Source organism: Corapipo altera, unplaced genomic scaffold, assembly GCF_003945725.1.
Source record: "Corapipo altera isolate COAL_440 unplaced genomic scaffold, ASM394572v1 23, whole genome shotgun sequence".
Lineage (NCBI taxonomy): Eukaryota > Metazoa > Chordata > Aves > Passeriformes > Pipridae > Corapipo > Corapipo altera.
Window position 1 is genome coordinate 9,442,467 of NW_020884878.1, and position 72,089 is coordinate 9,514,555.

Below are 72,089 nucleotides of genomic sequence, written 5' to 3' on the forward strand. Positions count from 1 at the left end.
TACTTTCCTCAGAACAGTCACAGGCCAAACTCAACAAATGAGGGGAGCAATTATACCAATTCCATTGGAGAAAATCCTCTTACTTGATAGCTGAATTCTGTTCACACCAGCCAAAAGTATTGTCCCAGGGCATGGCTTTCTCTTTTTGCTACTGTTCTTTCCTAAGTGCTGTAAACTATTGACAGGAGGCCCCTTTTTCCTTTTCCCGACCAAAAGTGATGCACCTCCAGGTAAATTTGTTAATACAATGGAGTTTGACAATTCATTCAAAAAGAAAAATTACCTCCAAGTTTGAGAAGATCTGTTGTCATGGAGTTGTAAACTGGGCTCTGTCTCTTCACAATATCCCACAGGCTTTGCAGAAATGACAGGAGGTAATTACATAGGAGTGTGTCCTACTACATTAGCCAGTGATGCCACTACATCGTTGCCCTAAGCCTCTCGTATTATTTAATGCAAAAATCCACACTGACGTTAAGAGAGAAGGTTTTCAAATGCAATTTTCGTCATAACCATCTTTCCTTGTTGTCCTCAACCTGAATTTTTACTGATGCTGCTTCCTATTAAGCATGAAGCCCCAACAGTAGTTTAAGAGAAAAGTCCAGGAAGGTTGATGAATAAAGTTGAGCAGTATTGTTATTTCTGCCACCCCTGAGATTTGCTGTTAAGTGCTCTTGGGTCTGAATTATTTGATCAATACTGCTACCCCAGGGGCAATCAATTGAACTTGCCATCCAAACAGAGTAACACTGAAGACTTGAAAAATGTTTGAGATTTGTTGTTTTTTTCTTCCTCATTACACATTTTAGGGATAGCTATACAAACAGGTTCTTTGTGTTGCTGATTAATAGCTCTTAACAGTTGTTGCTTTTGCAAAACTCGTGTCTGCAGCAAAGTTAATGTAGAAAAAGGACAATGAAGTGCGTTCACCTGCCTGAACAGAGCCTGCAGAGCTGAGGAGGAAGCTCTGGGTGTAAGCATTCAGCCGTCCCGATGAAGGATGGAGATGTTTGTTTCCAAAGCACACTCAGTGTCTTTCTCTGTTGGTAGGAAAACAGCCTTTCTGAGCGTCCCTTGTGTTTTGGGGAACCAGCCCTGAGCACTTTCTGCAGTGGGTCCTGGGGCAGGACCATCAGATGCAGGGACTAACAGGCACACAGCTTCCTCCCTTCCTTTCTATAACATACTGCTAACACTCCTTTCCCTTTCTGAGGAGATACTATTTCAGCCAATTTGTGATGTGAGTCAGGGAAGCTCTGAACTGTCACAGAAAGCAAAGCAAAACAGCTTCTCAATACACATTGTTTTTACTGCAAAATTCAAATAATTTTTGTCTAATTCTTGTTTAAATAAATATATAAATCTGTTCCCATCCTGCACTGCACAAGAAAATAAACATGGTGATGCTGAAAAATCCTCTAGAAGCCTATAGTAAAACTGAAAAACTGTGTCCCTGCCTATTTATAGCAAGGCTAAAGTGAGAACTTGAGGAGAACTGAAAGAGAAGACTCCTTCAAATTCTTTACTCTTTGAAAATTGAAGGACCTGCTTAGAGTAAGGCAAAGAACTGGGAGCTTTTTGACAGAGTTTGGTTAGTCTCCAGGGGAACTTCCACATGACTGAGTCTGCTTTGCTGAAAGCTTTTCTTCACATCGCTTTTCTGTTTAAGATCAAATCCACTGTGTTAGGTTCCAAGCAGCAAGAATTTACATTCCTAAAACATTTCAAAATCCTGAATTTGTCTACAAAGTGTTTCCAGAAATATCAGCTGTCACTATAGTGCAAAAAAAGATGTTTGAAATGTATTTTCAGAGTAGCTCTTGTTTACATAAAAAACTGACAACTAATATTGTCCTTCATAAATCAAACTCCATCCCATGCATCTACTGTGAGACAGAAACTACTTGTGTAGAGGACAGCACATGAGCTCTAGTCACTCAGGACACAAAGTGCTGAATAATTACCATTGAGATCTATGGTTGATGCTAAGGTCAATTTTGGATGTATCATGTGTACTTCTAACTGGGTAAATTTACATCCTTATATGGATTAGAACTGTGACTAGACAGTAATATTCCAGGAAGTCAAGATATATGTGAAAGAGCAATAGACAGTCCATTTTATGCAATGATAAGGGAAATGTTTTATAAAGCTATCAATAATTTCCCCAAATTTTGTCATTTTCAAGGGGGAAGTTTCTAGTTGTTCATAATAAAATGCTGGGTTTGTGACTTCAGAGAAGACAATCATACTGGCAGAAAATACTAATAAGGAAGTGGCTGCTACAGGAGAAAAATTAAGTGTTTTAGTGTTAGCCTCAGTCATTCACAAAGACCAGGGAAAGTCACAGGAAACTAAGTAGTGCTGTTTTCCAAACCATCCACAACTGAAGTGATCTATCTTAATATAACCAAGGCTGCATTATTACCGATAACACATTAGCTCCTCTTTAAACAGAGAAAATTATTAGAGACTTATTTATAAAATACATATATATCTACATTGCCTCTGAAAGAATAGTGATAATTGCTTTGTATTGCAGTGTTAAAAACAGTTATATGCATTGCTGAGAATGAAGAGACTCTGAAAACTGATTAAGAATATATGAAAACTGAAAACTTTTATTGCATTCAATTAACTTGAATCATGATGGTGCAGAGCCATGTTAACTTTGGGAGACATTATTCTGTCCAATAATGGAACATGATGATGCATTTTAGTGGCCTGAATCCCATTCATACAGTGTGATGCTGCTAAAAAGCTTGTATGACATTTGGACAGTTAAGGACATGATTTCCCTCAGTAAATTAATTTTCCATCAGAGCACACTCAGTCAGGGAGGGAAGATGGTGAAAACAGGATGAGGAAATATTTCTCCTGTTCACCAGATTTTGGCCTAGCCAAAGAACCACCTTGTTGTGTGGCCTTGCTGTCAGAGTTGAGTCCCACACTGAAGTTCCTACCCTAGAAAGATAACATTACAAGTTTGTGCTTTCTTTGGATGTTTTTCAGTTCTTAATTTGAAAAAATGTTGTAGTTTACTTTTACCCAGCAATTTAGCAAATAACAGGTTGTTGTACAAGTATGATGTTTCTGCTGGGATTCTGTTCTACTAGAATCAAATGTTGTTGTCCATGTCTATAACTGGCAAAAACCTGTTAATAATCTTAATGATGTATTAAAATACTTTGAATTGATGATATAATGGTTATTTCCAGAAAAAATATCATCTCTAAGAAACAACCAGGAGTCTGGATAAAGAACAAATTATATCTGTATAATTCCTATAAAATTGTACCATCTTTCTTTTGTATGCATTACATTTTGGTCACAGAGTGTCTTAAGCTGTCCTTAAACCCTCTTTCCAGTGGCTACTCCATCCATGTCCTACTCTGCCTCCTAAGCTGTGCCAGGATATCTGGTTTTGTGCATATGTAGTGAATTAGAACAGGAAGGGAATAATTAATGGTTTACTGGGGTTTAATCTGGATCGCTTTCCTGATTTAGTTCATCACATATCTGCAGATCCAGTTGTCCTGACTCAGCCAAAGGAAAAAGAACAAATGAGTGGAGAAAAAGTCCATCTGGGCAGGACAAAGAGTCCTTAAAAGAAGTTTATGGGAAAATTTGGCCTCAGCAAAGATCGGCTATCTTTGCCTCTTCATTTGCTCCTTGGAGGAAATTAAAGAGAATTCACCAACCTGTAAGCAGACCGCCTATGAATGCTTGGAACTGTTGTTATGTGTCATAGTAGGCTATGACTTATTACTGCTTTTGGAAATATAGTCTGACATTTGCTTATCAAACTCACAAACACACAAATGTGTATTCTCTGCTAACCAAAGCACAAGTAAGAAGTCTTGTAGCTTTTCCTCCTTTTCTTCTTCTCTTTTTATGTAATGTAAGAGTTATCGTTATATTGCTGGTCTCTAATTGTGAGGTTTATAAATCAATACTGTTAGGCATAACGTGTTTATCATGTGTTAAAATATGTGAATTGACCTTGACAAAAATATTGCAAGGTATGATCTCTTTTCTTTATATTTCTTTGGCTACATTATTTTATTAGAAAAAAGCTTTGATATTCAGCATCTCGCAACAGTGCTTTCTATTCTGCCTGCATCTCATTTTGTGCTAGGGTAAATAATAATGTACTGTCTTGATGACATGAAACCAATAAAGTTTTTATGCCAATTGTGATAATAGTTTAATTGGTCTAAATGTCAGATTCTGCTAGTAGCTCAGAGGATACTGTGGGGTCTGGTAAAGACTCAATACCCTTAAAATACGTGGCTTGCTTTACCTACACCACACGTAACTTAGACAGTGCATTCTATATGCTGTTATTATTTCTACATGGTTAAACCCCCAAATTTTTAAGTGTCCGCAAAGTTTGACTGTGGGTAATCTTGCATGATGTTTAGATTCAGCAGGACAATTAAATAGAAGTCAATAGAGGTTTAACAATACACATGCTTAAGTGGTTTTTGTAATAAGGCACAATGTCCCTAAGTGTTTGCTAGAAAGGGGATTTCAATTTCTTTACAAATAGCTGAAATTCACAGCAGTGTGTGGAATGTGATACATTGAAGGTCATGAACTGTTTAAAGCAATGGATGATTCATCTTCTCAGATACCTGATATTATTAAGAGGCACTTTTGGATCTTGACCAGAATTCAATTTAACAGATGATTTGATAGAGTGTGTTTTTAAATCCCTTCAGATTTTCACTGACAGCATGGTAAAGTGATAGAGAACAGCTTAGTTGCAGTGACTGTAGCTGGAATTAAACACTTTGAATTCTAATTCTCCTGGAAAAGCAGTAATTCATTTCTACCAGGAGAGGCTGCTCAGAAACTGTTCCTTGGTCATACAGCCACACCGAGAGTAAATGCCTGTGTATGTCACATATGCCTCCCAAATTTCAGACAGTTTGTTGGAAAGGTTCGTTTCCTTTGTGTGTGTGTGTGCACCCTCATCAGTGATAGGGTAGAGTCTTTCACTCAATAACAGCAATGAGCCTGAGGACCTTAAAGGATTTGGGTCTTCATGTCTCTGTGCATCAGCTTTCATTAAGCTAAATAATTTACACAGTCCTACCTAAGTACCAGAGCTTGCCTTGCTCTTGAAACGCTGAAGGCAAAGCTGCCTTGAACAACCATAGCAGTGGTCTTTGAAACGTTGTCAGACTTCTTGGCTTTCTTAGATGTGTTCACAGACTCTGGTCTGACAATTTTGGTTGAGCTCCAAAGCAACCTGAGCTTCACGATATGCCAGCCTGGACCACACCAACCAAGCTCACTGAACGGGCACTCATCCTTCAAAGCTGTTGACCATGACTGCCGCCAGCTCCTGGCAAGGCAGGCACATTTCCTCAGCACCCAGAAGCAGATGTCCTCACACATGGGTAGAGTTAAACTTCATCTCTGTCCGGGAACTTCTTTGGCAAAGGACTTCTAGCTGTGCTCTTCAAGGCAGAATAAATTTGTTATTCTTGCACAAATATCTTGGATGGTGTGTTCTAGATACTCTTTGGTGTGTGGTCCCAGGCAACCAGCCATGGCTCCCTGAGATGTGTCTGGTCAGTAGGGGTAAGACACAGGAACTTCTGAGGGACTAATGGAGACTGGGAAAGCTGTCCCTAAGCAGGCCATGGGTATCTGGTCTCTAATCAAGGACTGGGTAAATGTAAGAGAGAGATGGTGAGCTTTCGTGGGAGAGCTTTTGTAGGAGAGTTAGGGAAGAGAATATGTGTGTTAGTAGCGATTTTTGGCACTTGCTGAACAAAGTTTGTGTCACTTGGTCACCTGTGTTTTCCCTTGTGGCACAGAGGGAGGACCGCAGCTCTCTCCAGTTTGTCCTGCCCTGCTGCAGCTGTACCCAGCACAAATCATTCCTCAGCCACACTTACCTCTGCTATGTCCTTGGAGGACTTTTAGGTCTGTGGATCTTTGCTGGAGCTGTAGATTCACACTGAGGGAGTCCCTTCATCAGGTGTCAGTGACAGGAGCCCACAAGGACTGTCTGTGCCCAGGCTCTGGAGCTCAGGAGAGGAGATGTCCTGCTGTGAGCAGGCTGGTCTGAAGGGAATGATGACAGATGTTTTTGAGGGTTACTGACTTGACTGAGGATTACTTGACAAGTCTGTGGACAAGATTTGTGACTGAGCAGGGAATTGGATCCTGCTTGACAGAGGCAGAGGTGCTAAACCATTAGAAAAAGGTAGTTGTAATACCAAGAAGCTCTGAACACGCAACAGGAAGGAATTTTACTGGCCAAGGTATTAAACTTATGAATACACTCTTGGAAGGCGATGATTTTGATTTACACTGTCAAAGTGTATAAGGTAGAAGAGTCCTGGGTGTCCACATGCCATGAGTTATACATGAGACAGTTCTGTTCATTCATTGTCTTTAATGACTGCAAACTAAAAGAACGCACTAGTGAAAAAAATGCTATTTGTACCACCAGGGATCTGGACCTGGCTGGCTTAAAATCTCCTGAGCAAAAAATGTTCATCACACTCTGACCAAATAGAAAAATGATGTAGCTTACTTTCTTTCATGTTCCCTTTCTTTAGCTACAGCTGCAGTTGTGTTTGGTTTTTGTTGTTTTGGGGTTTTTCACCTTATGGACCTTTTCAGACAAAATTGCTCTTTGTCTGTAAGACTTCTGTTTATTGCCCTCCCTGATCTCTCCCTCTTGAGTCAAGACTAAGCACAAGATACAGAAGTCTAACTTTCAGATTTTTACTCTCCAACGTTTCTCACAGAAAATCAATGCTTTGTATTTGAGCTCAAACACTGTGCATTAAAGATGAGCACCTTCATCAGCACAAGACGTCTCTTATTTCCCTTCAGCTGCAGAGGTGAGGCGAAGACCATTTTTACACAACAGCTTTCTTCTCTAAGTCCAAATGGTGCCTTGATCTCTAAGCCACCTGTAAAAGCTTCCAGCTTTCTTTAAATGCAAGTTTAGTGCTCAACTTCCATCCAACCAAGAGGCTGGGTCAGTGTTCAGGGAATCCATACAATGTTGTGCAGATGTACAAATTAGCCTGGATGGTGGTCTAGAAACATGTCCTGAGCACACTTGATTCACACGAAAATCAGTCAAATAGCTACCACCATCCTCCATCTCACTGACAGAGTAAAAGTGCCTGTTGATAGTAGTTTCACACCAAGTAAATTCACATTTCATGTCTGTCTTGTAGCTCTGGGTTTTGCACACCTTATTGTTTTAGAATAATTTGCATGTATTTGCATATCCATTTATGTTTGGGGGACTTGTTAGCATCAGTGGAAATAGAAGGGAAAGTATGTCATTAGTGTTATGCTGTTACTGTTTCATAATGTTTAATTCCAGACCTCCTACTTCATGGTTTATGTGTCTATTCATGTAGACGCTGGCAATTTTGAATGTATATTTGTACTTTCTTCATCAGACATGCTTTGGAATGATTCTGGGGCAGTTCTAGGCAGGACAGAGTAATCTGTGCCAGAAGACTGTTATTCTTGTATAGGAGATAAAGCAACTAAGGGCATGGGGAACGACAAGGGTCAGTGAGTAGTGTTAGAAACAGCCAGCATCCAGCTCTGTGTTGCCAAGCAATGCTTCATTAAATGCTTCTTTTTGAGTAGAGACTACATGGCAAAGCAATAAATGTATTTTTTAAAATTGCATTGGAAGGTTTGAGGGTAACCTAGCAACAAAAGTTATATGTATTAAAAATGTAGTACACAAAAGAACAAGGCAGCAAGAATTCTTCCACTAATATCCATGATACATGATTTATTCTCTGCACCCTCACAGATGTGTAAATTCAGATGGACCTTGTTTCAGACAAAGGATCCATGGTGTTGGAGACTCCCTCTGTAGCCTTCAAGTCTTTCATGCTCACACATTTCTAACCTGTAATTAGAAATGAGCCTGTAAGAGATCATCCTTTGTTAATGGACAGTTAATTGATGCCTTAAGATCCTTTTAGTTTTTTGATTTTTCTAATTTTTATAAGTTTTATAAGTAGTTATATAGCAGAAGTAGATTTAGAAGCAGCAGCATTTCATTCCTTTACCTTTAACACAGAAGCTACATAGATTACCAACCCTCTAACCCCATTCTGTGTTCCCCATATCAATTCTACCCCTGGATTCCATCAGAACATATTTAGTCTCGCTTTAAGGTAGGCCTGTTCTGTTTGGAGAATGTTTGTATCTTGGCCTAAACTGCAGAGTACAGTCAAACTCTAGGTAACTATGTGCCCCTGTACCCTGAAGAAGATGAAGATTGATGAAGAGAGGGTCACGAAAAGACCCTCAATTCCCCAGGGGCGGGCCGGGAGTGGATCAGGGCAAAAGTCACAGGGTGGGAAAGCCTTGGATTGGGTAGGCAGTATTATAAATTGTAACATCTGAGACACGGGGAGGCGCGCGCGTCTTGTTACCAAATTAAAATCCTTTTCTTATCTCATCCCCAATTAAATTGCTTTGGAGTTTTTGTTCCTCAGCTCCTTTAGGCATCATAATAGACAACAGTGCATTGGAAGAAATGTTCTTGTGATACTTCACTGCTGTCTGGGGAACCTGTGCTTCTGCCAAGAGAACTTCAAAATTGGCATAACATTCTGTCCCTGGGTCTTCCAGAACTGCACAAAATCTCCTGCACGGGTGCAAACCACATCCCACTTCAGTGACTTAAGCAAGCTGTTTGCCATCACCTTAGCTCTGTTCCAGTTTTCTTAAATGGGCTATGCATTATTTACAGGTGAGGAAAAAAAGGTAAACAAGCTTAAAGCAACTGTATTGGCTAGAGAACAGACTATCAACAGGGATAATTTAGCATTTAGGTTCAAGAACATCAGTGTATATTCACCACTGTCACTGATAATGCTTTGCTACTTAATCATACAGGTCCTTAAATTTCTGTTGATAAAAATCTCATAGGCATCTGTGGCTCTTGTCAGTGGACTGCTAGAATCACACAGCTCTTGGCAGGCCCAAACTTTTGGGTGGATATCTTGATCCTAAATTCTGCTGGGACCCTCAGGCCAGGAGTTTCCCACCTGTGTGGGAGGTCAGAAGACTGCCCAGTGTGGTATATGTTCAGTTCACATAGATCTCACAGGAAAGATCCAGAAAAAGCAGAGTAGAAAAGCCCAAGAAAAGGGCTCTTCTGCCTGCTAGCTCTTGGGTTAGATGTGGTACATGTTCACGTCTTCTCCATCACCTGAGACAGACTGAAAACCTAGACACAGTTCTCCAGGTTCCAGGAGAGAGTCCTAACAAAAAATTGAACTGTAATTCAGCAGTGTGCCCTTCTCAACCTGGAAATTGTTGCTTCTTGTATGATAACTCAAACCTCTAAGCATTATTGTGACCCAGTGCATGTATAACAAATGTTTAGGTTCGTAGTTTGGGGGAAGTGGTCCTTCCTTTTTTCTCAGTACTGGCAAGGCAACATCTGGAGTGTACTGCCAGTCTGGACTCCCTAGTGGAAGAAACTATGGACTTACTGGAGCCAGCTGAGTGCAGGTTGGCTAAGATGAACAAAGGACTGAAGCATCTCTCATATGAAGAAGGACTGAGAGAGCTAGGACTGTGCAGCCTGGAGAAGAGCAGGCTCAAGGAGGATCTTATCAGCATGTATGAACATCTAATAGGAGGTAGTGAGGAAGAGAGCACCAGACTTCTCAGTGGTGCCCAGTGACACAACAAGAGGCAATGAACACAAATTAAAACATGTGAAATTCCATCTGAATGTAAGAAAACATTTTTTTTTTTTTACTCTGAGCGGTCAAGCACTGGCACAGGTTGCCCAGAGATGTTTTAGAGGCTGTTTCTGGACATATCAAAAACCTGATAATGTGGTCCTGGGCAAGTTGCTGTAACTGCCTCTACTTGAGCTGGGGGTTGCACTAGGTGATCTCAGGAGGTCCTTTCCAACACAAATGATTCTGTGATTCCATGATGTGAACTCTAGCTCTAGGTGCACACTGCTTGGAAGCAATCTGCCTATGGTTACAGAATATTTATAAAGCAGGATGTTGAAATCTCAGAAGATTACTAACATTGCATTTGGCAGCATACTTTCTTCATCTTTTATCTGTGAACAGGGAGAAAATACTTTGAAATATTTAAACTAAACAATTTTAAGTATTTGCTTCATACAAAATACGCACTTAGCAAAAGTAATGCAAAACAGTTTTGGTTACCACAAAACTCTGCATGTCCTTAGAAGCTTCTTTATCTGTTCAGAGACCTTCCTACTTCTCTCTCTTGGCAACAGCATTTCTGACTTTCTTTCCTGTTTTGCAGGAAGGAGATTATTTTTTTCCTATTATCATGTGAGCTAAGAATATATTCTTAGAAGTTCTTAATCCCCAGCTCCTGTCTCATGTGTACTCATTCACGCAGTCTTTCTCCTTCCCTCTGTGCCATCTCTTGAGGCCCCAGATGCTCATCTCCTCTAAAAAACAGGGTTTCCACTGTGTTTCATTTGTACACTGGTGTTGTCCCGAAGCAGCTCAGGTGTTCCTGACAAATGACATGTATTCCTCCTTTCTGAGGAGTTGACAACATTGTCACTTCACCCCTGGGAAGGCAATAATATCCTCAGTTACTTGGAGTCCATTCAAGTCATCTTGCACCAGTTGTTTGAATTTCAGCACCACGTGGCACAAGACCTTACTGGCAGAGAGCAGTATCACATTGTGCATTGGTGGAAGGAAATACGCATATTGAAGGTCTCCTGATATCCACGAGTCTTAGGAGGCTTTTTACTAAACAGTATGTGATAGGTAGTGTGGTAGTTTAGTCTAGGCCTTCCTTGGTGATCAGTTTGTAGCGAAGGAAGTGCCCAGATTTACCCAGTATTCCCTACGATTTTTACGTAAACCAGACTATAAGAAGAAAAGAGGAAAGGCCTTTGCTCTCTTTCCTTCCGGTGGCTTGGAGGTGCAGGTTCCCTGCTGTTGAGTCTGTCGTGTTGGGGAGTGAGGCCTGGTAAGGCCTTGTCGACCTTGGGAGGCGGAGGTTGCCGACAATTGTTCCAGAGCGACTCTCAGTGACTCTCAGTTGTCCCAAGAGTCTTTGCTAACTCTTTTAGTAGATAGATATTGGGCTACTAACTGGGATATATATATATATTTTATTTTGGTTTTGTTCCCTTTCCTTTCCCCTTCCCTTTCCCTTGTGAAATTGTATATATTTTAATTGTATATAATTGTAATATAAGTGTAAATATATTTATATATATCACTTTAGCTGTCTCTCTCTTGTTTCAAGTTTTCTTAGTTGTTTTTCTCCCTCTTCTCCCTGGGGTTTGGGGGGGGGGGGGGGGTACTTCTTGTAGTAAGGTTTGGAGACTTGGCAGGGAGCCAGCTTCAAACCATATCAGTAGGTAGCTATCATGCCTTTGAGAGGGCAAGGGTTGGTCAGTGAGTACCTGCAAAATAGCACACCTTGCTTTGAATCACAAGCTTTTGCTTTAAATTTTAATTTTTGTGTAACCAGACTGTAGCCAGAAAGGGATTGCAATGGTCAAGAAGATGAGGAGTAGGTGTTTTCATTTAATTTTAAAGAAATATGTGAATGTTGTACTTCGCCTATATGCTTATACCTGTTCCCAAAAACTGCCTCTGTACTTGAACTCACCTTGCAGGAAAGCTTCTTTGTCTTGTTTTTCAATGCTCCTGCAATCCAAATGAGAGGTGGATGAGCAAGCACACCAGATGATCTTTAAGACAAGGACCATCTAACAAAGCAGATGATGTTGGGAGCTGTCTGCTGCTCCAGTGTTTTCCCCATAATACAGGTTATCAAGGTGAGTAAAGCATTTTAATGGTTGGAACGGGTCAGGGAGTTTCAGTTTCATCTGACCATTCCTGAATCACATTTCTGGTCCCTCCATTTTGCTGCTTAAGTGCCATTTCCCTTCATTTTTCTTTCAGGTGCATTAACTCTAATGGTGTGTTCCCTATATAACCTATTGGTGGCTTCACTGCTGAGATAGGCAGTTTTGGTCATGGTTTCATCAGTACATATGTATCTGGGGACCTGGCTTGCCCTGTGGCATAATCATGTGTCATGCTGTTAGCATCTAATCTAAGCTGGCAGAGTTACTGCAGTGACAGCCTGTGTGTATTGTGATTTATGTGAAGGTGGGCAAAAGAATTAGGATCGGACAAGAAGGCTGTGTCAGCACTGCTGCACCCTTTAATTCCATGAACACAGGCTACATGGGGCAGTGCTGAGGTTTAGCAGGAGTGAGAGGTATGATAGAGCTCACATGGACTTCCCAGTAAGAGCATGCACACGGTGGCAGTGCACACAGTAGGCTCCAAGCTTGTCAGTTCACATAGGTAAAAAATTTATATGGATCAATGCTCCTTGCACAGAGTTCTGCAGCAATGGTCTAGGCTGGCAACACAAGAGACCTGCTGTGATATCTTTCGAAATTCTGTTATGTGTGTTAAAAATTGCAATTGTAAATTTGTAATTATATAAGTTACAACTGCAATTTCAAAACGTTTAGAGAAATTAGGCATTCACGAAGCTCTATATTGCTTTACCAACCATATTCACTAGTAAATATTTCTTTTTTTGCTCAGAGGAGGCCATCTCATGGGGTGGTCTGAATATGAGATGAGATTAGCATGAAAATATTGTGTTTAAATGTGTATGAAGCACTGTAAACACCATTAGTCTTTCTGAGACACACTTGGCAGGCAGCACTGTAAACTGCATAGAACAGCAAGCAGAATATGCGACATGGCCTTTCTTTGAGAATGAAGATGCATTTCAACAAAAACCCCTAATACCTGTCAATATTTCAATAGATCAGGCTAACACCTGCTGGTAAAACTGCGCTGGAGGTCCTTTGGGACACAACACAGCACTGTGTGTAGATCTTGCCACTGTTTTTACTAGTCTGTTGGGAAGGTCGCCTCCAGCTTGCTAAGTGCTGCTGCAAAAACAGACTGAAACTCTTGAGTTCATTTCCATGTATGTAGACTGAGTGGAGATGGAGAAATTCCTTCAGCGAGGTCAGGTGGAAGAAACTGGTATAGGTTCCAGCAGGAGTGTCCAGCTGAATCACAGAGGCAGAGGAGCTTTTGAGGCTGTTACCAACCCAGTAAAGCAAAGGTGACACGTTTTCTTTCCATATTCCATATTCCTTCCCCCACTCCCCAACATTTCTGTCACAAGTCAGTCTGAACAAAGTGTCTTGAGTATTCCTGTGGGAGGGTCGTCCAGTGAAAAGAGTGTGTGAGGCTCTGCTTAGGGGGTCTAAAATTATCCTGGGTAATGGAAGGATAAAGGAGAATTCATGCCTTGGATGGCTCTCCACGCTGAAAATCAGCATCTGAAACTGCCAGCAGTAAGATTAAAGAGTTAATCATTCTTTAGTATGCTGCAATATATACCATCTACTGCATAATTTCAACCAGTGAGCATTTAAAACACATAAAGCACATTTGTTCTCTAGATATTTGATAAGGAAAAAAAGTAGCTGTATTTCTCAAGCAGAATGTCTGTCTAGAAACAGTTCACCAGCTCTAATCAAACCAATCTATCTTCTTATAACTCAGTGTCAGACAGTAATTACAGTCATTTGAAATAACAGACACTAAAAACAAATTTGCTGAAAGGGAAATTTAGGGTATTTATTGTAATATATGTGGAGGGAGGAAGAGCTAATGCCCTAGAATATTGCAAATGGTAAGTCGATGATTTCTAGACCTCATGAGTTAGAAAATATTTGCCTTGCAGAGAACTGTAGCTTCTCCCCATTTTCCTTTAGAAGAAGAAATGGATTATTAAACATTAAAAAAGTATTGTAGTCCTAGTTCCATATGGATACAAATATACAAAGACTGTTTACAGCAAAATAATGCAAATAACACTGACAAGATAGATGGCAAAAAGTAACCAAATGCAACAGTCTCCACGGTCTGCCCTACCTTCATTTACCTCCCTTAGTGAGTTTATGCTGTAAGAATCATCTCTGTTTACATGACTGTATATAATTATTGCCAGACAGTCTATTTCCTGCTGTCACTCTCGATGCATAGACTGACAAGAGGGGGCAACTCCTCTAGCTTTCTGACTCCTGCTATTTTACTTCTTTAGCTTCTTTCAACAAGGAAACACAGTTGTTGACCCAATGTCAGATGGACTAGCCCATATTGACAGGAGTGATTTGCCTACCACCAACACCCCTGCTCTCACAGTCAGGCTATGGGTCATTTAGTATTCCCTTCTATGGCATACACATCATTTCCCAAACATTGAACTGTTTTGCTGTCCTTCACCTTTGTTGCCAAAGCAAAGGACAACATAATTTGGAATTACCAAATATGACCTTTCTAAGTGCTATACTTACAAGATACACAACTTCTGGATCACATATGTGGTAGCAACATATTACAGAGAACTTGCTTAGTACATTCTGTATTTTTCCTACTAATTTATTTTTGGATGTAGTTGTTTGTCTAGTTTCCTTGCTGTTCCAGAGAAGTTTTTCTCATGTCATAGCTTTTCTATCACCGAAGGAAGTATAGAAGAGAACTTGGAATTTTTATAGTGATTTTTTTTTAACTGTAAGAATGATAAAACACTGGAACAGGTTACTCAGAGCATTGTGGAGTCTCCACCTGTGAAGATTTTCAAAAGCTGACTGGACATAGTCCTGAGCAACCTGCCTGAGTGGGAGGACTGGCCTGGATTATCTCCAGAGGTCCCCACCAACCTCAGCTCTTCTATGAGTCTATAAGAATAAGTTGAATACTAAAAAGTATCTCTCAGAAATGACCTTCACATAATAATGCTTAAAACTGTACAAATCAGAGAATGTCTTGGTGAAGGAAAGCAATTATTTGACTCTGCATTATTAAGGTGCAGCATGGAACTCAGTAATAACAGCAGAAGAATGTAAGAAATTATGATTCTGTGAAATCACGTGTCTGTATTGAAAAATTGCCTTACCAAAATTTTTTTATGAGCATAAAACTGTTCAGTTAGAGTGATTAAGATGTTCTCATATTTCTATTTTTCTAAGTGGAACTGATTTTTTTTTGCCGACAGCTTCTGATAACGTACACTCATATTTCTCAAAATAGATAATATTTTTCCTGTAACCTATTATTATGCAATGAGTTTAGCACTAATGTTCATTAAGTGTTATTAACCTTAGTCTAAATTGGACTAATAGCATCAGAGCTGTTCAGTCCTTCTCCTTATACAGTAGGAGAATATTCACGGAACCAAGTGCATCTCACTTCACAGAACCGAGTGTGTGCTCTCTTGTCTGCTCCTGAAAGATGTACAGAAAATATCACTTCACACAGCAATAGGCTTGCACAAAAAAAAATATTTCCCAATTGGCCTATGTGGAAAAAAAAAAAAGCTATTTTGGACATCTAGGAAGATACTTCTGGTGGTTCCTAAAAGGAATACGGTTTGGCTAGTTCATCACATTAGCCTTGTACTGTTTGCTCCTGTCTCCCAGTTCTTGGCTCCCAGAGTAGTCCCTTACTGCAGAGTTTCAGGGCCTTTTCTGCTCTGGGTCAGCCTGTGCTGAATACAACTGTCTGTGCATTGTGCTCCTGGTGACAGGGTAAGAGAGAGGCTGTGGGTCTGGACTGAGGAGCTCTGCTGAAGGACATCATCTGCCGTTATTTATTGCTGCAGGCTGTTTCCACTAGTGACCAGGGACTTCAGACAAGTCTCCAACAACACAAGTGGAGAAAATATTGTCCAGTGCACCAGAAAAGGTGCAGAAAAAGAAACTGAAAAAGGAAGTGTTTCACTAAAATCAAGACACAAGATAATAATACTAATACTAGTCTGAGTAGCTAGAATTTGACAAAAAGGCAGACATGGAATCCAGTGCATGAAGGGATTTGTGTTTCACAGCAATGTCCCAAAAGTCTGGGACAAGTATCCCAAAATAACTTTTCTGGACCCTGCACAGCTCATCTGAATAAACAGGATGGGTTGTGCAGAATGCCTGGAAGTGAAGCAGAGCAGGGCAGGAAGTACAATGCATTTCTAACATCACACATCTAATTTTATTCTACTGAAACCGTGCCCTTGCTTTACATGCTTTCTCCGTGGACAACTCCTTTTAACATGATCAGTCAGTGATACTTCTGTGTAGTTTTTCAGGGATATCATGTGCTGTTTAGAGGACTTCTTATTGTTTGGATAAAGTGCAGTGTACTTGTAGGATATTTGATTTTTGCCACAGCATGAAAGATAAGATATGAATAATTCTAACAAAGCTTGTTTTTTGTCCAGCTATTCCAAGGAAATGGTTATTTTCACAGCAAAACATATGAATGTTTATTTTATGGATTTTACTAGCAAATGTAAAACTATACTTTTTAGCTATTACATGGGAAGGAAAACAACAGTGATGCAGACACCTCTGAGGATGCAACAACTAGCAAGACATGGGAAAAATTTGGGCAGGTGTTTCACACTTAAAGTAAGTGCTACATACCCATAGACAACAGGTGGAATTTTGGCTTTTATTGTCTAGATTAAGCACTTGATAAGCTCTGTTATTATAGTATCTGATATCAGACAATGCTCTCTGGCACTCGGTGTTATTCTTGGGGTGTGCTGTGCAGGCCAGGGGTTGGATTCAATGATCCTGATGGGTCCCTTCCAACTCAGTATATTCTGTGATTCTGTGTTCATATGCCTATTTTATTCTGAGGTGTCACAAGACATCTGTGGAATTTGTAAGCCTCATTATATTGATGGTTGCCTGAAACATATTGGTGGCAGTGACCCTGCTATGTGTAGGGTGGATTACAGCAGCCTCAAAACAAAAGTACCTTTTTGGCTGTCCTGTTTAGCCCAGGGCTCCCATCTGGGGTGATTGTTGGCACATTTGGAAGCAAACCCAGGGCTGCATATGGAGCTTAGAGCAGCCCACAAGGCTACCTTTAGAGTCCCTGCTAACAAGCTACCCCATCTACTGATTTATCAGAGGTAAAAACTGAAACTGTCTCTCAAAACCTCACACTTGTGCCTCAGTAATTGCAATACCTTTGACCACAATCTTGCCACTGAAAGCAAGTCAAGGGCAGCCAAGAGATGCTAAGAGAGCTGCTGCAGAAAGCCAAAGGGCTGAGGAGGTATGGCTGGGATCAAAGCTGGTGTAGTGTGGTTTCAGGGTGATGAGATACTGGTTGTACAATTGGTAGTTGGACCACTGTCCTCTCCCCTTGGGCTACCAAGTGTGTGTATTGCCTGAGAATGATGCTAAGTCTTGGTGTGAACAGCGCCATGTGTGAAGGAAAGTCTGTGTCTTTAATGCATCACTGAGCACCTGAATGTTGATCTGCAGCGACAATTTAGCAAAGAATGGCCTTGAAGTTTAGGATGTGTGAAGTCTTAGCAGTCTGCACACCTAAGAGTCCTTTGACAAAAGAAATACTTTTTCTTTTCTGGAACTTGCTTCTGGTAAGTATTTTTCCATTAGCTTGGGTTTCCTTCCCTCTTTCCATTATGATACAGTCATGAAGAGCACCCCAGGTCAGGCTGTTGGGATTTTGATGCCACTGAGAAATGGAAGTCTACATATGTTCCCATATACCTGCAAGTCAGTTTGCTGCATTAATCTTCTGCCATCATTAATTCCCTCTTCTATTAACAGGGTAATGATAACCTCTTCCATGATAGCCTAATAGTGATAGGTTATTATTTAACAGCCCTGAAGCTGTTTCCAAACAAAGCAGAATATTTCTTTTCTGCCATACCATGCAAAGACGAAAGTTTTCTGGCAGTTTTCTGGCCCACTGGTGCTTTGCAGCCCTTCACATCCAAATTTCTGAGACAAGACAGGAGACAAAACCATGCTAAACATTATAACATTTTCTCACAAATAATTTTGGGTATTCTAGTAATTACTATTTATCTGCAATAATGTCTTAAACATAAGGATATCTCTAGGGCGTTAAGTCCCGTCAGACATATCGTCATCCATTGTCTGACTACCACTTGCCACATCAGAGAGATTCAGTGTTCTGGTTGTGTGTGATTTGAATTACTGGCATCCATGCTTGGGAGCTGGCATTCAACCAGCAGATAAGAGTTAAGCGATGTTGGCACGAGGCCTCACTCAGAGGCTCAGTACTTCTTGTGATTCATGAGAGACTGACTAAAGTTTTGCAGAATAGGCAGCCTTATCTTTACATTTTCTTGATTTTCTCCTTTTAAAAAATGTCTTAGCTACTTTTTCATTTGTTAAATTTAGTATTGAGTCTTGGCCTTTTTTTAAAATTTTTTTTCTTTTTTTTTGCAATTTGCATATTTTTCAAATCTGAGCTTACTGAGCATCTCACTTTATCACTAGAGGCTGATCTTTCTTGTTATGATTTGTCCTGGGCAAATCCTCGTCTATCCTGATAACTTTTACAGGGTGCACCAGCAGCTTTGTCACATGAAAGAGATTTTTATCAGAAGTTTTACAGCTAAAAAGCACAGAAAAATAATAGAGACACTATTGCTTATCATGCTAACTTTGTGCTGGTGTAATTTCTTTGACTCTGAAAAATTTATAACTTTAAAATAGTGTAATGTAAGGCACTCGAAGTCACTACCTGTGTTCAGGACCAGCCCTTTATCTGGAGCAAATAGGTACAGCTCCACTAATTTCAATTGATGTGATGTATGCGATGGCCTCTAACCTGTTATTCACAGTGCAGTTCTGTCACTTAGATAAGGAATGCTTGAGACTGTATATATAAATTATTTATATATATATAAATATATAAATATTTCTACTTATCTTCCAGTGCTGAATGATTAGCATTTCTCGCTCCATGCGACTCCAGAGCTACCTGTCAGGTACATTTGTTCATACATCAAAAATATACTGGAGCAATTTGAAAAGTTTCTTCAGGATTTGAACCTTGCAGTTCATCTATTGACTTAGTCTTGTGTGATGGATGTAAGACTTATTTCATGTCTTCCTGTGGGAAATGGCGGTGGCTGGTTTCATCCCTAATGTGTGGCTGAGGATTTGCTGTGCAGGAGCTGAAAGCCAAATGTGAACTTTTCTATGTGTGAATTACTTCCCAGAGGAGAACATCTCTCCCAGCTGTAGCTGTAGATTAGAGTCGTGATAGAAAATAAACCTCAGCTCCTGAAAGAAAATATCACTAGCAGACAGTGGAGATTTTGCTGGAACAAACCTGAAGGCACAAGATTAAAATGGCAGAAGAGGGTTTTCTAGAGCAGTTGCTTGCTAAGTTGTGTTGGGATGTAGGAATTCTTTGTGACACAGTAGACCCTGGAAAACAGGGGCTGGCAAGAATCTCATGATCTGAAGAAGTTGGACCTTCCTCACAAGACTTGTTGATGTACAACCCTGGGAATTAGCCTGGCTCCAGCAGAATTAAGAAAAAGACTTTCTGAAATGATTGTGTAAGATCATATCCAAACCCCTTTAATCCCTTCCCTCTATGTAATCTTAGTTGAGAGAAAAATTAACCTATTAGCTAAACAGCAGTAAAACTTGTGTAACCCCCTAATTAACATAGCTCGTCCTCCTCATTAACATGTCCAGCCCCCTAGGCCCTTAAAATTGTGTTCTCACATTCAATAAACTATTCCAGTTTCTACTGGAAATTGTATTTAGTTTTTCAGACCACTATACTGGAATTGTGTTTAGTTTTTCAGACTGTCACTAAGCTGTTTTCTTCCTAAGGTGTTTTCCTCCTAAGGTGTTTTCCTCCTAAGGTGTTTTCCTGTAGAATGCACTGTAACCACCCACACATATGCATAAAACTAGGAAGTTTTGAATTAATTGATCTCTTTTACTGTGTCATGTCGTTTAATAACTCCCCATGGCCAGTACTTGATAGCAGAAGAGAATTTCTGAATTTCTGGCAACAGCATGGCCAAACTAAGTTGTGTGGACAAGGTTCTCCTGCCAGAAACTAAGGAGCAGTGCTAAAGCAGGCTTCTTCCCTCTTACTATTCACACAAGGTAGTATGACGTCGTGGTTTAATCCCAGCCACCAACCAGACACCTTGGAGACAGTGGGATGGGGAGAAGAATCAGAAAAAACATTGTGGGTTATCTCATGGGTTGAGATAAGAACAGTTTGATCATTGAAAGAAAATAAAATATAATACTAAAATAAGCTGATATGCTCTTCAGATTGGCTTGTTTTTCATTAGAGCTTCAAATTCTCTTATGAAAAAGTAAACCCAAACCCAAACCATGCTCTTGCATGATTTACCATCTATTCTTCGTGCTGACAGAGTAGGATTTTTTTGAATCCCAAGTTTTGCTCTTCTCCTGCCCTCCTGATGGATCCTAAGCCCTGACTTGCTCTTCTACGATGAAGGTGTTTTGACACCCCCTTTCCAGTAACCAAAGGTGATGTCTACTGTTTGTCAGAAAGGGGGATGTTACTTCCTACATTTATGCAGATGACAATATTCTTCCTATTAGCTCTTATTTTAGAATGTCTTCTAATCTTTTCAGTTAGGATCATATATGATAATTAGACTAATTTTTCTCTATATAATCTCATTGAAAAAAATTTTTCAGTTTAACTGAAAAACTTCAGTTTCAAATATATCTTTCTGTAAAATTCAAGGCAGGATGTGTGTTATCAATACTGTTGTTTTTATTTAATATACAGGATGGATGATTTAGTTTCTTGAGGGTATTATTGGGTTTATGTAAGTGCATTTCTCTCCCACTTAAGGCAGAGTGACACAAGGCTAAATCAGAAGTGGATAAATTGCAATGTTGGAAATTCAAAACTTAATCATATAAGACCATAATATAACTCATACCCTGGAGGGAGCCACACTGAGATTTCAGGGACAAAAATCAAATATTTCCTGACCCTTGAATACTTGATTTGGTAAACTCAAATTTCTCTAGTTGATTTTAATATTTTTAATTCTGACCGGTTTTTTTTTAAAGGGAAAACAGTGTCCCAAGTCCCATGCTGAGACATGTTCTTCTTCCTTTATTTGTACTTTACTCTGGTCCTTACCAGCAGATCCAAACTCTTTCTCAGTTCATTGTCAAAACCCCTTCACACGCACACTGCTTCTCGTTGTGTTTCCTGGTACAGTAAGTCCCTGTCTCCTTCTCCCTCAACGCTTTCTTTTGGTCACTTTGACCTCCCTGCTCCTCCACACATTCTAGCATGGAGAAAAGACTTGACAGAGGCACTGGCAAGTGATTTATTCTCTCTCCTCAGCCTTTTCTTCTGTTTCTTGACTCCCAGTGTCCAATCAGATATTTCTCTCTTCACTACTAAACTCCAGACCTAGCCCCATTTCCTCAGTCTGATTCTGGTCCTGCCATCTTGGCAAAGCTTTTGTCACTTATTCCTTTCCTGCTGTTGGGAGTGCACCAAGAAGCAAACTGGGACAGTGGAGCAGCAGCTTTTTTGACATCCACGTCCCTTGACCCACAGCACCCATGAGCAGCCAAGTGGGTTGTTCTGTGACCAGGTCTCTTGTGAAACTCTGTCGCAGGTGACTGCACAGGGTTTAAACATCAGTGTGAGGATCTGGCTGGTGAAAGCTCCAGCACATCTGTACTGTGAGCAAACTGCTTTCTTCCATCCAAGAGTCAATACTTTTACTTGATGTGGTGCGATTTTAACAGGGATGACAAACAGTTCTCTTCCCAGGAAGATGAATCCTGTCAGGTTAGAAGCCTATGTGGCTATAGATCTCTGAAATGGGGTTGTCTGTCCCTGAGCATGTCCCTTGATTCCCTTGCCCCTGGGACACGCCTCCTACAATGCATATGTCTTTATTTTTAGTTATCAGTGCCTTTTCTTCCAGTTTCAGTTTTAGAAATCAATCAGCTCAGTTTGGTGGTGTTTTCTGTCATTCTTGTTGTTGTTAAAGGTGGAATCTAATATGAGAACTATCTACATTTACAGCTCAAGTTGGTAAAAGTGAAATGGCTTGTCAAAATATTCTGGTACTGCAAATGTCAATCCAGGCTCTACTATTCCTTAAGATGGGTTTCAGTGAATCCTAAATGTTGTTTTATTACGCTAGGGCTAGGAGGCCTCTGTTGTAAGCTAAAGGTTGAGTGTTAAGCATGACCTGAACAGATAACAAAAAGATAGTCCTTGCCCTAGAGAAATTGTTATTAAAATATCAAATACACTAATTCAATAGAGATGGATGAGGAGAACAAGGTAAATTATACTTACAAGCTCTTAGGGTGCTGGTATCTCAACTGCAAAAGATTGGTATTGCAGCAGAGAAGTTTTGTAATGATTAATGCTTGACAATGTTTATCAGGAGTGTGAGAAGTAACAGAAGAAAAGCTAAAAAGGATACTTATTCAGAAGAACAACCCATGGGGAGTGGAGTTTGCTTCTTGGAGTTACTGGGCACCAAAGCCAGCTCAGGTCTGGTCACTGATGCACTTATACTTCTTTTTAAAGGCTTCTCCTCTATTAGTTTGGTGGTTTCTGCTGTAGCAATTCCTGTAGCATACAGCTCAAATCATGGGTTACCATAATTTAAAGGCACAATCTCCAACCCTAGTCCTTTTATGCCAGGTTATAGGACTTAACATTGCGATGAATTCCTCCCCTTGTTTCCAACCTGCAGCAGGGTTTCCTGCTAAAATCCACCATTAGTATAGCACATCACAGTCCTCCACGGGCTGCAGGAGGACAGCCTGCTTCACCATGGTCTGCACCAAAGGCTGCAAGGGAATCTTTGCTTCCCCTGCTCCAGCTTGGGGTCCCACCCATGGGAGATAGTCCTCCTTGAACTTTTCCAACCTGGATCCTTCCCATGGGCTGCAGTGCTTCATAAACTGCCCCAGTATGGCTCCCCCATGGGGTCACAGGTCCTGCCAGCAAACCTGCTCCAGCATAGGCTCCTCAGGGGGTCACATCATCCTTCAGGCATCCACCTGCTCTGGTCTGTGGTCCTCCGCAGGCTACAGGTGGATTTCTGCTCCATTATGGACTCATCCATATGTCACAGTCCCTTCAACTCAAGTTCACACCAGAGTTCCACCCTGTGCAGTACAGTAGCACAGACACAGCAGCAGGACTCTGGTCACCTGCCAGCCCAGGAGCATCCCCATGGCTGTTACTGAAACGTCCCCAGGCACAACACAGTGAGCAGTACAGCAAGCAGTAAAAGGAAAAAGCACCTCTAATGAGCAGTAGACACTAATATACAGTCAGGAATGCATACATTTACATACAATCATATTGGAGGGTAAATCCATTGATTTGCAAGACCTTTTTAAATGGTTTGAAGCAGTATTTAGACCACAGATGCTTGTCCTGACAGTTGTACGTAGGTAAAAGAGGCAGGACTTTCATGAAAGCCCTTGTCACTTGCCTACTGGAAGAAACAGGAGGCTTTCCATTAAATTCAGATTTCAGACTGATTTTTAATCTATTAGTTCGTACTCTAAGTATGCCACAGAACTCAAGAAGTGTTTTTCCCTTTGTGTACATTGCATAACATGGACTAGTGTCAGTCAGACAAGACAAAATATTTTTCCCTTTTAAGGTCCTCATCCATAGAGAGAAAATGGCATTTCTGTTTCTACCCTTTTTTTCATGATTTCAGCTTATTTTATTTTTTACCTTTTTTTTTGTCATTTTTTTGTCTTTTTTTCCCTCAGAAAATATCTCCACTTGAAAGTTTTTTTAACTAAGGATTCAGCTGGGGATGTATTAAATAAATACAGTGTTCAACAGTTTACAATAAGTAGGAATGAGAATTTGATCTCAGATGACTCAGGTGACTTCACATGCCGTTGTTACTGCTAAGCCTTGCATTTATTTTAAAAACAGCTGTCACAGAAGGAGTGAAATTAGTAAACCTATGAGTGATTCTTCCTCCCTTAATTCACCCTTAATTCCTAAACCATCATTGCAGATTTAAGTCTTTAAAAGGCTTCAGCTGTTCAGATTCAAAAATTTGAGAGAATCATTAAAAACTAACACTAATCCTACTGCAATGAAGTTGAACAGGTAGATTTTTACAATCTAATTTTACAAGATTAATTCCATATTCAAAATGGCAACACTAAAAAGAACTGCAGAAAATGCAGTGCCATTACAGTGAGTACAAGACTGAACAGGCTTCATGATGACTAATTAAATGAATTGTTATACAAATTGTTATACAAGTGTATGCTCCTTTGTGCTCTCAATATCTTTCTGGCTGAGCAGGCTGCACTATATCTTTTTCCACTTCTGTACATACATATACTTTTAGAGCTGTGGAAACAGATATCTCACTTGCCTTAAGTCTGCTCTGCAATTGTGGCTGTGATGGAAAAAAAGTTTTCTTCTACTACAAGAGTCTGTATTTCGGTAGCAACAAGGATTTTTAATCACAGAACTATATATTTGCTTTTCCGCAAAAGGAACAGGGAAAAGAGACAAAATACAAAAACAAAATACAAGAAAGAAAAAGACAATGATGAAAAATGAGGTGTTATGCAGTTTTTTAATTTTTCTTCACAAAAATATAAATATGTCTCTAAGGATTTGCCTCAGATGAAAGATATTCTAAAAGAATACAGTATCAATGACCACCATGGGTATTGTTGCGCATAAAAAATAAAAAGAATCTTTATGCACTTGATGAGCAATTGTGTAACATTTTATTGGATAAAAAAAAGTCAGATTTTGAGGAGGCTACTGTTTACATTGCTTTTTTTACAGCTTACGTACAATTTCTTTGTGGTATATCATCTTGTACAATATTTATGTGCTGAATGTAATTGAAATGCACAAAAAATATTCAGATTTTCCATGTTACTGTGAAAATGCAAACCATTTAAAATATTGTTCAAAATAACTGGAGCTATTCTATAATTGCTCCAATGCAGTTATCAACTAAAGATTAAGTTCATATTTGCTCTGTAACACCTGCTGCAATTTGGTGGTTTAGGTGTCATGACACATACCATGAAGTAAAATGTTCAGCTGGCTTATGGTTTTCTGTAATATTTTCTGGTATCTTGCAAAGAGTTTTTCTTTCAAGTCACTGGTAATTGGTAAAAGAGATTAGGTTATTTGGTATAAATTTCTAGTATCACATGTTATGTATTTGGATGGATAACACAGACATAAAAAAGTAAACCTGAGGACAAATAAGCAATCAAGTGATTTACTTTAGTAGATAATTATCTTAGTCTGCTAATGGCTGTTCAGTGCAATTCATATTAATTTTTAATGTCATTTACAATGGTATTAAATAAGTTGCAATATAAAAATGAAGATGGAAACGATAATTATTAAGTTAAACTACTCCTGACTGAAAACACATTGAAATTTGATGACATTTCTTTCAAAGATACCCATTTCAAAGGAAATCCACAGGGAATAAACTGTGAAAAAACTTCTAAAGCCTTTTGCCTGAAGTATTTCCCAACAAAGACATAAATCACAGGGTTAATGCAACTGTTGGTGGTAGCCAGCATATAAGCAAACTGCTCCCCAAAATTGAGCAGTTCCTCCCAGAAGCAGCCTTTGATCACTTCTGTATGGTATAATGTATCAAGGAATACAAAAAAATGGTGAGGAGTCCAACAGAAAAGAAACATCAGTATCACTGTGAGGATCAACCTGGTAGCTTTTGTGCCTTTGTGCCCCTTGCAGTCCTTTGCCCTGAGTGCTCTTCGTTCTCTTGCTTTTTTTTGTAGGGACCTAATGGTAGAGAAGTTAAGGGAGATGATTGCTGTAGATGGCAACACAAATCCAACTATACTGCGTACCAGGCTTTCAGCTGTTTTCCACGATGGGGTGGGGAAGTCCAAAGTGCATGCTGAAATATTCCACAGGGGATAGTCCTTCACGGTCCGAAACATAAAAACTGGGATGCTGAGGAGGATGCCAAAGAACCAGATGAGCAAGCAGATCCCTTTGGCAATAGTTTTGCTCCGTATCCGTCTGTGGTTCAAGGTATGGACAAGAGTCAAGTAGCGATCCACGCTGACTGCCACCAGCAAGTAGATGCTGGTGTACATGTTTAGGCTGATGGATGCACTGTTGCTGCGGCAAAGGAAACTGCCAAATGGCCAGTTAAATTCATTCCTGATGTTCTCTGCCCAGAAAGGGAGGCCCATGAGGAAGATAAGATCAGCAACAGCTAGGTTCATAAGGTAGATTTCAGCTATCTTCAGGGGGCCCTTGTGCAGTGAATAAATGAGGAGAACAAATACATTTCCGGGCATTCCAATAGCACAGACAGCGTTGAGGTACTTGGGCACTATATAATACACGATGTCCCACCAGTCATCCTGCTCTGGGCAAATAGCTGAATTGCTTCTATTTTCACCCTGGTTTGAGGAGGTAATATTCAGTAGAGGAGTCTCAGTCATTTTTTTTAAAATTCCGAAGTGAACAGAAGACGTCTTTCAAACGAGAGCAAATGACTGCAAAGAAGAAGCATACAATTGCAAAAGTTGTCTCCCATGAGTGCTGTAACAAGCTTTTTAACTGCTGGAAGTTCTTTATTAGTCCTCACTGATTATTATAGGTTAGATCAATCCATACTTGTTATGTGCAACAGTGAGAAGTGTTCACAGTATTAGCAAGGATGTAACTTACTCTACATCCTATGAAATTTCCTCTCCTTGCTTCCATTGTTTAAAGTGGCACAGCGGAAGGAAAGTACCAAATTAGTGTAAGTAGTTCTGTATGTCTCTTCCAGACTGACGACAGAAACAGATACGGGAGAATTCCATCTCCCTGAGAGTAGAGGGAGTCATGCTGCTGACACAAAGCCAGCTTTGCACTGTTCCCTGTCCTTTCTCTTATTCTTATTTACTATACTGTGTATACTATTATATATATAATATATATATTAATATATTATTATTTCTATCATCCTACTTAAGCAGGATACCTGCTATCATCCTACTTAAGCCAGATGATACCTGTTTCCCCAGAACAGAAAAAGCTGCTCACTTTCTATGGCCATCACTTGTTATTTGAATTTTGCATTCTTTTGCTCCTTCTCAGTTTCTCCCATCCTGAACTTTGGGTTCAAAATTGCTTAGATTAGACAGCTTATTGCCCTCAAATGTCAGCAGTTTGAATAATAAAACATAACTTCTCCAAAATCTTGTGCTCAAAATCTTGCCTGGAGGAAAAGTCTCTGCAGCTCTAAATTTACTCTTCTACAGTTTGAAAACTTAATTGAGTTCAGCTGGAGAGAGGCTGTCCCAGCCTCCCAAGTGTTTAGACCCTCATGGCATCGACAATATCTTTATTTAGAATCATAGAATCAACTGGGTTGGAAAAGGCCTCCGAGATCAAGTCCAACCCTTGATCCAACCCCACTGTGGTTACCAGACCATGGCACTAAGTGCCACATCCAGTCTCATCTTAAAAACCTCCAGGGACGGTGAATCCACCACTTCCCTGGGCAGCCCATTCCAATGCCTGATTACCCTCTCTGTAAAAAATTTCTTCCTAATATCCAACCTAAACCTCCCCTGGCACAGCTTAAGATCCTACCCTCTTGTCCTACTGCTGGTTGCCTGGAAGAAGTGATGGACCCCCACCTGCCTACAACCTCCTCACAGGTAGTTGTAGAGAGTGATGAGGTCTCCCCTGAGCCTCCTCTTCTCCAGGTTAAACAACCCCAGATCCCTCAGCCTCTCCTCACAGGACTTGTGCTTGAGTCCCTTCAGCAGCCTTGTTGCTCTTCTTTGGACCTGCTCCAGCACCTCAATGTCCTTCCTGAACTGAGGGGCCCAAAACAGGACAGTTCTCTCGGTAACTCCGTGTGAGATTGTGCATGAGTGAGAGGACAGGTAAAACCTTATCCTCTCATGAAAATCCACTGAGTTGTCAGAGCTGACTCCTGCATTGACTTCATTCTTCTGGTGTTGCCATGCTCGACCATAGTGCCTGTATCTTGTTTTTTACAGGCATTCAGTCTCAGAATCATTATGGCAGGCAAGATATTACTGAGCCTGTGGTGTCATCTAACACTTCAGGCAAGTAGAGCATGTCAATCATAAAAAAGAATGCATTTGAAAAAAATCAGTATTTTGCTATCAGTCATTGTGAATGTTAACTTTCTGCTGCAGCTGTTTAACTTTGCTCTTTCAGTTTCTGTAATTTTACACAGCTAAGGATGGAGTTTCCGAAGACAGCATTTAGGACCATCGTTCATCTCTTACATATACATACAGTCTCAGTGATATATGTATCTGAGCAGCTTTCCATACTTCTCTCTGTGACACCTCTAGGAATTAGTTAAGTACTGATATTCCACATCATGCTATTTGGTACTAATGCACAGAACATTTTTCACCATTGTAGAATTAAGTGAGCAGCAAAACTGTATCTGAGTTCATAAACTCACTCAAGCTGACAGTCTTGACAGGGAACTGAGCTACTGCCTGAGTTAACACAGCTCTCTGGATTTGAACATCTTCCCTCACAACAGTCTGAATATTACCTAGTTTGCAGACAGCCTCACGCAAACTAAGATAATTCAAGAGGATGTAAAACTACAGATGAGATATATTTAGTAAATAAATGGCTCATTAGCATCAAAGGGGCTATTTGTGAGACAGTAGCAATCTAACCTCATTATAGCCTAAGGCATGAGAGCAACGGCAGAAAATCTGTAACATTATATGTCAAAAATAATGTAAAAGACAGATAACAGTTAAACATAATCAGAATTATTTCTTCTACTAAATATAGAAGAAAAGAAGTTCTTATTGTCCTTTCTTGCCCATTTCCTGACGACTTCTTGCTATCAGCTTATGCCAGTTACCTCAGATGTGATCACTGGCTGGAGTCACAAATTCATTCATGATGGGGTAAACTAAAAACATCAGGAACATTTATTTTCCATCACAAATAGATTTTAGTAACAACTAAGTCTGAATTCTTGTTCACGTAGCAATTGTGCCTGAAGATTCTGCAGAGTTTATCATTGCAACAATTTCTTCAGAGTCTGCTAGTCAGTGTCCGAGTGAGTGCTAGAGTAACCTTCTGTAAATTCAGAGATGTCCTCTTGACAGAAAATGCAATTTTTTTTCAGTTGTTTAATTTTATTTCTTCCTCAAAGACAATTTTCTTCTCTAACTATTAAAAAATATTTAGTGCTAATGGACAGTTAGCCACAAGAATGGTTTTCAATTTATGCGCTTAACATATTCCAGTCATCTTTCATACAAATAATGGCATATTTTTCTTACTTTGAGCTGATTTCTGATGAATTTCCATGTACAGTGAATCTATCAGCATTTTTAGTATTAATTCTCATTACCCAGTTAGGGTAATTAGGTAAAATGAATCTTGGTTTTACACATAAACTAATACTGACCTTCAGAGTTACTTTCATGGTTAAAAAGAAAGGGAAAGTCTTACTAGACTGCACAGGTCAGAATTGAGAGCATTAAAATTTGGTTTTTTAGAGAAAATATATAAATGATTTTAATAAAAATGAGACATTAAAAAAAAAATATAGACATACCTACTCCTTGTTCTTCCTGGCAATTTAGACAAAGTTTCAAGTCCAGAAACAGCTGGTCAGGAGCAGTACAGAGGTTACTGAGAGAATTCAAAGATGCATCCTGAGGCACGACTGAGTGACTGAGTGGTGTCTGAGTGTTCTGTTGGCCATGCACAATGTGTGTGATGTTACATTTTGGAAGAAAGCCCCAGGATTTTTTTTTTTTAACTTTTCCAAACGTCAGCTGTAGTAATTTTCAAGGCATGTGAAATATTTCATTCTCATTGTGAAATAACACAAGCCATATATCATGACTCTTGCCATCCTGCGCTCTCAAGCGTAGGTTCTTGACAATTAAAAGTTCCTTTGTACGAATAACCATGTCCATAACAATAATGATTTCATCAACAACTCTGAACTGTTCTCTCAGTGCCAATGCACACAAGGAAAGACTTAGAACTAGGGTTTTGTTGTGGTGGGAGCTCCTTCCCCTGCTAGCCTTAGTGAGAAACCATGCCAAGGAGCTGGGGGAAAGCAATATTTTAAAAAGATGATATCTATTGCATCTCAGATTGTAATACAAATCTCCTTAAGTGTATCTGTGTAAACAATACAGGCTTTCAAGTTTTTTAACAAAACCAGTGAGACTGGAGTACTTTTTACTTACAGGAAAACTTTCTTCCCATTGGCTACCTAACCAACACATGCACCATCTCCCTCAACTCTTTCAACTGTATCCATTCTTGTTTGATAAGTGTTAAAGAGTTAAAATGAAAAGCCATGAGACACAGAATGGTGATACCTTATTATGAACTTCCCTATCATGACAAACACTTTTATTCCAGTCTTTTACTCATTAAAAGATAATAAGTTAGAGTTATGCAAACACTGATAAAATTGATAAATTAAAAAAGCTGTTCCAGTTAATACCATCACAACGGAGAAAACTCTGAATGGCCCAAGATTTAATTTGAAGATTTTAAACATACAGGTATTTATTTTATTTAAACACCATCCTGTTTAAAACTTTACTTCTTTTATTAAATAAATGAAACAGCATAAAAATACATCTCAAATGAAACTATATGCTTCACTTCTGTCAATTTTTTTTTTAATATCTTTTTCAAAACATTTTTTTTGGTGAAGACCTTAAACACAACATTTTTTAAATTATGCAAAATTTAAGTTACATAAAGAATCCTAAAAACTCATGGGAAGACAATCTCATAACAAACCATCCCACACTGACTCATAAAGGTGAGTGCAATGCGACAGGAGAACTTCGTCACAAACTTTCCAAAGCTTCCTCTTTGCTTACGGCAATGCATTTCTGTGTTTAAGTTATTTTTTCCATAAAGAAGTGCATTTGAGCAATAACAAGAAGTTTGTAATTTGTCCTTGCTTGGACATGAATCTCTAGGAGCTGCCAAGTTCCACATTTACTCACAGACTGAATAGAAAACTGCAGCTGTGTCTAAAATTTGTATGATAAATGACATAGTCTTACAAAACTCATCAAATCAAAATGTAACCAAAATAGAGGTTTGCAAATCCAACTCCTCTTTGCAAATCCAGTTCTTATCTTCTGTTGTTTTTCATTGCCGTATTTGGAACTTTTTTCAGTAATGGAGAGAGATTCAAAGATTCAAAATTGGAAGTCTATGCATTTAGTGGAAATAGTAAAATGAATAGGCACTGCTGTAGGTCCACATTTAAACTACTTAGAAAAAGTCTACATAAAAAGCTGTAACTTTATACAAAAAGGAGATTTAATTTATTATTTCTTTGTAATGTCATTCTTCATTTCAACATGTAGAAAGTATATAATGATCTCACAGTTTGCACAGGTGTAATGGATCATGAATTCAAGGAATGTGAACAGTTAGTTTAGAAACATCTATAAGAGTCAACAGTTACATGGTTTTTTACTGTAAAGATATATTGGTCTGCTGGCACCTTTGGCTTGAGATACTCAGAACATTAGTTTATGTTTTAAGCTTACATGATCTTCAGTCACCACGTCTGAAAAAACGTGTTCTTCAGAGCTGCATAGGAGTTTACAAATGCTAACTGAGGCTCTCTGATCAGAAAGATTAAACAAACATGTTGATGAAGTTAGAGTTACAACTGCTCGACTATTGCACACATTACATGACAGACAAATAGCAGAAATGCAAAAGGTTTCCAGAGTTCTAGCTCTTGGTCCAACAGTTCAGCCATTAAAAATCTTCCTTTTAACATAACTGGAGCCTTTAATGCTTGGAATAAACTATCTTTTCGGAACAGTATGACTTAACCGTTTGATTTTTTTTTAATTGATATGGTTTTCAAATCAACTTAGTTATCTGCTGTAACTGATCATCTGTTCTGGAAAAGGAGAAAAGGTTTTTGATGCGACCTTATGATGTGAAACTCTTTGTTTAACTTGGTTGGATTTCTTCACATATACTAAAGTGATTGCTAAGGAAAACTTAAAACTCTGGTGCAGTTATTTGTGGTTTCTAATGAATGATCCTGGTACTATCACTTTGGTAATAATCAAACCCTACTAACTACAATTTACAGAGGCTGAAACAGCAAAATATGGAAGAAGCCAATGCAGCGTGGAAAGTACTGATGGAACAATTGGAGTGAAAGGATAATTCAGTGGCTAAAGATTGACTGGGAATCTGGGAGTCCTGAACTGAGATCCTGACTTCTCCACTGAAACCCTGCCTAAAAAAGAAGTAACCTTGTCCTGTCTGCAGCAAGCACCAGCTGCTTGTGTAACAGCTTTTAAGCTGTTAATTTTGCATTTTGAGTGAAGCCAATAATTAACCTGAAAAAACAGAGATTGGAAAGATGAGAATTATTCCTGCCTGTACCTACTGCAGGCCAGAAGTATCAACCAGCTGTTGATATCCTTGCCATTCCTCTGGCAATGGTCCCCAGCCATCCTCCCACCACCTCTGCCAGGCTGAATGGGGGGTCAGCTGTTTGCATGGCCAAAGTCTCAATAACAGTTATGGTAGACTCAGGTAAAAGGGAAGATGGGAGCAGCTAAAGGAGTGGGACAGGAAAAAAGAGAATGAAGAGGTGATGTAAATACAGTATGTTATCTCCAGCTCTGAGATTCTCAGGACAAAGTCTGACTTAATTTTACCAAGCATTTGAGTGCGACTGTAAATGGACAGTAGCTAAGATGTAGCTTGGATGTTGCACTTTATTTCTTGGATTTTTCTGTTGCCTGTATAAATCGTGCATGTGAATACTGCACAGTGTGTCACTGCACTGAAAAGTGGGCAAAAAGTGAATTATACAGTCTGGGAGATGACATTTTGTTTTCTGTGGTGTGCAGAGGTTGCTGCAGGGGCTTTCCATTGCTGCTGGTGTCTGCATGCTTTGAGGGAAGAACAAGGCTTTAGGGCCAGGGTCCAACCTGCAAACAGCACCTACCAGCCCTTGTGTACCCCAGGTTCTCACAAAGAAAGGTAATATCTGCTTTTCATGGGACTTTGAGCAACCAGCGGGCAGAGAAAAGCTACTGAAAATATCTCAGTACCCTTAACTGCCTCAGTTCAGATTTTAACTTCCAAAAGGACTGAGTGGTCAGCACCACTCAGAAATGGACCCTGAAAAGAAAGCTGACCCAAAGATTTCAAAGTAGCTAAAATTCTGTTGTTTAAGATCAATTTCCTTTGGTATAATGGGAAGTGAAAGAAAGCAGCTGCAACATTTGGACTTCTGAGAAACCAGTCCTTAGTAAAAGGATACAGGACAGAGAAGAAAATGCCAGAAAATCTCATTTCTTAAAGTAGTTTATTTTCTGTTGTACATGCTTACTGTATAGCAAAATAATGTGTCTATATATATACATTATTTAAATTAATGTGATACTAATATAACAACATTTTTTTATTTTACTTCTCAGTACCAAATACTCTGAAATATATTCCATTGCCTCAATAACCTCTGTATGGAGTTCCTTTTAGTTAATGGTTGCATGAACAGCATGGTCATGAATGAGACATTATCATAACACTGGAGTTAACAGAAAGCCTTGCAGTATTTCATCATAGTTGTCTCCAGTTGTCTCAGGCAATATAAAGAATGAGCAATGGAAGTTTTTATGATGAAGGAGTATACTGGATTATTAAAGAAAAATTATGGAAATTTCTTATAAATAATTTAAATTATTTAAATCCCATAATCTTTATTTCACATCTGGATACTTCTAGAGTATTTTTTGGTTTAGTTATTTGAAGGTTTAATATGAATTTCCCATCTTAAATGGCTCTGATGAATAAAGATCACATAGTTGCAGTCAAGTTTACTTATGCCACCATTTCCCTTGGTGGCTTTAAAGGCTTTAACCTTAAGTGCTTTGAAAAGATTCTGTTAGTTTCAGAAGATATTAGATCATCTCCAACTCAGTTTTGATCAAGGTTCCTAGAGGTAAAAGTGCACATAGACAATTCAGTACACTTTGAGTTTATCTTCTGTGTACTTATCAAACCTGATTTCCTTTTATGACAAGGTAACCCACCTAGTTGATCAAGGGAAGCCTGTTGATGTAATCTTTTTGGATTTCAGCAAAGCTTTTGATATTGTATCTGATAGGAGCCTTCTGGACAAAATGTCCAGCACACAGCTGGATAAACACACCATGTGGTGGGTGAGCAATTGACTCATGGGTCGAGCACAGAGGGTAACAGTGAATGGGGGAACACCAGACTGGCGACCTGTCACTAGTGGGGTTCCACAGGGCTCCATCTTAGGCCCTGCGCTCTTCAACATCTTCATAAATTATTTGGATGCAGGACTGGAGAGGATACTAAGCAAGTTTGCAGATGATACAAAACTCAGAGGAGCTGTTGACTCCCTGGAAGGCAGGGAGGCCCTGCAGAGAGACCATGACAAGTTAGAGGACTGGGCAATCACCAAACATATGAAGTTCAACAAGTGGAAGTGCCAGATTCTGCACCTGGGATGGGGCAACCCTGGATATACAGACAGACTGGGGAATGAGATACTGGAAAACAGTGCCCCTGAAAGGGACCTGGGGGTCCCAGTCGATGGCAAGTTGAATATGAGTCAGCAGTGCCCTGGCAGCCAGGAGGGCCAATAGTGTCCTGGGGGGCATCAGGCAAAGCATCTCCAGCCGGTTGAGGGAGGGGATTGTCCCGCTCTGCTCTGCACTGGGGGCGGCCTCACCTTGAATATTGGGGCAGTTTTGGGCACCACAATATAAGAAAGATATTAAGCTACTGAAGAGTGTCCAAAGGAGGGCAATGAAGATGGTGAAGGGCCTTGAGGGGAAGTCATGTGAGAAGTGGTTCAGGGCACTTGATCTTTTCAGGTTGAAGAAGAGGAGACTGAGGGGAGATCTCACTGAAGTTACAGCTTCCTTGGGAGGGGAAGAGGAGGGGCAGACACTGATCTCTTCTCTGTGGTGACCAATGACAGGACCAGAGGGAATGGCCTGAAGCTGGGTCAGGGGAGGTTTGGGTTGGATATTAGAAAAAGGTTCTTCACCCAGAGGGTGGTTGGACACTGAAACAGGCTCAGGTTCCAGGGAAGTGGTCACAGCACCAAGCCTGAGAGAGTTCAAGAGGCATTTGGAGGATACTCTCAGACACATGATGGAACTCCTGGGGATAGTCCTGTGCAGGGCAGAGGGTTGGACTTGATGATCCTTGTGGGTCCCTTCCAACTCAGCATATTCTGTGATTCTGTGATTCTATGAAACTCAACTTAGATCAAAAATACAGTCCAATTGGGGAAAAACCATCTTGTATTAAAATCACACAGATTAACTCTACAAATAAAATATAGGTTTTGTTAGAGTCTGAAAAGGCCATTCTTGAATACCCTGAACTTTGAAGACTCCTGTTATTTTCAGTTAGATTTCTAATGTAATTGAATGATGTTCTCCTTCATATTCTCAGTTTCTTCTGCTTGTGACATTATGCTTGTTGTGCTGAGCTTTTATATTTACATTAAATAACATTAAAAATATTAATTATGCTTTGTGAATACTGAAAAACCAAGTCTCTGAGCTGAAGTGTAGGTATGAATGTAAATAACATTCATGCATTCAAAAGGAGTGAATGTTTTCACCCCAAGGTAGAAGGGGTAAAGAATCTCCTGTTATAAAGAAAACTCAGCTAACTTCATGCAGCTGGCTACAGCTTTCCTTCCACTACTGCTTTACCTTTTTTGAGCTTCTTTCCATAGATACATGCTCAGGCGAATAACAGTTGCAAAAAGGCACCTCTTGTCAATCAAACAATCAAATACTTTTGGATGACTGATCAGAGAAATTAAAAGCCCAGAAGATGAGCACACCTAAAAATCCATATGAATAATAATCCTAAGGGATTCACGTACCAGAACTTACTCAAATACAAACCCCTCTCAGATCAAAAATCTGATCTAACACGATGCATGGGTACCATAAGTAGCTTCACAATCCTGACAACAGCCGGGGTTCTGTTCAGAGAACTGTATGTACATGTATGTACACCTTAGAAATGCAAACATTCCAAATGATACATGCACCAAATATTATTCAGCCATGAAAATGTAAGTAAGCTACCAAATAGGATTCAGTCATGAAAAATGTCCAATAATATTAGAAGCAGGTCTCTGCATGGAGTTTCCATTAAGATCAAATTGTTGATTTCCTCCGCATGATGAACTCTACCACATGTTTATTCTGTGGACTGGTAGTGGAGACTGATATGTTTAGAAGGCTTTCTTCCTGTAATATTTCCTAAAATGTTGCTATCGGGGTAATGGCAAAATAGACTTTTTCCTTGGGTATTCACTTGAAATGGAAGTTCTTAAAGTGTCCAGGGAGTTTTCCATCTTCACAGACTGTGATTTGCTGAACCTCTTTGGGAGCAAGCCCTTGTAGAATTCTGCAGCCTTCTTCTGGAAGTGCTTCCCCACAATTACATACAGGACTGGGTTCAGGCAGCTGTTACTAAAGGCACAGTAAACAGCTATCTGAGTCAGTATTTCATTGATGTCTTCCAGGCATTTGAGCGTGGGTGCGAAATAATGGATTGTGTCAATGAATGTGCTGATCTGGAATGGAAGCCAGCAAATGATGAAGAGCAAGAGCACAGTGAGGACCAGCATGGTGGCTCTCCTCTCTGTCTGGACTGCCTTCATTTTTTGTAGCTCACTGCTGCGTAAGGCTTTGATGATTTGTATAGTACAATAGGTAATTACACAGAGTGGGATCATGAAACCCACAATATTCAGCAAGCAGTTGTTTGTAGGCTCCCAGTAGCTGGCTGGGTAAATAAGGGCACAGGCTGTGATATTGTATTCTTCAAAATACTGTAACTGTCGAAATGCCATTGTAGGTGAACATATGAGCAAAGCACATGTCCAGATTACAAAGCTATTCCATTTGGCACAGACGGTTCGTCGCATCCGTCCCAGGGACATGGTTTTCACCAAGGCCAAGTAGCGGTCAATGCTCACTAGTGTCAGGAAATAAATGCTAGAATAAAAGTTCATGTAACTCATAATGTTGATAGCTTTACAGAGAAACAGGCCAAAAGGCCATTCAAATTCATTAGAAATATTAATGGCCCAGAAAGGTAAAACACAGACCAACATTAGGTCAGCAAGTGCCATGTTTGCTAGGTAAATTTCAGCCACTGTACAGCTACTCTTGTGGAAACACAGGACAGTGAGGACAAAGGAATTTTCTATTGCTCCCAGAACAAATATAAACCAGAGGAATCCAGGCTGATACTCGTGTAACCATCTCTCTACATTTTCATTAACACATTTATATGGATTTATCTGATTCACTCCTGAATTATTGTGGAAATCTGCTGGACTGACTGTGAGCTCCTGGGTGGTCATGTTGTACAGTTCCGTAACATTTTCAGTTGTGATGGAAACCATTTCTGTGCAAAAGAAAATAGGTGACATGAGACTGCTGCCTCTAACTTATTGCTGCAAAAGACACAGTAAGAAAAGCTGTCTCTGCTTTTCCTAATGTTCTAAAAGTGTAGCTTTTGATCAGGCTTACAACTCCCTGTGTTGCTTTCTCACAGGCACCAGATGTACTCGCTGAAAGTTTCACAGACTGCGCTGCTGTGGACTGTGCGGACCAATTTTGGGCGAGTGAAACAGAGGGGATGAAGCAACAACAGGCATTGTTATGAACAGATTAACTGAAGAGAATATTTACCAGCTTTTATTCACCGGTACCAAGCCGCAGCAAGTCTTTGTTAATTCTTTGAGGAGGTTCATCTTTACTTTGTTTTCTTATCACTATATAATGATAGCCATAGTCTCCTAAAGGACAGATGTACCTGGTATCTCATATTGTTCACTGTTAAGCTAGCTGCTGGTTCTGTGTCATATCCCTCAACATTTTACACTCTCTCCTGCAGAGCAAGAACTGTGTCGAATTCAGTGGTGCTAAAAAGATGTGCTTGATGCTGTTCTGTATAGCATAGGAAAGACATTTGAAGTATGTGCTTACTGAATAAATTATGATTGACAAAGCCACAATTAAGAAAAGGAAGTAATTTGACATCTTCTTATAGTTTGGTGAAAATAACTCTGATCCTCTAACATGTTCTCTACAAATACTTTCTGTGCAATGCAAGGCAGGCCTAATATCCCAGCAGAGTTTCAGTTTTGACTGAAACACTGCCCAGCTGAAGTAATCTATCATTACTGATTCTGAGGGATCCCTTTGGGGGCTAAATTTGACTCTGATGGCGTGCAGCTCCTACTGTGAGTTACCTCCTCCTTGACAGTCACTAACCCCACTGTCAGCAATTATCTCATGTTGTTCTAGAATATTTTTGCTAATAGCATTGGGTACAAAAGGCAATGTTTCAACAACGGAGGGCTGCAGGGTGGGCTATGTGGCAGGCAGTGAGCCCTGCGCCTCTTGTAGACACTGCCCTTGCCAAGGGAGGAAGGTTTTGGGGTCGACTCATACAGGGATACTTTGAGTGAGTGATGGACAGATCCTGCCAATGCTACAAATTAAGAACCCTTGCAGAGGGACTAGGAAAAAGGGGCTAATCAACTGTAGTTGTTGGACTACTGGATTGTCATTACAGGCAAGTGAAGTAGGACTCCAAAAAGGTGGTGGTCACCAGTGACATAGCCTGAAAACTCTGAGGGCTGGGCAGAGTCACTAGTGCACCTTGGTATTGCCTGGTAACCCTGTGGGATGTCCTGCTGTTCAAGAACTGACCTGTACATGCTGCACTGGAGGGAGCATGCCAGGAGACAGGCATGAGTTTATCAGCAAGCCAAGGAGTCCAGGAGAGTGATTAATCTTAGAATGTTATGCGTGTAGGAAAAGTATCCATGCTACAGGCATATGTGCTGGGGCCTGTGAAAGAAAAGAAGGGGAATATGATGAAAGGGAACAAAAAGCCCTTGAAGGATCAAGAACTGTGAGCTAAGGAATGGAATGACAGGGTAAAAAGGGTCAGAGTTCAGTTAATGCTTGGATGTGAGCAAGCTCCAGGACAGCTTTATTCCCCAGATAGGGTATGATGTTTCAGGTGAACGTTTTTCACAATCTGTTTTGCATCAGGATGAAGCCCTACAGCTAATGAACTCATGATTCTGTTAGTACCACCACTGGTGTTAACCTTTCCTTATACTGTGCTAAACATTTACTGTAAGCGAAGATATAGTGAATAACTTAAAGTCTTATGATGTTCTCAGTCAAGTGTTATGCAAGGACAAGTTCTGAAATATGTAATAAGTATTCAGGTTATTGCAATGTTACCTGCAATAATCTACGCTGTGGGAGTAAGGAAGGGACTTTGTAAAGTGTATTTTAAAGCTGTTGTGACTTCGCTGATTACATCTTGCAGAAACAAGGTGTGAAATTTCTAATTAGTATATTCTGAGATTGTCATAATATTAACCTTGCCAATTTAATCCTCAGGGACAAAAGGTGGGGCCTAAACCAGATAAATGCTATTATGATGTTAACTGCTATAATGTGGTTTGCTGGAGCAAAAGAGGGAATATTAAAAAGCATGGGTACCCAGTCCTGGTGTTATCCTGCATAGTCCAATTTGCAAGGAAAAAGGAAAGAGTGGGCCAAAGGCCTCCCTTCTACAAATGAGAGATTTCTGTGATGGACAATCATGCATGATGAACATTGCCTAGAGAGCAGCTGTTTTCCATTCATCTCAGGGATTTCTTATCAAGGCCTTATGAAGGGTAAGTATGACACCCAGTCTGTAGCATCCTTAGCAGAATTTTACAATTACCTGGTTTCTTTTAAGTGCTGTCAGTGGCCAAAAGTGTTTTCAGATGCATACAGATGGCTTGCCATACATACATACAGCTCTATATACAGCTGGGTGTCAGTGGCACAGAGGAGTGGAAAAGCTGGGAGGACAAACATGGCTTTGAGTGAATGGCTGCAAACTGAGAGGGGCACTGGCTGACTTGTGACATGGTGCTTTTTTAGAAAACAGTTTAGCTACAGAAAGAAACAGCAAAACACCCAAGGGCTGCCACAGTGTCTCCTCTAACTTTGTGTTTCTGTGCAGAGCCAAGCCTGCTTTGATACTACGCATTTTTTTGTGTGGATTTGTCCTCCTGAACATCTCTGAGCCCAACTTGAACAGCCAGGTGTTTGCTGGGGGTGCCTATTAGCCTGGCAGCCTTGCTTCTTTATGCTAAAGCCCCAAATTTAACAGAGGAACTGTCAGAGCCATAAGAAGAAAAAACATGTCTGCCTGACAGATCTGCTGCAACTGAAATGGGAAATATCAGGAGTTCGAAAGCTGCTGTAGGTAAGGGCAGTCCTCAGCAGTGTGGTGGGTGCAAAGAAGCCCGTGTCCTGCTGAGTCTGTGTAAATACTGCTGCTACTCTCAGGAGCTGGGAGTGTAAGCCTAATAGACTCAGTAAGTTGTTTTATTTAGTAAGAGGTTGTACCGAAAGAATCTCAATGCATAATTTCTCCTTCAGCTCCACACCTACAGGTCTAGCAGGCCTGAAGCACATGTGATGGGATAGCATGAGCAAAGGCATTGCTCAGCAGGAACCCAAAGGTGTGCTGGAAGATTGAGGTCAGCTTCTGTGATGGACTTACACTCAGAGCTTAGTATGAACAAAAATATAGACAAGACATTCTTTTTATAAATTCTTTACCTTCTCCATAAGGATTATTTTCAAAGCTTCTATTTCAACCTCCTCTTCTTGCAGCCTTTACTCTTGAAAAAAATCACCTTTGTCATCTATCCCCAGTTCACTGAGACCCTCGTTTCCATCTAATGTGAACTCAATGAGACTGCTTGTACACCTCTCTGTGGTGACAAAATGGGTTTGATTTGTATCTTTGCCTGGCTGAATGTGAAAAGGTAACATTATATCACTCTTGTAGCATCTCTGAAATGTGTTCCGAAACGTTCTCAGAATGTCCTTTTAATTCTGTTGTATTGTGGAGGCATTAATTATTTTTGAGAGATAAAGGAAGTGCCAGAAACATTCCTAAAATGTTCTGCTTTTACTGCCCCCATGACTTTAATTTTTAATTTCCGATTTTTGTATAATGAATCTCTAATGGGGTTTAGCACATTTGAGGTTGTAGATCAGCGGACGCTGTTGCGGCAATGTTAACTTAAATGTTTCCTGCTCTTCATTCACCCTTCACTGTCCCTTTTACCTTACAGCTGCTCTCATGGTTCGTGAGGCTTCATGTTGAACCAGATTCAGGAACCTGACTGGGGCAGAAATAACCTTACAAAATAAAAAGTTATTTTTATCACAAATGAACCCCATAATTTGTCAGAAAATTAAGGCAATAAAGAAAATATATAGAGGAGTTACCTCTCAAAAGTGTGATTTTTAGATACTCTTCAGTGTGTAAACTTGAAGCACACAATGGAAAGAAGCTCTCACTCTGCAGTTATCATTAAGGGTGTCTACATCAACTGTGTTAGGAAAAAAGGAAAAAAGAAAGTTGTTCTGTTAAAATAGTTATTTCAATAAAAATGGGACTAAGGTGAGCAGAGGCTACTAATTTTTCTCCCTGGGAGATGAAACCATTCAATTCCAATATGGTCTGTAATCAACTAAAGAACAAGAGAGTACAGGGCCAATCAAGTGCAATGAAGTACTTTGCATAACATTTTTTTTCCTAAGATGAAATTTTGAATGTTCTTAGTTTAGACTAAGGTTATAACTCTCCAGGGTTATAATTTCCTAAAAAAATCCCATACTTTTTAGCCTTAAACAACCCGGTAAGTTATTTTTCAATGCTTTTTATACATCTCATCCAATAACTGGGATGATTCTGATGAAAGGTATTATCTCTGTATAAAATAGTTTTAACTGAGATGGAGAAGAACAGAATGGCTGGAGAAGGTGAGAGGTGGAAGAAGGAGGAAAATATGAACTGGTTCAGAGAGAAGTGCTGAATATATACAGGACATTTGTATACAGAAAAAGACTGGACTCATTATGAACAGGGTTTTGATTTAGTTCAGATTGGTGGTGATATTTGAATCACAGTCTGTGTTTGACCTGTGACTTGACACCATCAATATTTTAGAAACTTTTCTACTGAAAATGCCCTCCAAAATGGTGCAAATCTCACCAAAGCTGGATGTTGCTGTTCTGATAGAGCAGTTTTAGTACAATAATTGTATTTAATCTGAACCAGGAAATAATAAATTTAACATTAGAGGGTGTTTCAGGACCAAAACACAGAATTTTCACTTTTCTCCAGCTATTAAATCATTAAATTTCAGCCTTGTCATTCTCAGAAGTTTTAAATACCCAGCTGGATAAAGCCCAGAGTAGCATAATCTGATTTTGTAGCTGACCCAGCTTTGAGCAAGAAGTTGTACTACAGACCTTCCAAGGTCCCTTCCAACCTGCATTATCCTAAATTCCTTGATTTGTGCTTCTTGTGCTAATAAATGAAAATTCCAGGTAGATTAGGGCCATCAAATTAAAATCATAGAATCACAGAATGGCTTGGTTTGGATGAGACCTTAAAGATCATCTAGTTCTAACCCCCCTGACATGGACAGGGAACCTTGCACTAGATCAAGTTTCTAAAAGCTGCATTTCAGCAGCAAGTGCTCTAGCTTGTTGGATTTTCCCAGCTTACTGAGGTGCCCTTGTCCAATGAGGCTCCTTATGTCCTTTGTTGAGAGCACTATGGGAACTGGCCTTCACTAAAGTTATTTTTTTTAAATTATTTTTAATTTTGGGACACAAAACTGGCTCATCTAAGTCACAGAAGAAGCCAGAGAGAAGGTTTTTTATGTTAATAGGTGTTTTCAGAGGATGACAGAAAGCAACCTGGGTGCCAGGAAAGCAGAACCTGAGCAGCAAGAAGTTGAGAGGAGAATACTAGAGACTGTTAAATGCTAAGTTAGTCTTCTGCATCAGGACTACCATGTGCCACACTGGGCTGCTGGAGCCAACTTTCAGCATGTATTGACTGTTCTGTTTACCTTTCTAGTCTTTATATTGCTTCAGTTAGGAGGTTAGAGAAGAAAGAAAATGCCAGAGAGAGAAAAAGAACTGGAATACTTAAGCAGAGACATTCAGGCAGTGAAGCAGGAGGAATGCACAGGAAATTAAAATAGAAATCTACATTTGTTGACAAATCGGTCTGGTATAGTAATAGGGAGTTTTGCTTTTCTTTTCACTGAAGACCTGAGGAGTTGTATTCAGTGTGCATAGAGACAATTAAAAAAATTGGTGATTTTGAGGGAGAGCAACGGCCAGGTATTTGGAAGGCAATTTAGGCGCTTGGATATAGGTATTTTGGAAAGTGCAGGCTGTCTGGGATACCTGTATGGGGTTGGTATATGATATAGGACCTCTGAGAGGTCTTCTGGAGACAAGCAAGATACCCTGGATTTTCTGAAGCACCCCTCTACCTTGCTGGGGCTCCTTTACCCCATGATCTTAGCACAAGCATTAGAGGGTGGGAGGCATAACTCCACTGTGAAAAAAAGAAAATCTTTAGGTGTGATAGACCACTACAGAGACTATAAAACAGAGCATTACAGTTCTAAAATGAAATGCAGAATTATAGCAGAAGCAGATATGGAAAAGAGTCTCCTGAGAATTAGTCCTTTAAAACAATCCTAGTTTTCAGAGCTCAAAACTGACATAAAGCCTATCTATATCTTAGCTTTTCATAACTGTCTCAAGAGCAACATATGCTAAAAATGTTCAGCAAGAAATAACTTTTTAAATTAACCACTTTCCTTGAAGAAATATTTTCTCTTCCATCTCAGAATTATGGAGAAGAGAAAACACACATTTAATCAGAAATGTGCTGCGATATAGCTCTGATCATCTAAACTTCCTATTGTAATATTTATAAATGCCATGTATTATTATAATAAGCAAGCAGTAATTTTACTAAGAGTATTTTTACAAATGTGAGTGGGTTCAGTCTCTCAGAAATCTTTTTCCTGTTAAAATTTCTCAGGTGATCTGTTATGAGGCTACATGGACACTTCCAGTCAGTGGTGAGCACAAGGGTTAGGTGGAGTGCTCTTGCCATAAAGATTTAGTTGTAGTTTTGTTACATGTGTTAGCTCACATAGCTGTTCTTTGGAGCTGTGTAACTCTTGTATGGAAACTTTCACAGATCCTGGACTTCAGAAAGTATCCTATCAAAACATTGCTGTTGGTGATACACTGAGTGAGAGCATTCCTTTTGCAGACAAAGGCTGCATCAAAGTGCCAATAAATTATAGAGGGAAAGGTATAAGCAAATAAATAATAGAAAATGCCAAATCCCTTGAACACTGTTCTAGGGTTGTTTTGAGGCATATCATAGCATGGCGTAGTTTGGATGAAGGAATGAAATATGAGGGTAAATCCCTCATTTATTTTTCCACAATAAATCTTCTGCTAATATTAGAAAGAGTTTATAAATTAAAGCAAATGAGGTCTGCCACTATGAGTCCATCAAGAACTGAAAATGTGATGCATACAAAACCTGTACATAGTGATGTGCTCACAGCAACCATTCCCTAAGTTAAATTTAAACCTTAATTGCTGGTTCAGCATTTGTTTTCCTGGATATTTCTATTATGTTAATGCTGTGCAGCTTTTCCCTTCTCTTTTATACACGATGAATTAGCAAACACAGTAGAGCTTCCTGTACTTCTCAGCAACTTTTATTATTGCAGAAAGAAGTCTAATTCAAAAACTATCAAACCGCTCTTAAAACAGATACTACTGTCTTTTACCCCCTCCCAGCACACAGTCAGAAAGTTTAAGCTGTTCTGATTTAGAATTATTTTTTCCCTTATCTCCAGCTGTCTCAAGACAGTATATGTCTGCGAAGAAATGAAGTATACAAAGATCTTAAATCTAAGTGTTAACAACCATAAGTGAGTTTGTTCCTTTCTTTGTAGTCATTGGGCAGATGAAAGACCTATTTCCAAGTCTCTATTCTGTTTAACTTGGAATAAAATCTGGAACTCAGGTGATTCACATGCCTGTATACTAAGAGGCCATGTAAGAAATGTGGATAGAGCCTTTCCCAAATCTTCATTCGCGAAGCCTAGCCATGATGATGATGATGATGATGATGATACTAAGAGACCACAAGCTTATTAAGTAATGTTGATTGAGAGCATTTCTCTTTATGAAGCTATTTCAAATTAGTATAAATACTTAAATAACTATTGAATCTCAATTTTTCATCTTTGGAGAATATAATGAATTGCAAGGTTTATGATATCAGTCTCACAACTTTTTCTCCCTCTCCTTGTGAATATGAAATTAGTTGCTACTCTTCTCAAGTCTTTAATTCTTCAGGAGTTTACTCCTGCCTACCCCACTCCTGCCCCCTTCAACTTCGTGTGACTCTGCTCCACAATCTGGTGTCACGAGTCCCAAGAAGCTTTGTGTGTCCCTGAACTAAGATGATAACTTTCTGACTCTCCTACAGCAAAGCGCGTTACTCTTGCACAACACACTCAAGTCACAGCTGGATCTACACTTTTTCCGTGTGTGTTGTAGTGTTTACTCAAAATGTTTTGACAACGGGGAAGGAAAATATTCAAACAGGAGAAAACTGACCACAAGCTCACCCTGCAAGGCTGGCAGGGTATTTTGTTCTGTTCTTTCTGGCATTTCCCATATAAGAACAGATAGGGTTATCCATGAACGCTCGTCCAAAGCTCAACCAACAATTAGCCTTTTAGCGTCAGTAGAGTGAGAAATTTGGGAGCTGTAGTAGGAATAGGACTGCAAAAGCACTACAGGAGTGACGAACAGTCAACAACAAGAATTCTTCCTTGAGAACTTTTTCATGGAAACTGTGGCATGGTGCAGATTCAGCCCATCCCTAGGGTTCAGGTTTGGACTAGGGCACTCACAGGCTGTGTCTGCTCTTTCAGAGATGGGGTGAACCCTATCACTTCTGACACTGAGCCTTATCAGTCCTCTGTGGTTTCCCATGTATATGATACTGGATCAGTCTGCTTTTGCATACTGATATTTTGAGCTTCGTTGACAGCATTTGCTTTCAGAAAACTCTGAGTATAGCACTGAGCTTCACGTCCATTTACTGCCTTGTCTGACTTACATTCTTTTGGGTTATCTCTACTTGATTTTCCTATTTGGTCCAAAATGATGTTTTGTATTTCATCCTTGGTAAGGTAAGGGGTACAGGGTCAAACCTTGCAAGTGGCATCAAGTTTTTTACTTCCTTTTCTCAAGTTCTTTGGTGCTTTTGTGGACAAGCACTAGCTTAAAACATAATATAAGCAGGAATGCTGCTACTTCCCTAAGCAGGCATTTTAAATAATGCCAGGATAGGACTCATCCCTGAATGCATTTGTTTAAGATTCTTACTCAATCCAGCCTTCAGACTGAGTGGCTCACTTTCTCAAAGACACAGACAGAGGAGATGCAGAGGAAAATAAAGAGATGAAGATGGTGGATGCAAGTCATGGGCCCTTGCAAATTTGCAAGTAACACAGGTGAAGGGGAATGGAAATGTGCTTGATGGAGACAGTGCTGTCTGGGGCCCTGATTATTTCTAGGTAGAACAACAATACACTTGGTTTGTACTGTGGGTGAAATAAACTCAAAACCTGGTCTTATTTGCTGAGACTGACAAACACCCTAGTTTCCATCATTAACTGAAAGGCTTCTTCCAATCGGGGGAATGATCAGATTATGGTTTGCTCACATTTTTCATCTCTTCAGAGTTTACACTCAACATTGGATCTATTCCTGAGAAGATGATAATTTATTAACTTAATTTATTCCTGTTCCTAGCTGGTTCAATGCCTAGCTTGATAATATCTACCCCCATTGCACTGTCTTCCAAATAACAGTGGGTGGAAGTCAACCAAACTGCACATTTGTCCAGCAGAAGTCCTGCTTGCAGTGAAAATAGCCTGCCTTGGCCCCAGGAACCACACAGGGACCACTGGAAAAACCTAAATCTTGCCCTGGGGCTGAAATCTTGCATGTCCCTTAACCCTGCTGCATTCATGGTGTCTGACTACAAAGCTGAATGATCATAACTTGCACAGTTTAACTGAAGACAAATGAAAGACTATAAACTTCCTGAGTTGTATGATATGACATGTAGATTTACCGGGTTGGAACCTGGACAAAGGAGGTTGTATCCACTCCTCTGAGCATTGCAGGTACCACAAGAATTCTCTGTTGTAGACAAGGAATTGCTGTATCCCATCACCACTACAAAATTCAGAGCTTAACACACTAGCAGTCTGAGATCAATTTAATATCCATTGTAGGAGTTTGATACCATTGAAGCAGCAGGTCTGATGATATCAAACAGTACAATGTGCCTCTCAACTGGCAGACAATACCCTGAGCCCACTGAATAGCTAAGCTAACCTGTATCCAGTGATAAAGAAATAAAATGCTTGTGATTTTATCAAGAGTAGCTTGTGCAGCTAGATTATGTTTCTTTGTTAAAGTGAGAATTTCCTGCTTTAGAAAACAACCTTTCCTGAAATCCAGACAGATCAAAACTATTGCAAGTACTGGGCCAAAAACAGATAAGCTGGAAAAAAAGAGTGAATTTTCAAGTGGTTTGATGACAGTTTTTCTAGGTGGCTTGGAGGAGCTGTTCTTAGGGTGGGTTCTCAGAACTGGTCTTGGGGTTTGACTAGCTGAGTAGTTACAGGCTTGATCTCAGTATGAAAGACAGGAGAGCACTGAAATGGTGGACCAGTGACATAAATTGCTTGATATCTTCATTACAGAGAACAATGGGAATACTCTGCAGAAAGAAATGAACGATATTAGTAGAGCATCAGGGGGGAATTATAAAATGAAAAAGCTGTAAATCTTGAAGGATATCAGTTCCCCAAGATGTGGTAACTGATGTTCCTTTATTTACCTTGCTGTAGTGGAGGCACAAAAGAGTTGTTCAGCAGTGCACAAACCTCCACTTAAGTCTCCCTCACTGACATGCACGTGGATGTTCTCTAAAGCTTTGCACTGGTTGCATTAATCCCACCAGATCTCTTCAGCTCAGTTTAGCCACTCCTTTCTCTTAGCAAATGAAATACTGCTCTTTTCCCTGGGTAGCAGCATTAGGTTCTCATGACTAGGTAAAATGTGAAGGTCTAATGGCTAAATAGTATTTGTCAGTAGTGGTCCCTTTGAGCATTAAATACTTAATGGAGTGATTTGCCTTTCAGATAAACTGGCTCTGTGCCCTGAAAGCACTTTACTTCTAGCACCTTGAGAACATTTTGGCAGCCATTTATGAAAAAAGCAGAGATTTGCCATCTCCAGTGCCTCCAATCACTATGTTTCTACTGTTGTCAAGTATTTGCAATAATGCAGCATTTCCTCCACATATTCGCTCCTGTCTTTCGCAAGTATGGCCTTTGAGAGAAGCTGAACTGTCTCCAACAGCAAATATCAGAAGCTCACAGAACGTGTGGCTGACTGGTTGTTGTTCCAAAGTCTAATATCAATTTCTTTGACAGCTACTGCTTTCCTCATTTCTTATCATACAGGTAACTGATTATTTTACTCTGTTGTATTTTGAAAAAAAAATAAAAGATTTTCTAACTTACCATATTATGTCTGAAAAACACATTTGCAACTACAAAGTCATCCCTGTCAGCAGCTAGAAACATTTCAGTCACTACTGCTGTTTCTACTGCTGAGCCACATACTGATGGGTCTCTGCAAGCAGAGTCCTTAGCACGGAAGGCATCACAGGCAGAATCAGTCCTTCCTGTAAATTAGTAATAATGCCTTGTGTTCTCTTAATGTCTTTCACTGAAAGGACATATGGATGGCTTCACTGAGTATTGGTGTAATTTTTGAACAGCACATTGGGCTCTGACAACAGAATAGGCTAAAATGTATGATTAACTGTATAATGTTTAAGTAAAATTACATCTTTAATTTCAAGCAGGTGGAATTCAGAGGAGATGATATTTACCCACGTTGTTCAAGTTAGCACCCCTAATACATAGGCTTCTGAAGAAGGTCCTAGTTTAATTTAGAACCTCTGACAACAGCTACACTAAAGTAGTGTAGCTATCAGATTTTAACTTCCTGAATAGTTTTTCTCATGGACCATGTCAGAGAATGATCCTCAGCATCACTAATGTGTGTCATGGAAGGCAATACAAGTATGACACAATACTTATTGTCTAAATGGCAGGTTGTTTTTACTAAAAGAATTGGAGCTTTTTGTTTGTTTGTTTGTTTTGTGTTTCATGTTCTTTTAAGAACTAAAAGCAGAGTGTGGCATCGCAAGCAATGGTGAGTTCCCTTCTCAAGGAGAAGCCTAGGCTATAGCGTACCTCACTTCTTAAATGATAAACTTCAGAAAGTCATTTTGCTTTGACCTTCCTAGATCAAACACATCCTGCTACACTATTTCTTGAGCAGCTGGGACAGTCATTTCATATTATTTTCATGTATTTGCTCCTCACTTAGCCAGTACATGAAGCATTTACAATTGGAAAGAGGTTAGTTTTCAGTTAGCATGGTTAGAAATCACCATAGTGTGTATATTGTAAAGAAAAGCTCAAAGCCAGATGTACATGTTGGAAATGGTGTGTGTGAGTAATTATAGTGAATTTCAAACAGTGTTGCAATTACCTTGATAGTAACAGCAGATAAAACCTGAATTCAAATGGAGTCTGTTTTTCTGCTGAAAACCCAGGGGTACTCTGGTTCTTAAGTGGGAATACACCCTATCTCTATTGGAAGAACTAAATATTCAAATGCATACTGATAGGGATTTGGTGATTAAACTGTACTAACATGGATGTGGCTTTCAACACTGAGAGGTCTGGAAAGTTCAGGACACTTCTCCAGCTGAGAAGTAGTGTGATTTACAGTGCCGATTTACAAGAGTCAGTGTTTGGATTACATTTTTATTTTTGCCTTTTCAGGCTTTCCCAGTGTGTTGAAATTATACTGTGCATTAATTTATTGTTATCCCTTTGTTAGCAGTAGGAGATGCCAGAGCCTTGCTGGAACCTGATGCAGTCAGTTTGTTTTTCACTCTGTATACATAGGGTTTGAGCACTGGTGTTCACAAAGAAGATATGTCTATCTGCTCTTTCCAGAATGTCAGACCCAACAAAAAAATACAGGGTAACAATCTAGTCAGAGAGACACATTCCTTTAGTATATGCCACAGCTCCTTCAAAGAACTATCATACCCAAAACTAAGAAAAAGGAAAGGTTTAACATCTTTGTTGTTGACACGGACAGTGGGATCAAGTGCACCCTCAGTAAGTTTGCCAATGACACCAAGCTGTGTGATGTGGTTGACGCACTGGAGGGAAGGGATGCCATCCAGAGGGAAGGGAGACCACCCAGAAGGAACTTGACAAGCTTGAGAGATGGGCCTGTGAACCTCATAGGGTTCAACAAGGCAGAATGCAGAATCCTGCACCTGGGTCAAGACAACCCCCATTATCAATACAGGCCGGGGGATAAACAGATCGACAGCAACCCTGCCAAGGACTTGGGGGTGCTCGTGGATCAGAGGCTGGACATGACCCAGTAAAGTGAACTTGCAGTCCAGAAAGCCAGTTGTATCCTGGGCTGCATCAAAAGGGGAGTGGTCCAAGAGGGAGGGGATTGGGCCTCTCTACTCTGTCACAGTTTTTGATCACGCTTTCTGGTGTTTCACACGTGTTACGACAGCTACGTAGGAGATATTTTTTGAAGTGTTGGAGGAGGGGAATTTTCTCTTCCTATTAAAATGACTATCAAAAAAAGAAAATTTCTGAAGAAACTGATTTTAAAAGAGAGATTTTTCACAAAAGATTTGGACAATGTAACAGAAAATATTTTGAAGATGTCATTTCTGATTTTGAGCAGAGGAAAAGATGTACTGACTGCCCACAGCTGAACAGGAGACTCAGATCCACTCTTGCTCTTTTTGGCCAACCAAGAGTTTAATATCTTTACAAAGTGGAGCAGTTCCAGAAAAAAAAGATAGAATGAAGAAGCCCAATTCACTACAGTTTATCCCCCAGGCACTTGCTTAAGAAGGAAGATGTCTCTTTCAAAATCCCTTATCTGTGCTCCCCATTCCCAGGCAGATTTATCCTCTGTGTGGATTTGTTCTGTGTTTTGTTTTCTTGCTTTTGTTAAAAATGTCAAGACTCTTTACCAATTTTTCTCTGAAATTGGAATTTTATCTTCTGACCAACTTTGTTAATTTTGAAAAATGCTGTGATTAAAGTTAATCATGTCACCTTTGAACTTGTGTACCATCACTTTTGCCACTACTATGGAACATAAAGCACTGTGTAGAATTGCATGCGACAGTTTTCTGCAGCAGGCAAAAAAGGCTCATGGCAGGATGTCAGGGCAGGAACAAGTGACGGAGAAATGAGCGGATGTGAGTTCTGGAAGGGAACATAATGCTGCTAAGGGAAACAGAGGAGAAATGCTGCTGCTGGGAAGAAAAGAAGGATGAAGAAGGATAAATGCTGATGTTGGGGTGGAAGTAAGGAAGAAGGAAAAAAGAGGGGTATAATTTCCCAAGACAGAAAAGGGTTCCAAACCAAACAACAAATAAGGGTTCCTACCCGAGTCAGGTATATGCTTTATCTGGGATTTTCATTTAAAATGTTAGAAAACTTAGAGAGTTCACACAGTATGGATCTCTATTTTACCCAACTTCAAAATAGTCCAAAATCTGAAATTGTTTGATTCTTGTGTTTAAAGTCAAACTTCTCTTTGATTTTTTAGAGTTATTTGACCTCAGTCCATTTATTCTAAGGCAAACCTTATTGATATGTTCCATGTAACACTTTTTTAAAACCATAGACAAATGTACAGTGGAAACTGCTTAACCTGTCTATGGTGATACATGATGCAAAGTGTAGCAGAACAAAGCTCTAGATGTCTCAGACCGTATAAACTGTGGTATGATTCGAATTGTATTCAAAATGTATTGTAGAAGAAAAAAAATTGCTGTCTTACATTTCAAAAAAAGACTACTGCCACAACATTGCAGGAAACACCTACACAAAACTGACTGCACTTTGTTACTTCTATTTCCTTCTATTTCTGGGAAATGTCCTTTTTGCTGAGCCAGCTGACTGTAATTACTGGGCTATAAGGTGACTCTTTTAATGAAAAAAAAAAAGTTTCTGAGAAGAAAGACATAAGTAGAAGGCAAGAGCACATAGTTGTCTTATATGACCTGCCTGGACATGCTGTTTATAAAAAAATGCACATTTAATAAATTAAAACTTCTGTGACCAATATCCCAACCATTCAAGAACTGCACTCATGTCTAATTCATTATGACTACTTCAACCAGGTTGGAATAGTATCATTTTGAAAATGAATTTGCAACTCACAGAGGACAAAAAAAAAATAAATAGAATAAAATTGTTGAGAAAGCTCTTAAGTCTTGAACTGGTGCCCTTGTTCTTGTAAATGGCTATTCTAAATTCTCCATCTTATTTGAGTTTGCTATTTACTGTAAATCTCTACACAGATTGAAGGCTTGGAAGCAGATAACTGCATTTACTTGTTTATCTGCCCATGAGTAATAGTCCCAGATCTTCATGACTTGGAAATTTTGGCATTTACTGAAACAAAAAAAAAAAGATTCTTACCCAGACAAAGAAAAATAAATAAACAAATGGAACTCTCTTGATCCTAATGGATGGACATATCAGAAACTTCTGATGAAAATATTTGCTCATTGTTTTGTAAAAGGCAAAAAATCTGGGAGGAAAGTGGTGAAGGCTCCATGTAGGATTTTCCCCTAGTAATGTGTAGGACAGGCCTGCATGGATAATGTCATTATGCAAAAGGACATGTATTTTACATCTCTGACAAGATGCTAGCAAATCTGTATACGTGTTTGTCCATGTGAGTGTGTATATATGTGTGTGTCTATATATACATCTGTGTGTGTATAGAGAGAGAGGAGATAGAATTTCCACAAAGCAATTATTTCCTAGTCTCCTTTAGTGCCTCAAAGCATTTGTCTGCCCTTTTGCTGTGTATTCTGGGAAAAAGTGACTTGTGTGCTCTCCCAGCACTAGAAGGACCAGGCACGGCAAACCTCTCTAGGTGATGCCAAGGAGAATGGTCATCTATGAGCTGGTCTTGAGCAGGTAAAACAGGATCCTGCACGAGGAGCATGTGAGAGGGCTCTCCAGAGTACAAACAGTGTCTGGAGGGTTTGTTTAAGGTGACTCAGCCGGAAGGAAAGAAATAAGAAAGTCATCCTTGAGCTCACGTATCACAGACTCAGATGAGACCATTATAATAAATAACCTGATGACACTAGACTGGTTGTAAGATTCACTGGCTGAAGTTCAGCCTTGAACTCAAGCTATACAGTTACAGAGGCTAAAATTTGATTTGGAGCGTATTTTGTGTCCCAGAAAAAAGTTTACCTGTTGTGATAAGTAAGGGAAGAGACATGGAATAAGTTGCTTTCTAATCTCCTGATTTGACACCTAGGAAGACAAGCCTTTCACAGACCTTTCCCTCTGGAGACTGAAACCAGAAAAAAAGGATGTGTCAATGAAATGTTCGTTAAGCAGGCTAACAGTAAGCGAATCATTCTTCTCTGCTGATAGATCTGTAAGACCTCATCTGCTATACACTGTCATTCCCCTGCTGATGCTGATTTAGGTGGCGCTGGGAGCATTCGGTCCAGCTGAGGCTCTAGCCTATACCACTTTTTTGTGTCTCTTCATCTGGATGTTTGCCTGGTGTGTTTTTTTCCACAGTCTAGCAAGTAGGACCAGGAGCATTGCTCTGCAGACACTGACATATACTGTCTGTGTTACACTGATGGCCAGAGGCTTCAGGTATAATCAATGTGCAAAAGTTGTGCAAGCAGAGGGACAAGCTTTGCCTCAAGGAGTTTATAATCTAAACAGAAGCCAAATGTAATACAGAGAGTGTAGAATATAGCTTATAGAGAAAGACTGTTGGAGAAAGAGGTGCTGAGAGGTGCACGCAGAGCTGAGAGAAAAGCTGCAAACGCGTACTGCAATATTTCTGTCTTCCTACTTACCTATTTAAGGATCAGGTCCCACCCTTGAATTGTGAAAGCGTAACAGTTGCTTTTTTTAAAAATGAAACACTTCCTCTTTACTGGTCTGCCCATGCTGTGCAGACAGCTTACTCTTCACATGAGGAAAGTGGCTTGGGTTATTGCTGTGCTCCATGTGTTTGTGTAGAGGGATCACATCACCCTTCTGGCAGGGAACCTTTTGTAACCCATGACACTTCAGAGCAGTAGCCCTTCAGTCAGTCAGACAGCTGATAGGAAATCTTACAGTCATGGCAAAGGGATAGCCCACCTCCAGACATTGGGGGGAGGGTCCCTATAAGGTTACCTGCAGTGTACTCCCTTCTACCAAAGCAGGAACAATGGAGGAGGAAAAGCACCTGTGGCCAGCTCTGCCTCTGGGCATGCATGTATAAATTTTGTTAACGTTAAAGAGACCTGAACCTCTAATCATAGCTCACTCACCGTTTTTTTGTGGATTCTAACAGTAATCTCAGATAACACAAGTGGGAAAAATGAACTTTTGCATTTTGACATTCTCTGCAAATTAGCCATAGTCTGAAGTGTGCCTTTGTCTTCAATGCTATCACCACTCTGGCATACCTTAGTGTGCAAAGCTCAGTACTAATGAATCTGCAAACCTGGATAATCAGATTTGTTTGTAGGGATCACACAAACCAGCCCAACCCTGTTGAATCAAGTTGAGGGGCTAACATATAGGGGAGTTAAATACAGCACAGCAGCAAAATTGAGTCAAGTCCACCCTTTCAAGGAACATCAAGAGTCCTGAAGTATTTTGGTGAAGTTTGATACAGCAGCTTTGCCACAATGTTTGAATGCTTTGGACTTGCTTATCATCAGACTGAAGACACATGCTTTCAGCAGGCAACTTTACTCCCTGTGTTTCTCTGGTCTGTATCCCATTTGCACCTGTTCTCCAGTGTTTAACTCCTTAATGCAGTGTTGGACCATGACCAGGGTCCCTCAGAATCCATTCATTAGCTTTACTTCTAAGTAAATGAGGTGTCACCACTGTGGCAATCACTAGTAGTTACAACTTCATCTGTATGAAGACAACCTGCAGAGCACAAATTCAAAGTGTTGCTCTGGTGCTCTCATCCTCTGTGCTTTCCCACTGTGATCGAGCCTGCCTACCTCAGGGCTGTGACAGTTCTGGGATGCCCTCTCCTGCCTCTTAATCCCAGGGGAGAAGCTGATTGAGCTGTCTGCCTGCCACCCACTGGGTTTGTGAGTGAGCACTCAAAGACTGCACTGTAGGGTGTGATTCTTTTGTAGCTACCCACTCACCCAGAGTCACCCCGGTTACAGAGGGCTGGCAAAGGACAGCTTTTGTCTCCACTTCAAAGTACTCTGTTTTTTTCAGCTGTGTGCCAGCCAGGCAGACACATAACTTTTCAGCTCATTACGTGAAGTATGCTAAATGCAAGAAGGAAGGAAGATAAACCTTTAGATAAGGTGGGGGAAATGCAGCTGCATGGAACACTGACAGGGAGTTTTAAAAAGACATGAGGGACAAGAGAACAAGGCTAATGTGTAATTTTAAGGAAAAGTGAAGGTTTTAGCTAAATGGCATTTTTCTCAGTTTTTTTTTTTTTTTATTTTAACTTCATATTGATTAGCACTGCTAACGAGTTCAGGTGTACTCCTGTTGCTTTGGTTACTGAGAGGGAATTTGTTTTGAAAGCAAAGCTCTATTTGCTGATAAGTTTTCCTGGACTTGCAATATGCTCTTTCCTTTTTTTTTTTCCTACTGTAATTTTGGAAACAGTGGAATTTAGGCATCTAAGAGATTTTTACCCCCTTCTTTCCAGGAAGAACAGACTATCAAACATTGGCTATTCTTAAACAACAAGTTTTAGGGTCTTCATAATGAGTGTGCTAAAATTCTCCCAAATTCCTTTTGTTTTCTGCCTGAGAAAATACTTCGAATATTACCTAGCTATAAGAATTTTTAAAACTCTTTTCCTGTGCAAGAATGAGGTGCTCATTTCAGGAAGCTTAAATTCAGTAGGAAAAACTATTCTTTTGTTAGATTGTCGGTACGAAATGTTCAGGTAACTCTGAGTAACACAATTAGTCTTGTTCTAGCATGTGCTCAGAGGCCCAGTGGAAAACTTGACAAAGATTTTCTGGAGGCATCTGTACTCTGGTTATTTCAAGGTCTTTATTAAATTTGGTGTGTTTATCCTTTCTCTTTGTGTTTTCACTGCTCATACTGAAAACAAGACAAATATATTTGGAAGTCTACCAATGATCCTGAAGTGCTAAGATGCTTCCTTAATTTTTTTCTTGGTGATTGCACATTCTCAGAGAGGAGCAGGCAAGATAAAAACCATATGACTGATATTTCTCAATATGCTGATACTTCAATACTAGAGACTCAGCTGTAAAAATAGAGGTGGGGTTTTTTTTCCCTAACTGTTTTCTAGTTTCTTAAGAAAATATGTACAGGTGTTTATGATAAAAGTATACCCCTATCTTAGGAAATGGCATCTGTAAGATTACACACAGCATATAAAACCACGAATTTTAATGCCAAACTATTTGAACAATTTTGACTTTATGGGTATTTACTATTATTTAGGCTAGGACAGCTTCTTAAGATACTGAGTAATGGAAAATGAATAGCTAAAAGTATAACATATATTTCAACTTTTCCTCTTTCTGTTACATGATTCTGATTACAATCCCAGTTCTAAGCTTTTCTTTATGTTTATCGGCATCTTCTAAGTCATGCTCCTACTGTAATTTTTTATTTACATACAGATGTTAGAAAGAACCTGATAGTGTATCTTAAAGGTCATCCAAACTTTTTCTTCTTCTTTATAGTATAAGTAAAAACTTTAAATGTTTAACCTTTGCCATTTAAACCATGCAGAGACAGGTTAGCAGCATAAGATACACACCCACACACACTCTCACATCCTGCCCAACAAAGTTTACAATCAAAATAGTAAATAGAGAAAAAATTATCAGTATGTACAGAAAAGAATTCTCTATTATTTTGTAGGTAATTTTTTCAGCTGAAAACAAAGTTAGCTGCTTGTACTTTCTGGTTATTGTTGTGTGATGAAAGAAACTGTTCCCATAGTATGATTACAGGCATGAAATATTTTCTGGACAGGAGAAATCCTTACTGTCCCATAGCCTGTACACTAGATAGTATCTGCAGGAGGTGAAGCACCCTGTGTTTTTGATACATTGGGTAATTTGAAATAAAGCATTTTTCTGTAAACTCTACACTTATGCAAACCCTGAGAAGTTATAAAATTACATTAGCAATAATTATTTTTCTCCTCTGTGTTCCTGGAAAAATAACAACATCAGATCTTTTGTCACTGAACCAGAAACATTAAGAATTCAATTAGTGGTTTTCAAGAAGAAAAAAAACTACATTGATTTTAAATAATAAGAAATTTTCATATGTAAGAGAAGTGGAAAAACATACCTTGACTGCAAATTCACTACTAAGCAGATACAAATGAGTGAAGTGCAACACGTCTCTGGGAACAGCCAAGCTCCTTCTGTAGTATGAATGAATCTTACTTCTGGTTTTACTGCCCCTCCCTGAACATAGCAGACTCATCCCTCTGCTGATGACATCATACTTCTGGATTTTCTCCCATACTGTATTTTAAAAGAAATGTTTATCTACTGTACCCAATTTGAGACCACTGATATTTTAATATGGGCAGTAAACAACATAAACACGGTTAAAATACTGATATGCCCCAGTGTGTGTTTAAAACAGTCATGTGTTTACATAACAGCTTCCAGAATTGTGCATGAGCATGTACTCACAAACACAGAGTTCTTATCCTGATTTTGGCAAATGGCATGTGCATATTTTATTTTATTGGTGTTAGACACAATCAAGAGCTAAACAAGTCAGCTTTTAGGAGGGCTTGGATCTTTAAAACAGAAAACATCAAATATCTTATTTACAGACTAAGATACCTTTTTTTTCATGGGAAAAATATCTGAAAGACACTACTCTTCCTCACCCGAAATCACTGACTACTCAGTCTGCTGAGAACTAGTACAGAATCCAAGTACCACTTAAAGATTTAAATTGGACCAAAGTTTCTTCAAGTTTATGGATGAAATATCTATGTGAATCAGAATTATAGTCGAAGAGTGAAGCAGAGCCTTTTTCTTACTACACTGACTTTTATTCTGGATTTCAGATAATTAACAGAGAACTAATTTTAGACTGTTTTGTTAGAGGTATAGCTGTTTATCCTCTAATATTTATACAATGTAATTGATATCTGAAATGGTAACCATGGTTGCAGAATTCCTCACAGAGGATATGTTCATTCAGAGGAGAAGTGAACAGAGTAAAGAACAGTCCACTGTCTTAGTTTGCCATAAAATTCTAATTCTGAAAGTGAACGATTCATGAAAAATGTTGGTCTATATTGTGACCAGTAGTATCTACCAGGGCAAATATTTGGCTCCCACTCTCCACTGGTTTATCATTTACAGTTCTAGTGCAATACACTCACTTGGTGTGTATTCCAACAGGAATCGCTGCTCTGCTTTTCAGTCATTTTCCTCTTCTTTCTCGGAATCTGCCATAATAGCTGCTCGGTACATTTTCTTTCTTTATTGCAACTAGTTGAGTCATGATCCACTATCAGCAGTACCTTCCCTTGGTCTGTCCCTGCTTTCCCTGCACCAGGTCCAGTTTGATTGTGTAATCTCAGGGCTCACAATCTCAAAGATCTTCATTCCGCATTTTTCTTTCATTTCTTTTTTTTAACTCCTTCTGTACCCGAATAAACATTTTGAGATTATCTCTAGATTTTGCTTTTTTGATTGGTCATGGATTTAGTATTAAAGGTTAACATAATTTCACAGATACAGTGCAGTAAAATTCTGCTTAGATTTTAAGACACATTTTATATGTTCATAGGAGGAACTCCATTGGCTCATTTGTAGTGATGTAATAAAACCCAACTAGAGCCAGATCTACTCAGCTGCACCTGAGGAATGCAGAAAACTTCTGGATGAGCAGGAGAGGAGCACTCTACAGTCTTTTTAGGAGGCTGAGGCAGGTGTTGCCAGCAGTCAGTCTGCTGTGGAGACTTGCTGAACGGTGAAATAAATGCATGCAGTCATCTTTAAAGCTTTAGAGAGGCAAAGCTCTGCAAAGCAAAAACCATTAGTGCTTTAGGGATGTGAGGGAGATGACAAACACATGAGCCAGGCTTCATGCACAGTTCAGTTACTTGATCATTCAGAATATTTCAGTCAAATTCTCTTCAGATTAAAGTATCATGAAGACAAAGAGTGGGACCTTCAGTGTCTTAGCATAAAGCTGGAGCAGTTCAAACTCAAGTGAATGAAAGAAATATGCCCTATCTTCCCCCCATCATTTTCTGTTTTCGGAAAAAAAGCTGTTGTCTGGACAGATGTAAGATGTCACTGCTGAGAGGCATAACCTGTAACTGTGAAAGCTTCCACAGAGTTATAAAATATCCTGAGTTGGAAGGGACCCACAAGGATTATCAAGTCCAACTCCTGGCCTTGTGCAGGACACACCAAGAGTCACACCATGTGCCTGAGAGCGTTGTCCAAATGCTTTTTGAACTCTGGCAGGCTTGGTGCTGTGAACACTTCCCTGGGGAGCCTGTTCCTGCCCAACCACCCTCTGGGTGAAAAACTTTTCACTAATATCCAACCTAAACCTCCCCTGTCTCAGCTTCATGCTATTTCCTTGCCACTGGTCACCACAGAGAAGAGATCAGTGTCTGCCCCTCCTCTTCCCCTCATGAGGAAGTTGTAGACTACAATGAGGTCTCACCTCAGTCTCCTCTTCTCCAACCTGAACAGCTGCTCCTCACACAGCTTCCCCTCAAGGCCCTTCATCATATTCATTGCCTGCCTTTGGACACTCTCTAATAGCTTAATATCTTTCTTATATTGTAGTGCCCAAAACTGCCCCAATATTCAAGGTGAGGCTGCCCCAGTGCAGAGCAGAGTGGGACAATCCCCTCCCGTGACCGGCTGATGATGCTTTGTCTGATGCCCCCCCAGACATGGTTGGCCCTCCTGGTTGTGAGGGCACTGCTGACTCATATTCAACTTGCTGCCAACCAGGACCCCCAGGTCCCTTTCCACAGCGCTTCTCTCCAGCATCTCATTCCCCAATCTATACACACAACAAGGATTTCCCCATCCTAGGTGCAGAATCCAGCATTTTCCTTGTTGAACTTCCTATGGTTGGTGATTGCCCAGTCCTGTAATTTGTCAAGGTCTCTCTGCAGGGCATCCCTGCCCTCAAGTGAGTCAACAGCTTCTGCAATTTAGTGTTGTCACCAAACTTGCTTAATATCTCTTCCAGTCCTGTGTCCAAGTCATTAATGAAGATGTTGATGAGCATTGGACTGAGGCTGGAGCCCTGTGGAACTCCACAGGTCACCAGTCTGATGTTACCCCATTCACTGTGAGCCAGTTGCTCACCCATCACATAACATGATTATCCAACTGTTTGCTGGACATTTTGTCCAGAAGGATCCTGTGAGAGACAATATCAAAAGCTTTACTGAAGTCCAAAAAAGTTACATCTACTGGCTTTCCAACATAACTAGGTGTGTTACCTGTTGTAGAAGGAAATCAGGTTCTACAGGCAGGACTTTCCTCTCATGAAGCAGTGCTGGCTGTGACCAATGACTGTGTTGTCCTCCAGGTGTTTTTCAATATTTCCCAGAAAAATATTTTCCATGATTTTACCAGGCACTGAAATGAGACTGACAGGCCTGTAGTTTCCAGGGTCCTCTGCCTTGAAGATCAGGACAACGTTCCAGTCAGCTGGGACCTCTCTGGATTCCCAAGATCAATTCCCAAATATCATTGAGAGAGATTTTGCGGTGACATCAGCCAGATCTTTGAGGATTCTTGTATGAATCCCATCATGCCCCATAGATTTGTAGGAATCCATATGGAGTAGCAGATCCTGTACAAGCTGAGGGTCAGCTGGGAGTTGATCTTTCTCGCAGTCACGGTCCTCCAGCTCAGGGCACTGAGACCCCCTTGGTCCGTCATCCGTGTTGAAGACAGAGGCAAAGAAAGCACTGAACACCTCTGGCTTGTCTCTGTCCCTGTTTGTGAGGTGAGCATCCTCATCCTGTAACAAGTCAATGTTTTTTCTACACTGCCTTTTGCCATTAATACCTTTGAAAAAAACTTTCTGTTGTGCTCCACAGTTTTGGCCAGCCAGCTTTAACTCCAGTTAAGCTTTGGCCACACAGATTTTTTCCCTACCATGGCACAGCATCTCTGATTCACCTGTCACCTTACCTTGGGCATATGATCTGAAGTGGGTTATGTGAAAGCATTAGTGCTCAGTCAACATTTTTCTAGGAAACTGAGAGAGAATGTTTTTGAATATTGGACACTGTTAACTCAAGACGACAGTGATTAAAGAGTAAATATAAGAGGAGAACTGGTTGCCTGGCTAGTTGTTCAGGACAGCACATTTTGGGAGAGAAAATCTTACCATATGATTTTACTTATTGATTACTGAGCTTTTCCAAGTATGTTTCACTCTTTTCTGCCCTACTGGAAAGCTACAGCTGAGTTTGCATTCCAGGTTTGGAAAAAGGAAGCGGTCCTTGGCTTTTTGGCAGGTACCTAAAACTTTTAGTGTTTGTGTTTAAGCAGGAGTCCCTGTGTGAACAGGTGACTTGCGCTACTGACCATGCAAGTGATAGAAGATATACTCAGATTAAAGGCAATTCTTAAAGTCCTTTTGTGTGTCTGTACATGCTGATCAGTCTCCTAGAAGAAGCTTTTCTTGCAGCTGAGTCTGTTTATCTACTTCCCCTACAAACTCAGTGTTTTTTCAAGACTCACTAATTAAAATCAGCGACTGAAGATATTTGGGAACTTTCTCTAAATAGGATGGTGATTAATTTCCTTTTCCTTTCCCTGAACTAATCTGATCCTCCTAAATAAATTGTGTCTAGTTAGTTTTGTCAGTTTTGAGGGTTTTGCATCGTCACTGAGCCTTAGCTGCTTGGCATGTGTTCTGGTTTAAACAACCACCCATTTTGGTCAGTTACAATCTTCTAGAATGAGAGCAGCTTCTTTGTCTTCTATGTGTCACTGGGCATTCAACTGAAATGTGTTGCATTTAGTTTAAAACCTCTTCTCGCTAATTCATAAAGACATGTTCTTTTCTTTCTACAATTTAAGAATTTTGGTACTTTCTTTTTCTTACTGTGAGGAGGGGTTAAGTTAATCAGGATCTAGAAAGTGTATGAGCTGTCGAAGGACTGTATGATGGGTTCAGTTCTGAAAGAGGAGACAAAGGTTGACTAGAGATGCACAGAATGTCAGCAGAGAAGCAAAGACAATGCTGATGGAAATATTTGCATCTTACTTACCAGGGTAAAACCCCTCTTGTTTGAAAACTGGATCCTCATAGAGGATACACACTATGATATCATAGAGGTACACACTCAGAATCAAACTTCTTCACTTATGTGCAAGGGGCAACATTCATCTTTGGAAGAAGCCATGTAGATCTCAAGCTATCCTTCGCAGGCATATAAAGAAAACCAAAGGGAGCAATGAATGCTGTGGTGCTCTTCTAGCAGTAAAACTATCCTCAAATGAGTATCCAATAGTTGAATTTGTTGGATGAGATGAAGGAAATTACACTAGAACGGAGAAGGCGAAGAACCCTGCTTTTCTGTACCTTTGATAGGTCTGCTCAGACTGCACCTGGAAATGCTGCTGGGATGAGAATACCCATCTGTAAGATATGGAAATAGTGATCCAGAAGTATTGGAGGGAATATTACTGCGACTGCAACACTTGGCCTTGTTTCTTCTCTAGCACTAATCACAGTTTGGTTGCACCTCCAAGGATTACCCTCACAAGGAGCTGGCAGTCTCACCTTATCCTCACGGTAATGCCAGGCATATCTCTGCTACTGAGTGGTAACTCTACAACTCTTCATCCAATTTACAAACAAGCAGCATCAGAATTGCATCTCCTTCCTCGTTCCCAAACAGTTCTGTCTCACCAAGCTTCTCCCAGAGGTGCCATCGCACACTAATGAATGGGATTAGCTCTGACATACAGTGCCACAGGGTGTTATGGTTTGGATTATTCGTTTTCTGTGGTTTTGTGTCAAATGTTTTCCCTTCTTTTTTTTCTAGACAACAGGTGGGACTAATTGCACCACTTAGCACCAGGAAGAAGATTAACCCCCCCCCTTAAAAACAAGCAATAAAAACCTCCCCAAACTGAAATACTGGATTGTGCTTCTATCTTCACAGTTACTGAAATCCTGTGAAAAATGTTACAGATGTAACTCAAATTAAGTTCCCCCACTCAGGAAGGAAATTTGCTGCTTCTCCTCATTAAAATCAGACTCCTTTTCATTCTTATTGGAAGTACTAAGATTGATGAGTTCCTCTGTATCCTGAGAGAACTTTGCAAAAAAAAACTTTGCACGCTGCTGTCTGTTTCTAACCCTGCAAGAGTAGAAGTTGTGTTGCACAAGCTAAGCAAACATCCTATTTCTAAAATATCCTTTGCATTGAACAGGCCCAAATTAACCGTTGTAATTCAACACTAGGTCACTTTCAACCAGAGATTAAGGAAACTTTTATTCTCCATGTGTCTCCTCAGTTTCACTGGGCTTTGATAAAAATGCCAATGCATACTGTTCTCTTCCTGACTTCCTCAAGCAAATTTTTGCCAGTTCATTTTTGAGGTATTTTGTGCTAGTCCATTAAGTTCTACTAAGAGAGACATAATGCAAACACAGGAACCATGGTCTCTTCAGTGCATGATTCTGAAGTGCAGGAATAACTATTTAAGATATGATTGCAGTTGGGATGCTGTGATGATTGGTCTGTTTATATTTTATTTATTATTTTTATTTTAAAAAGAAAAGCTAATGGATTTCCAGTCAAAAGCAGCATATACCTCAGGGAACAATACATGCTGTTTATGCCTGGCTCTTGTATTGTTTATATGAAAATTCTACTGACTTCCTAGATTTGGTGAACTGCAGCCTAGTAGGATAATGCAGATGCCCAGGGCAGTCTTCATAGACATTGATGCCTTAGAATTTTTAGGATTTTTAGCTTTTTGTAGATTTTAATGTATGTGGAGTTTTCCTTCACTTTAGACCGTTACTTTCTCACAGTTTGTGTGTTACATTCCTGAAGCTTTGGTTTAACAATCTTTTAACCATCTTTTCAAGGCAATAGATTTTTAGCAAGAGCATTCCATTGGGATGTGCACCTGGACCAGAATAACAAGATAGAAGGTTCAAGGCCCTTGGAGGGGCTCTAGTGGGGCAGTTCTAAGGGTGGTACCCAGGTACCCTTAGGGGTAGGAGTAGCGGTCTTAGGATCGAATGTACCCACTAGATATGATAATTAGTGAAAGATATAAAAGTGTAAGAATTCGGTATGTGGGCACATGCCTTTGTACTCTGTGGCCAGAAAGCCTTCATTAAAAGAGCTGCTCTCTATCTTATCTATACTAAATTTGTCTGGAGAGTCTTTTTTTCTCGATATTTTTAGGCAACAACATTCAGGTCCATACATGTTGATCTTAAGGGAAGTTAAGATTTAGATACAAATATTCTAACCCAAGTTTATCTGGACTTGAAGGCAGTTGAGGTGTTGGTAGTATACACCATAAAATACCTGGTAATTTGTTTTTGTAACTTTCCATGTATGCCTTTATTCTGATGGTGTGCTCGTCAGCACATGCGTACTGTTGTCTTCTCAAGGCATTGTTTTGCTGACAGAGGGACACTGTAATGATGATCAGTGCAATTTACTGAACTTCTTTGCGCTGTCACACACTGATCAACCAAGAGGTTAAAAGGAAACAGCTCCTTTTGTTGCCTCTTTCTTATTAGCTGCATTTAAATGGCAGGGTCTCAAGCTGAAATTTGGAGATCTACTACAGTTCCAGACAATCTGACTACACCCAGCAGCTGTTTGTGTTGGCCTCTGAATGTGCTTCTTCAGGCTTTTATGAGTGTGAACTACTTACACTTTTATTTTAGTATTACTTTAAAAAGTATGGTGCCCCTTATTGGAAAAGGATAAGTCATGACCTTATCAACTTCCTTTTTTAAAAAGAAACACAGCTTTCTGTATGGAGAGAAATTACAGGACCAACTGTGTTATTGGAATTTTCCCCTATGCTTTTTCCCACAAGGTGCTAGGTGCTGTTTGTGTTGGATTTATCCAAACATCTAACACAAGCCATGAATTGTAGGGGAAGGGATGGGTCTGATTTTATAACACTTTCAATACAGTTCGCTTAGTAGAGTATTTTGAAATGGATCCAAAAGTGCTTTCCTGCAAGTGTGCTACTGATAATGCTGAAATCAAGTGTGGAAAACAGCAGCTTTGATTGGGCACTTGGTGAGCCAGAAAAGTGAAAGGGAAGTTTGCTCTTGCCAGTAAAGTGATGTCAAGGGCTCAAGGGCTCAAGCAATAACCTTACCCAGGCCCTGTATGCAGGGAACAAAGGAGCAAATGGTTCAGACCTTTTCTGTGTTAGTATATGCAATGAAAATTAAACAGAAGTGGCCACCATAATTTAGGAAAATCTAAACTATTTTTCTAAAGATACAGAAGGCAAAGATTTGCTGATCATAGTAACTAAATCCTTAAAAGTAGTTCTGTAGTTTCAATATGAAAATTTTAATCCTTGTGAACTTCTTATACTGACAATTGGCTGACAGGGACTAAGTCCTGCTAGAAATTGTGATATGTGTGAATCATTTTCTGCTTTTTCTCAGTGTGCAGTAATAATCCCTGCAATAGTATACTTGATTTCATTCTAAGCATTTATTGTCTTCTGGTAGAGTGTAGGAAAAGGGACACAAGACCATTGGATTGCAAAAAAACTCTGTGAAACTAGAGAAGGAAAACGTTATTTTTATTTCTGGTTAGGCTGACTCCTTCATTTCATACTCAAAAACTCCTAGATACCTGTGTCCAAGTAGTCTGATGGGGATTACTCGTGTGGGACATAAGGAGGATGAATGCTCGTTACCGAGCCTCTGTTGCAACATACAGGTTCCTTCTGACTGACAGTGAGAATCTGGTTTTTGAGCATGTCTTTTTATACATGTAACAGTCAACAGTTATTATGGAATCATCTCTCATCTGGGAGTTCTGTTTGTTTTACTCCTCAGAAATCTTAGATGAGGTGTTTGCCTGCTATGTTTTCTTGTTTTGGGCGTCTTCTAGATACAAAGATATTCTTGTTTGAATAACAGGAAGAGAATGGCACTGGGCTATAAACTTTTTGACCCCACCCCCAATATTACCAGAGGACAGGCCTACAACCAGTGAGTCATCGCTGTCGTGATCTCGGTATGAGCTGCGCATTCTTCAGTGTTTAGTAGTTTTACAGGTGTTCATTTTGCCCTGTGTATTGTTGCATGTCATGCTTAATCCTTGCTCTGTTGTTCCTTTTGCTCCACTTGCTAACATATATTTGCATTTATACTTATTTCATTCTGACTTTAATGTTGCTGTTTCAACTCTCTCCAAGGCTAGATTGACCTAAGAGTAACCAGTGGAGTAGGACTATATCCTTCACATTTGACTGAAACAAGATATTATAGTCTTCTAATCTGAAGGTGTGCTTGAAAAGTGATCTATTAAATATTCTTTGGAAACAATTGTAGACAATATGTGCTCCCACTCCTTACTATAATACCCTGGAGCTTATTTATTTATTGGGGTAAACTAATTGTATACAGAAATCAAATAGTTGCTTGTGTGTATTTTTCCACACCAAGTGGTAGTTACTAATAACAGATAGAACAGCAAAGAAGAATTCTAGAAGAAACAGTGAAGTAGTAGGATTAAAGGGATTGTAGGAACAGGCAAAAATAATCATACACACCTTCATACAATTTTGCTGCCATTTCCCGGTCTAACCATGGTCTGGATTTCACAACAGTCAAGACCTAACTTGCCCCAAGTCAAACAATATTTCATGTATTGTCTATTTCCTTTTTGAGTAGTACCCAACATGACCAGACTAAGGATAGCATTTGTTCCTATCCAGCTTGATTTTATGTGAGGCCACAAGAACAGATTTAAATTACTTATTGATTCAACATTCTTTTTAATGCTTCTAGCTAATGTTTATGGGGTGGACAATCTATGTTTACTACAGCAGAAGAACCAAAGGGAAAGATGGGATTTGAGAAATTGCATGCTGATTAACTTCGTTTTGGTCCTGTGAAGAAAGTTCAGCTTTTTCTAAGCTCTAACTCTTACAGGAGTAAGAAAGTGGTTGGGAATAGACAACACAGACATACCAAGGGCATATAATGTCTGATGATCTGGATTTTCTTCTCTCATGAAATAGCAGCTGGCTGGGTGGACAAGGGAAAGTAGTGGATGTTGGTTTTGATTTTATCAGAGTATTTGATTCTAATTCTATGAACTATTTTCTTATAACTGAAATGGGGAAACATAGCTGAGTGGGCTACAGAGCACATGAAAAGCTGGATGGGCCACTGGGCTCAGAAAGTAGCAGGCAGTAGTTCAACATCTATCTAGCAACCAGCTGTGACTGGTGTTCCACCACTATATAATGTGTTCATCAACAACCTGAATGATGGAGAAGAGTGTCTCTCAAGCTTGAGGATGACACCAAGCTGTGGAAGGGGATGGAGGGATAGAACACTGATAACTAAAGGGTAGAGAGACCTCAAAAGGTTAGAGGAGTTGACTGATGGGAAGCTTGCTCAAATCAACAAAGCCAAGAGCTGAGTCCTGCATCTGGGGTGAACAGCTCCATGCCTCAGTACAGGCTGTAGAAGTACTGAGCAGGTAACAGCCCTGCAGGAAGAGATCCCAAGGGTCCTAGTGAGCAGCAGGTTGAACATAAATCAGCAGTGTGTCCTTTCAACAATAAAGTCTTGCAACATACTGGTCAGAGCATAACCAGCAGGTTGAGGCAATTATTCTCCTCTGTCCTGCAATTCTGAGGCTGCCTCTAGAGTCATGTTTCCATTTCCACCCACTCCTACCCTCAAGAAAGATTTACAAACTGGAAGGAGTCCAAAGCAGGACAACAGATGACAAAGGAGTTGAAATATGTGACATTCTAAGAGGAGGCTGACGGAAGTGGTTTTCTCAATCCTGAAGAAGAGGAGTTTGAAGGGGAATACTTGCCATCTTAATCAGTGTAATCCATGCTCTTCTCAGGGGTGAATGGTAAAGGACAAGAAGGAAAGCATAAAAAATGCATCAAGGAAAGTTCCTATTTGTTCTTGGGAAAAGAAATTCTCATTACAGATTGTTGAACAGTGGAACATGTCATCCAGAGATTGTGAAATTTCTGTCCTTGAAGATATTATTGTTTTCCCCAGCTGGTGTCAAAACGGGACCAAATACACCTTTGAAACAGAACTGGACCCCTTTCTAACACTGTCATAGAAGACCCATAACATCACCATTCTTCTTAGCCATCCCTGAATAATACAGTCAAGGATTGCATTAAATAGCTGGCCAATATAAGCTCATAATTTCTTTTTGCACATTTATAACACAAAAATAAAAACAAACAAAAAAACCCCCAAAACAACAAAACCAAAAAAGAATAGGGAAAAATATTTAGATAATTTTTATCCCCTTATGAAAACCTAATGACAGGAGGTTTTTTCTGTTTACTGCTGGTGATGTGAGAAAACTCAATAGTCCTATCCCTACATATATTTTTGTTAAAAATAAAGCTCTCCTTTGTTCATGATTTAATCTCTATGAATAGCGAATGGGCATTTTTAAAAGTTGAACTGACTATTTTTTCACTTTTTAAAAATTGATTATCAAGTTTGCAGCACTTCCATCAATTTCTTTCTGTTCACTCCTTCGTTACCTACTCAAAAAAGAATGATTTATCACCTTTGTAATCAGTTGTAGTGACAAAAACGGGTAAACTTAAACATGCAAGAAAATTATGACTGAACTGTAGAAAAACTGCAAAACAAACTTTGTTTATAGTTTGAAGCATGAGAATGAGAAGGGTTTACCTCTTTGTATTTTACCTCTACAGATCTCACTGGAAACTAAAGCCGCTTAAGTTATTTTAATGTTTCATGTTCTTAGATTTTTGTAGAGCTCAAAAATTGAGGCCTTTTGACCATGGTATGAGATGTGCCCTTAGAAGGAATAAGTATGCTGGCCACAGTCTCTGCCTGCTTGGTCTTGCTGTGTGCTAATATATATACACCTTGCCTGTTTTGCCTTATGGCTGTGTGGGGGCAGGGTAAGGGACTACCCCTTTTTCTTTCCTCTGACAGAAATGGGACTTCAGCTCTGGAGGGATTTGTTGGCAAGCAGATTCAGGTGTACAATAAGTAACTGCTACCACAGCACCGAGTGGAATGACACATGGTATCTCAGGGAGGACGGGATTTTCCTTAAAAAAACAACATAGATAAAAATCCCCACATTTCTGCCCTTTAAATTTCATAGTCTTCGTACAAGGGTAGCAGTATCACTCCAAATCTATGATAATTGAGAATTTTATAAACCTGCTCAACAAATCCGTAGATCAAGGGAAATGACTCAGATCTTCTCTGTCCAGGTGTAGAGAGTCTAAAAATCTTTTATCTGTGGGGAGGTGTCTGTGATGTTTCACTTGTGCTTTTTGCTTTTTACGAGTAATTTGAGTACCTCATGGTAAATCCTAGATTATCTAGTGTGCCTCTATTTGTGTCTGTCTTTGCTTGTCTAAAGTATAGTAGATATTATCTCCCTCAATTTTTCATCACTAAATATTGCAGTTTATCTGTATTACTCTGATTTTATCCAAATTACAGTTCTTCTCCAGCCCCCTCTCCAAAGTCTTATTTCTCTTCAGCCCTGCATGATGCTCTCTCCAGTCCAGGCTTTGCTCAGAGCATTTAGTTTCCCTAACTATTTCCATTAATTTCTAGGCTCCCATCAGTATATTGTGTCTCTGTTTTAGTGTTTGGAGAATTCTATCAAATAAAACTAGAAACTGAACGTTTCCTAATGATTTCCACAGTGACTTTGTCTGACCCCTTTTACTGAAAACAGTGAGAATACTGGGTCTGTCGATGACTGTGGGATACTGGGACAGTTTTGTTTCTCTTGTGCTTGAATTGTGTGTGGATGTGCTATTTAACTGGGGGGGGGGGGAACCAAAACCTTTTATGCTATATCAGGGAAATATTGACTGAATCATACCTTTTTCTTCATGAGTCTAAATCAGGATAATTCCAATGATCCAATTTTAGCCCCAAACTTAGTCAACAGTTTATGTGTGAAGGACTATACAGGCATAACTGAGCCTTTACACAACTTTGTCCTGCAGGATTAAGGACAGCTGACCAAATATAATTTATGTGAATAAAATTAGTTACTTATTTAAATGGATGATCATCATGATAACAATTAGACTAAGAAAATCTTAATCAGTATTATTTACTACAGAGTATAGATAGATATAGCTATTAAAATAGTGCACTATTTATTGAAGCAATATTGAAGCAGTGATGTCAAAGGAGTGAAATAATTATTAAGTAGAGATTTATGCTACTCACTCTTACCAATGACCATTGAACAAATGACCAGTGATCAACAACCATGGGTAAGTCTGTTTTCCTCAGCCTCAAGGAGTAACCACTCAAGGGAGAAATCTCCACACACACATTCCAAGAGGTGATATGTTAGAAGACCCTATGGTTAAAAGGTGGGACTGGGCTTTTATAGTATGAAGTGCCTGTCAGTCTTATGTTTCCAGACCAGTTGTGTCAACTCATCAGCTTTAGATAAGTTATCAGCATTATCACTTGTTGGTTGCTTTATCAGGAACTTCTGCCACACGTTTGCTGGTGTCAGTTTCTGTCAGGAAATGTTCTTTCTTCAGAGCATTTGACTTTGGGATTGATGAGTCAGGCTGGTCTCAGCATTCTTCAATACAAAAGCAGCATGACCTCCTTTCATCCAACAAATAACGTTTGCGAATATTGTATAGTTCCAGCTGGTTTACCCCCACTTAGGCAGGGCATCCTGTTACAAAGGCAGCACATAAATGGCACCTTATTAAAACTGAATCAAAAACCACCTTCTCACTTCAGCAAGGTAAAGATGAGGAAGCTATAGCTGCTTACTAATTATTCCCATCTAGCCAGGAGCTCCATGAGATAAAATAGAAGGCAGGGAACTTAGGACTTTTCAAGAGAAATATAAGACAACCACATTGTATGAAAATATGTGACTATCCTGGGGTTTATGAAGGAAACCATATCTAGCAAGATGTACAAAATAATCATCGGTCAGTGGTAAAGCTTGAAGCAGAGTAATGTAAAGTTTTGGGTGACCTGATCAAAGGTCAGCTATCAGAGATCTGAAAAATTGGCCTGCATAGAAAAACTGAAGGAATCTGAGTTTTTCAGTTTTAGAAAGAGAAGTTTGACATGGGAGATTTTCCCAGTTTTAGACTATCAATAAATCATGGATGTAAATTGCAGCAAGGAACATCCAGGTTGAATGTCAGAAAAATTCTTCAAATAGTAAAGACAGTGAAATACCGACATGTTTTTCATAGGAAGCTTTTGTCATTTTAGGAACAGCTATGTCTGATTGGCTATGAGGAGAGAGGATTTTCTAGGTGGTCTCTGAAGGCCCCCTCCATTCCCCCGGCATGACAATTCAAAGACATTTTATTCACTTTCAGCTTTATAACAACAAAGAGGATGTAGGCTACTTGACCTAATATCATAACTGTCTTTTAAATACTTTGAGCTGATCCTAGAGTGCTATGCCTCTATTAGCTTATAATGCTGGAATTAAGGGCAGTGGTAATAAAACCTGTTTCATCTGTTGAGTTGCTTAAAAAACTCCTGAAAAATTAAAATCTCCAGTATTTCTGTTAAAATATAGAGACTAAATGACTTTGTAAGTGAATTCTTCAGCATCCTCTTTCAAGTAGAAAATAAGTTTATTCTGAGATACTGCATTTCCCACTTTAGCTCCTGTCTGTTCCAGCTGGGCTGAAGCTATGACTGAGAGAAGTGGTCTGACAATTGCTAGG

General features: G+C 39.7%; 2 protein-coding genes across 3 annotated transcripts; both read right to left on the reverse strand.

The window, feature by feature from the left end:
* Nucleotides 1-24,518: 24,518 nt before the first annotated feature.
* BDKRB1 (bradykinin receptor B1) lies at nt 24,519-26,630 on the reverse strand. The gene has a single exon (XM_027638398.1). It carries the CDS (start codon nt 26,372-26,374, stop codon nt 25,289-25,291), a length of 1,086 nt encoding a protein of 361 aa, XP_027494199.1. The 5' UTR covers nt 26,375-26,630; the 3' UTR covers nt 24,519-25,288.
* An 8,387-nt stretch (nt 26,631-35,017) lies between these two features.
* BDKRB2 (bradykinin receptor B2) lies at nt 35,018-57,533 on the reverse strand. 2 transcript variants are annotated; one of them, XM_027638396.1, is made up of 3 exons: nt 57,457-57,526; nt 41,306-41,409; nt 35,018-37,385 (listed from the first exon to the last, which is right to left on the reverse strand). In XM_027638396.1, the coding sequence occupies exon 3, from the start codon at nt 37,381-37,383 to the stop codon at nt 36,241-36,243; it is 1,143 nt and encodes a 380-aa protein (XP_027494197.1). In that variant the 5' UTR covers nt 37,384-37,385; nt 41,306-41,409; nt 57,457-57,526; the 3' UTR covers nt 35,018-36,240. The 2 variants fall into 2 exon arrangements, with proteins under 2 accessions (XP_027494197.1, XP_027494198.1); XM_027638397.1 differs by lacking the exon at nt 41,306-41,409 and having other exon boundaries at nt 57,457-57,533.
* Between the last annotated feature and the right edge of the window lie 14,556 nt (nt 57,534-72,089).

What these genes read in the sequence shown, in the direction of transcription:
- BDKRB2 (XM_027638397.1), bottom strand. Translation starts at nt 37,383, where the DNA reads ATGGTTTCCATCACAACTGAAAATGTTACGGAACTGTACAACATGACC.
- BDKRB1 (XM_027638398.1), bottom strand. Translation starts at nt 26,374, where the DNA reads ATGACTGAGACTCCTCTACTGAATATTACCTCCTCAAACCAGGGTGAA.